The following is a 54148-nucleotide window of genomic DNA, read 5'->3' as shown; positions in this document are numbered from 1 at the left end:
GAAACACACCTTTAAAATGTTGCTAGAATTTACTTAACTACTTTGGTTTGTAAACTCCTCAAGCAAAATGTTTGATCTTACTTTGGTGTTTATTACAATATCTTATATATAACTGTTTGTGTGTGTTCGAAGGAGAAAACTAACGGAGAGGTAAAACATCTGTTTCTCACACTTGTAACAGTTACGTTGGTTTATTTTAGTTCTTTTTGGTGTGCTAGTGTACAGTTTATAGTTTATTTTTTTATAATTATAATTTGTGTAAGTTCTTCTGAATCAATGATACAGGAAAACTTTTAATGTAGGTGGGTACTCGAAACTGACAATCCCAGCTTTACTTTCTTTAGATCTATATGTTGTACAATGCAGCAATATCATTGGTCCACTTAATTTAAGTTCTGATCTAAGCTTTTTAAAGTCATGCTTCTCTTCAGACTTTACATCAATTTTTTGTAGGTCAAGGTCATTCTTAAAGGTCAACTGTTGAAAAAGTATATTTTATTTTACTCAATTGCATCATGGTTACTGTACATATCCAATAAGCAGAAAGTGTCCACAATCTGCATTCACGACAAATGTTTAATCTACATAAGTCAAGGTCATACTTTATAGCTTTGTAGTTTACACTTAGACATATGACATTATAATTATATTTATTCATTTTACAAAAGTAAAAATTGTCCAAAGTCAAAGAGCAAAGGTCAAGGTCAAACTGGTATTATAAGAAAAAGGGACATGAATAAGTAAAATTCAGCTGACAGGTAGAGACTAATGGCCTCCCAACCTTTTTTAAAATTTTGTTTGTTATTATAATTTTGTGGAAGTACTAATATTGCTTTTATGTTTCAGCAAGAGTTTGAACGTCAAATTTAATATAATATTTTTGAGCTAATTTCAGCTAAAGTAACTTTAGTATGCTTTATGTTGCCAGGCACTTTATTTGAAATAACATTGTCATTGCTATTCTGCATGTTTTGATTTAAATGCTATTTTTTTTTTTGCTTTTAATGGAATGGTATAAATAAATTCTCACACAAAAGATGTTCCTTGTTGGGTTTTTTTATGTTTTCATGCATGTGAAGATAGTTTGCTAATTTCAGTTAAGGTGTAGGCACCAAGTTCAATAGAAAATATCGCAAAATCTTTAGTTAAATTGCAATTTACACATATGTTAATATTTTACCAGAAAAAAAAGTTGATAATAAAAAGTGAAAAAGTTTTAAGTATTTATTTATTTTTGTATTGACAAACAATGCAAGATAATTAAGGGATCTTCACAAGTTAAAGTTTTAATAAAGATAGGGGCAAGCTTAAATCATTTAACTTAAATTAGGCATGAAGTAAGTTCACTATAGCTATATCCGTCACCAACAAAGTAATTTTATGTACATGTAATTAAATTTGAAAAAAAAAAAGAGAGTAAAATTTCATTTTAAATTTCATTGTGACGTATCTTTCAAGAACATAAATTTATTTTCAATGAATGAAATTGTTATGATTATATTAACAGATCACGCCAAGACGTCCACCAAGACCGGAGAGTGAAAAGGAACGTAGGAACAGCCAGCGTCTGAGCGCACAGTTCACACACATGGGTCACCTTCCAGGTGCTTCACCAGGCATGATATCTCTACCTAATACAACTGCTTCATTTATATCGTATACCTCCACAGGCATGTAAATTCTTCACACTCTATATCTGTTCTTCTATTGGGAAGAGGCATAGCAGCTTCTGTTTGGCCATATTACCAGGGAACAATAAAACGTCTGTTGGGAAAATGCAATGTCCATTTAATGAATTAGATAGTTCTTTTTAAAATATAATACTTTACTCCATATGTGTAATAGATCTTCTGATCAGTGAAAACAGCATTAATATCTACAGACTAATTTAGATGTATAGGTATGTGTTTATCAGATCTGTCAACCAGATCTTTATTAGATCTGTCAACCAGATCTTTGACATGTCAAATGCCATTCATTCTCCACCATTATTTTTAGCTTGACTATTCATTGAATAGTAAGAGCTGTTGTACTTACCTTGGCCTTGGAATTGTCTGCAGTTTGGTTAAGTTATTGCATGCAAGTTGGTAACCCCTGAACTACTGAAGTGAAAAGGTTGAAACTTCACATACTTATGATTATCTAATATGATTGGCACAGGTCCTATAACTCTGGGTTACATTTACTATTACTAAGTTATGTCCCTTTTCTTACTGTCAAGCACTGATAATTGTTGAGCGCACTGTCTTACCAACAGCTATTGTTAATTCATTTACAAGTTAGTACTGGTATTAATTGTAGAAACTCTTGCTAGCATACTTTTTTCCTCATTTAGGGAGGAGAAATACTGTCAAAGTGGTAACAAAATACATCAGGGATGGGACAAGAGAAGAGCAAACTATGGAAACCCCTTTGAAAAAAACTTCTGATTTATTAATGCAGAAACTGCTATGCCTCTGTCAGATTAAAATATTGTATATGAGACATACAAAGAATTGTTTTAATCCAAATAGAAATTTTGTCTTATTTTGACTACACGTTGCAAAATTTTCCCCTTTTTAGCTCACCTGTCACAAAGTGACAGGGTGAGCTTTTGTGATCGCTTTTCGTCTGGAGTCCGTCCGTAGTCCGTCCGTAAACTTTTACTTTAAATGACATCTTCTCATAAACCACTAAGCCAATTTCATCCAAACTTCACAGGAATGTTTTTTTGGTGGTCACCTTTAAAATTGTTCAAAGAATTTAATTCCATGCAGAACTCTGGTTGCCATGGCAACCGAAAGAAAAAACTTTAAATATCTTCTTTTAAAAAACCCAAAGAGCTAGAGCTTAGATATTTGGCATGAAACATTTTCTAGTGAGTGTCTACCAAGTTTGTTCAAATAAAAGCCCTGGGGTCAAAATTGGCCCCGCCCCAGGGGGTCATTGATTTTCCCTATATGCATATAGTAAAAACTTAAAAAATCTTCTTTTAAAGAACCCAATGAGCGAGAGCTAAGATATTTAGCATGAAACATCTTCTCATGAGTGTCAATATTGGCCCCGCCCCAGGGGGTCATTGATTATCCTTATATGTGTATAGCAAAAACTTAAAAAATCTTCTTTGAAAAAAACCAAATAGCTAGAGTTTAGATATTAAGCATGAAACATCTAGTGAGTGTCTACAAAGTTTGTTCAAATAAAAGCCCTGGGGTCAAAATTGGCCCCACCCCAGGGGGTCATTGATTTTCCTTATATGTGTATAGCAAAAACTTAAAAAAATCTTCATTGAAAAAACCCAAATAGCTAAAGTTTAGAAATTAAGCATGAAACATCTTTTAGTAAGTGTCTACAAAGTTTGTTCAAATAAAAGCCCTGGGGTCAAAACTGGTGCGGGCCCAGGGGTGTCATTGTTTGTAACTATATGTTTTAGTAAAAACTTAAAAAATCTTCTTTTAAAAAACCCAATGAGCTAGAGCTTAGACGTTAAGCATCAAACATCTTATTGGTGTTTACCAAATTTGTTCAAATAAAAGCCCTTTGGTTAAAATTGGCCCTGCAAGGTGGGGGGGGGGGAGAGGTCATTGGTTTTTCATTATATGTGTGTAGTAAAACCTTAACATCATGAAACATATCTTCTAATGGGTGTCTTCCAAGTTTGTTCAAATAAAAGCCCTGGGGTTTAAACTGGCCTATATACAGGTGAGCGACCTCAGGGCCATCATGGCCCTCTTGTTTATTATAGCTACATGCCTCCAGATGAGTCAAACTATTTCAAAACAATCAAACTTTAGAAAAATGTAAGGAAAAGAAAAAAGTTTCAAGATTCAAGTAATATTCTACATATTATATGCAATTAATGACTGATTTTTCAGTATTTACAACTATATTTCTTCTGCATTACTAAAGCAGTAAAGGCCATTTATGCATATTTTGACCACTTTTTGGCAATTTACGTGGTTTGTAAGTGCCATTGATAATGTGTAAATTGCTTCCTTTTGATTACTTCACAATATTACAAATTCAAATACATCTTCAAAATTTTCATGAAAAGTAACATGAATCTGGAGGCGTGCTGCTTTAAAAAGTTTTTATTGTCACTAGTAATTTTTTTTTACAACTTTAGCTTTATTGTGTGATTTTTAGAAAAATATCCGATATATTTTTTTTTCATACAGGAATTGATGTATGTCTAATTAACAATATTTAATCTGTGAAAGTCATCTTCTATCTGTCTTTGAATACACAATTCAATGTGACATTGTCGTAACTCTTTTTCTTTCTTGCAGAGAAATGTGAATTTTTTGACATTAAATGTTTTACATTGACTATGTAAGCTACTATATGCAGTGTAAATTGTCTTTTATTTATGTGCAAAAATGTATTTTGAACAAAATAATTGTTTGATATTATTTATTTATTTCTTCGTTCAGTTGTTCTGTAACTTATTTTTATTGATATTGCTCTCAAAATATTTATTGTTTAAACCTTTCTAGCTACAGTGTATTTTGCATGAATAGGCATGCAAGTTAAGCATTGTTTTGAAGTTTTAGTTATACATTAATTATGGCACAGAAGAAAAGCACTGCACTGCATTGGATTGTTTGATACCTTAAATTTAAAAATCAAAAAATAGTATTAGTAGTATGCAATTACAAATAGGTGATATTTACTTTTGGATGATAAACATTTTCTGTCAGAATGAATGATATAATTGTGTGTTTATAAGACAATGTTATAATCATAACTTACTGCCCATTTAAGAAACCTGATACTGTATGGTTGCAAAAAAAATAACTGCAATAAACTTGCATACCAAAAATAAAAAAAAAAAACAACAACAGATTTTATATTATCTATAGATATAATCAATCATTTTCATATATATCTTCTTTTCATGTCCCTCACTGCTGTGAATTGCAATCACAGCATGAAATTTTTTCGTGCGAAGAAGCTATCCAGCTGTCAAAGAAGAAATATGTGGTTTTACTTGTGTGTCTTTTTGTACCTGAAATAATGTACAAGTGGTTAACTGGAGATCTTCCTCCGCAATCGAAGCTGAAAATTTGCCATATTACTTACAGTGTTGGTGCAACATAAAACTCTACCAAAATATATAAATAGAATTAGTGATTCTATCATCAATTAACTGATTTTAAGATTAATTTTATTATTAAGTTTGAAGTCAGTTACAAGGTGGAAGGAACTAAATTGTATTATTATCTTAACTTGTATACACTTACTAAAATCTTGTCACTTACATACATTATCTATCTGAATTATAAAACACATCTATGTATATATACAATATATTTATAGTAAACAAATTTTAAAAAACCCTCTTATTTCTTGGTGAAAATTTCCTAATAATGGTTTGTACTGTTTCCTATTAATTTAGCACTGATTTTGAATTTTCCCTAAATATGATGAATGGTTTTGTCCAGAATGAAAGATGGACAAGTCCATGTATGATATGTAGTGTGGTAAAGGTTGATTGTCATGACAATTTAGTGTGTGGCAGTTCTGCCTCAGCTGAATTATAAGGATAAGAAATTGTGGGAACATTGTATGAAAGTTATTCCTACAGTTTGTAACAGTTGTGTTGATTGTGCCCAAGAGCCCGTTATTTAAGACTAGTGTTAATTTGTATCACTTGACTTGATTGTGCCCAAGAGCCCGTTATTTAAGACTAGTGTTAATTTGTATCACTTGACTTGATTGTGCCCAAGAGCCCGTTATTTAAGACTAGTGTTAGTTTGTATCACTTGTGTTGATTGTGCCCAAGAGCCCGTTATTTAAGACTAGTGTTAATTTGTATCACTTGACTTGATTGTGCCCAAGAGCTCGTTATTTAAGACTAGTGTTAGTTTGTATCACTTGTGTTGATTGTGTAAAATTGAGCCCGTAAGACTGGTGTGAATATAACTTTACACAATGGACGCATGAGAAATAAAATCCACCAGGATAACACACTTGTATTCTGTATAAACTATGTCATCTTGACTCTTGATATGACTAGAATCTGCTGATACCCATTGAAGAAAACAGTTAAATAACTGTGAAACATCTTATTCTTTGGAAAAAAACAACATGTTTCATGGTGTTGCTACCCTTAACAAATTAATTACTTTTAGTTGCATCAATTAAGATTTGTGTGGTTATGTATACTATATAATAAATGTATCCATTTTTCATATTTTAAAGCATTGGCGTGGAGAATTTTGAAAGGTTTGTACAGTCAATAATTGGTTGTATAGTTGATACTGTCAGTGATCAGAGAAGCATACATGTAGTATACCCGGATATCTAGTCCCTCTTTACATTTACCTCCCCTGAATCTGTGTTATATATGTATCCTGCTCTAAACTTGAACCTATTGAATTGTTAATTAGAGAGTCAGAATTACAATGTTTAATTTTTTATAGCCTAAGGCATAGGCTTGCTCTTGTTCTTGAACTCTGTTACTGCTGGAAAAGTTTAGGCAGTTTTATCCATGCATATCTGTCAGCTACCATATTCATTCTGCAAGGATTAAAAAAAATTCCATTTTCCAATTGGGCAAACAAAAAGCCGTACAATATAATATAGTAATACCACCCCAATGGAGCTGATGTAATAGAAAATACATATAAGTTAACTGAAGTTATGCAAATTGAAAATTCATAATAAAACTTTATTTACCAAAAGGCTCTATGCCTCCAGCCAATTACATGACAAATAATAGAACAGAATAGAACACCTGTGTTAATACATGTGTAAGGAAGAAACAAGAATAAAAATGAGTATTAAAGTAGTGTAATGTTTCACAGAGAAAGGAACATCATCACCCACGCATATGCACATGCATCACATTCTGCAAACTCCCATTATTTTCAGGATTTTCATTGTTAAAATCACTATGTCATCAGGGTGTCAGGGGGCATTTGTATTTTATGTGCCAGCATTTGCATTATGTTGATCTTCTGCTATTTCAATGGCTATGGTCTTGCAAACAAAAACAAAAAGGAAGGAAAAGATAAATTAAGATAAATTAAGGAATTTACGGCACACAATTAATTTGTTTTAGTCATCAGAATTGCATTATATTTCCTTTTCATTCTGAAATATAATTTTATGCTATCACAGCATTTTATGTTGTCTTTACTTTTCTTTGTTTACCTCATAGTGGCTCTTTGGCAAAGTGGTTAAGGTCCTTGAATTTGTGTCACCTACCTCAGTAGGTTTTTAATCTTGCCTGAGTTTTTTTGGTAATTTTCACTAGACTGAGTTTTTAGGCTAGCCTTTTGATTTATTATGGCTACCCAGGTGCTATCTGATACTTGAAATAGATGTTACTGGAGGATACCTAGGGTGTTCCTTCATATAGAAAGCTTAAAGGGTAGTGGTGGCCTAATGGTTTAGGTGTCTGCCTGTCAACCCAAGGATCATGGGCTCAAACCTTACTTAGGTATGGACCAGGTTTCTTCATATGACACCAGGACTGGTTAGTTACAGGAAGAGGACTCAACAGTGGATTAAACAAGCTTCAAGCTTTCATACCATTCCAGCTAAAATGAAATATCTTAAAACTTAAAAGCTACAATACATTGTCATAGTATGATTTTAACCATTCCATCATCTTTTATATTTATTATGTTATTATGCATAGTTTTTGACTTTTATTCCGTTTTTAAATCATTACTTTATTTTCGTTAAAAAGATATAATTAAAAATGTTGTTTATAGATATTTAGAAATTTGTTTACGATGTTGGTTATATAACTTCATTAAACTAAGGATACAAAATAGCTCAAGTAAATAATTGTATGATTTTACCATTACAGAGAATTGTGACTCGGGAGATGATGACGGGCCGCCACCTCTACCAGTGAAACATTCCGAAAACAGCAAGCTGAGCTTTGACGCCCCACCACTTCCTTCCCGCCAGTCCCTCACTCCAACAAAAACTCCTCGCAAGTCTAAGGTGGGTTTCTTTGACAGATGGATGCCTCGATTATCAGTATCACATCAGTCCTCTCCCTTTCTTCAGGGTGGCGATAAGATGGGGTCAGATCCTGATCTCTCCTCACCAAAATAAATGTTACACACAAGTTGTCCCCCTTAGCTTCTGGAGGATGACATAAAAATGTTGTATTTTTATAGTGCCTCACTGGAATATCTCTTCATGATAACCATTTGATGCAATTTATAGAATCTAAATACCAATGTTAATGTTCTTGAGGGTGGAGTCACTGGCATATCTATACAAGTTAAATCTTCACGCTTGGAACTTATAAAAACAAAGTGTGGCAGTGTTTCAGATGTTGAATTAAAATTTACCGAAACCGCTGTTTCGTAATGTTTAGAAATACAAGAAAATGCATGCTTTAATGTTAGGTAAAATAATTAAGTTTGTCTTTAACAGTTAGTGTGTTCATATTCAGCAATAGTACATTTTCATTAATTTTCATTAATATAGTTTTGTTAGATATAGGAAGAATTCATTTACAAACATGGTTGTTTTAGCTGTAGATGTAATAGAATCAGTATTCATATATGCTATTTGATATATAAGATCTTGAAATCCAAATAAGTAGCATAAATTATCATTCATCACTTCATATCGCTAGCGACAACTGATTTTACCCATGTGAGTCTGTCCAGACCAAGATCTGCGGCACTTTCTGTACTGTCTGATTGTGGTCTGCACTGTTCGCTATTCAGTCAATCTTATTTGTTTGAAATTGAAGATATTTAGCTTGGTAAAAGTTAATACATTTGAACAGTATTTAATACTTATATTAAGTAATATGTGCCAAAAGTTATATCTATACAGTTTTGTCACACAAGGCCTCACCGTGCAATACAATCATGTAAATATTCATATATTTTTTATAAAAAACAATTTTCATATCTTATTTTTGATATCTGATACATTATGTACTTCAGGTTATAATTATTATTTTTTGTAATTTCATTCAGACCTTTATTTAATGACCTGTCTTATGGAAATGGAAATACTAGTCTATGCTGACAGACAGTCTATTGTATTGATAAAATTTCCCGTTGGTTTTGTGCTATTAATTGATCAAAAGAAAGTTGAAAAATTTGCGACATTATTTAGTAAAATCTACAGTAACATGTAACTATGTAACAGAATACAGATATTTTAAAATAATATAGTGTACAGGAGCAATATAAGTTTGCATATTAAGAACTGCCACACCTGTGGGGACAGCTGTTTCATGTTAAAAGCAGTATGCCTCCAGATGAGCCCAAATATTTCAAGAAAATCAAACTTGAGAAAAATGTGATAACTATTTCAGAAAAGTAAAAAGATTCAAGAATCAAGTAAAAATTAACATGGTATGTTCAATTAATGACTCATTTTGCAGCGCTCGGCACCATGTTTCTACTGTGTAACTTTTCGCAGTAACAGCTGTTTTTTTTTTGCTTTTTTTTTTTTTTTGCATACTTTGACCCCTTTTCGGAAATTAATGTCGACTGTAAATGATGTTTGCGATGTGTAAAGTAATATATTTGTTCTCTTCTCAATATTTTACTTTCAAATACATTTTCAAAATTTTGATGAAAATTTGCATGAATCTTGAGGCATGCTCCTTTAAGCTTTTTGCCAAAAAAATAACAGTAATAGGTATTTATATCTATGGAAAAACTTGAAAGAGTGGTAAGACAAACTGTTATAAAATAGTACAATAAAGCTAATATAAACATTTTGACTGGTATTAAAGGTAAGATGGCTAGTATGAAGATATAAGTTTTTCTGAAGGTATACCACCAATCATCAGCTTGCTTATTCTTGGCATATTTCAACAGTATCCAGGTGATTAAATATGCACTGTCTTACAAACATTTTTGGATTTGTAACAAATGCAAAATATTTTGTTATTTTTGGTAATTTGACTTTCAGCCACTGTCTTACAAAAAAAAAAACATCAAGAAAAACAAAATACTGTAGACCACTGAGCAGTCATACATACATAAAGTTGTAAACAAATTTTGACTACTCTTAGTTATAAATGTACATGTTATGTATGGGCACCTTCATGTAAGGTCATCCTTTAGCGGTAAAGCTGGAAAGTAGCCATATGACCTTTGACCTAAAGACCAACAAAACAAAAAAACAATGTTTTGGGATTTTTTTTTACAACAGATAATCAAGTATAAAAATAATAAACATGCCAAACATTATGCAAGCTTCTGATTGATGAATTACCTAAGAGCTTTTTTTCTCTATTCTGTAGCTTGCATGATTTTATATTATATGTACATGTATATATTTAATGAATTAATTATACCTGATATGACATTTAATTGTAATGCATGAAGTTTGTAATATTTAAATATTAAGTGACTTTTTTTCTGTGTACATGCTCAGGCTTTCATGTCAAATGAGGGTATAGGCTGCATTCTAAAATTATTGTTGTATTTTATATGGGAGATAAAGTTTCATTTCCTGAAAACAGCTTTGTTTTTTTTAATGCTTTTCAATGGCTATGACTTGGCATAAGACAATAGAATTGACTATATATATCCCAGGTTCTGTATATATGCTTAATATAAAATTATATTTACTAGTTATTATAAAAAAAAATGTTTCTTAGTCCCTGTCTAACATACTTAATGTGAACTCCTTTATAGTAAAATTTCTGTTAGCATGGGGACTCTGTGGCTAATTGGTTAATGTCTCTGATTTCAAATCACTTACCCCTTGATGCTGTGGGTTCTAATACTTTTCTTCTGTGTGAGGCAGCTATCTAGCTAGGTTTCGAAAGGTTGGTGATTCTACTCGGGTGCCTGCTTGTGCCTGAAATAAAGCACAAAGGGGCTTCCTTTATAAGTAAAGCTGCAGAAAGTTGCTGTATTACATTTATTACTTAGAATCCAACAAAATGAACAAATCTGTAATCATGACTTATATATATTGTAAATTTGAAAAAGAATAAAGATTTTAAAATGAAATCATATGTTACTTAGAGGCAACACATCTTTTGTTGGTAAAGAACAAGGCATTATCTGATGCCTAGAAACTCAACTCAGTTTTGATAATGAAAGCCTGGCAATACAATATAAAGGAACATTATATATTTAACTTTTTAATCTTATTTTCTTGCTCATACTCTTACATTTTCTATGCATATCTTTTCCAGCCATCTGTGAAGGCGTCTCAATCTTTGGAACTGAACTCCAACCCCCTTGAAACTGCCCCACCTCTGTTACCAGAGAAAATCACTCCAAGCCGATCTTTTGATGGTGAAAGTTTGTGATATAACATTATCTTGATAGTATAGTTATGTATATTGTGAATAAGAATGAATTGAAATGCAGGCATTTCACTAGAATAGTTTTATTTGTAGGAGGACTGTAGAAACACATTACACGCCTTAAGTTTTTAAAACTAAAATGCAATCTAATTTAACAAAGGAATATAGATTGTTAAATACATGTAGTTGCTATTATTTGTAATGTCATTTTTTAATGTTAAAATGTAATTTTAACAGTGTTCGGCATTTGTGAAAGTTAATAAATGGGGTTGATAGAAAAATATTTTATTGTGATAAGGGCTTTTTAGTCAGATGTATTTATTTTGACTTTTTGGAATATGATAATTGATCAAAATGTTGTTTGTTCAGAAATGTTTAATTTATGTATGGTATGATGGAATGATTGGAGCATTTTTATCTAATTAGTCTTTGATCATTTAATGTGTAAGGCACTAAAATGGATTCTTCATTGCATGACATCATCAAACTTTTCATAGACTACTGATATAGACGATTTAACTCTTTTAACTGCTGCTAACTATGCTCACCTTTACACATGAACTATTTTATCTTGTTCAGTAAGCTTGATCTTCACATGCTAAGCTTCTTCAAGCTTTTAACCTGATTTTCATTTCCGAGTGTCAAAGATGAACCCTGGCTTTAATTCAAATTTGTGGCATACTATTATTGTGAATTCACTTAATTTCGTGGGCATGAAATTTCGTGGTTTTGTCACAGAATATTTTTGTGGGTTCTTAAATTTGTGGATTGTCTTTTTTTCTAAAAGGTAAAATGTAAATAATGTGGTGCAAAATAATCTTACAGCAGACAAAATAAAATTTTGTTGGATGTTAAATTCGTGGATTGACCTTTCCAAGAGAAGCCCAAAAATTAGTGCCCCACGAAAAATAATGATTTCATAGTACATTTGTACTTGAAATTTGACAGACAAGATAATCAGCTATCAATCTGGGTAATCACTACTGATATGTTAAGCCTGATTCTGTACTAGTGTATTGTGACATTTGCGTTTCTACTTCTGCTTAAAGAGTCAGGTAATAGACAATTCTAAGTGTCCATTATTCTTTTGATAGTAATTGAAACAAAGTTAAGGTATTTTTGTATGAGTTACTGTGTTCATTTAGATTTTGTTATGTGAAATTGCATTTGCAAGTACTGTTCATTTATTTTTTAATGCTAATGAAACTTCACAGATTAAATGTACAGTCATTTAACTGCATTTCTATTGAGGTGCAGATTCTTTTGTACTTTGAGGGGAAAAGAGTAAAAAGTATTTATACTAGTTTATTATTGATTACTTTTTAATATGCTTCTTCATAGAAACAATGCCAGGTTATGTTCAACTTAAGATTTCTGACCAACTTTGACATTCCATATTATACCTAATAATTCACTCCAGCTTGCACAGGGATTTCTGGGATCAAAATACTTTATTGTTTTATCTTTGTTTAATATTTAGAGACAGAACTAAGTCTAATTTCCAAGATACACATATGTTTTTTCAAAGTTTAACTGTATAAAATGTACATCAATTCACTCAGAAAACACAGATTTGAACACTTACAAATTTGTTTACTCAATGGCGAAATGTCAAAAATGTTGAATGTTAACCAGTATCAAAACAGTACAAATGTATTTCATTTTCAATGTCTGCTGAGAACTTTTCAGTCTGATAACCTTTGACCTGTGTGATTGAATGCTAGCTTTCAGCTTTTTCATGTTACGACCAGTTTTCAATTTTCACCAATTAAAGAAACCAATTACTGTATTTCATATGATAATTGAAATGTAAGGATGACATTTAAAGTGTATGTATAGTACATGATGACTTGTTGTATCTAGTCAATGTGTTTATGTGTATACAATAAAATAATGAAATCTATTCAGGTGTGATTGTATGTTTAAGAAGTGACATAGTCTGTTAATATGTGATTACATATGAAAGCTGCCATGAGAAAACAACCATATGAAAGCTGCCACGAGAAAACAACCCTTGACGTCATTTTACAAATGACATCAGCAAAGTTAACGTTGTCTTTGATGTTAAAAAAAGGGAATTACCCTTGAAAACTTAAAGATAAATATGAATAGTTAACAATAAGAAAATTAAAAAAATTAAAATATTTATTTCAAGAACTATAGAATTGTTAATATGTCAATTAAAAAAGGTAAGTGACATTAAAGGGTTGTTTTGTCATACAGGCAGTCAATTATTATAATGGTGTTACACAGTCTGTTTAAAGATGAACTTCCTAGTGTGAGAGGTATGCAGTTTTCTTGAGTCATCACTGAAAAAAAGAACATTTAAAATAAAACAATTTTTTTTTTTGGTGAATTTAAATTCAAAATTGAGATACTTGTTCATTTACATTGGGGATTTAAAGTATTTTAGGATTTTGATGTATGTATGTAATTAGGCATAAATAAGGGTATACTTAGCTGCCAATCTTCTTTTTGTTTTTGTTCATTTGTATATGCTTGACAGTTCTTGTTATAGATTACGAAGGGAGTTAATTATATTAATATTTAGGGTATATTTTTTCAGCAGTAGCTTCCCTTTATTGAGTCAGTTATTTTGTTGTTGTTTTTTTTACATTTTATTTATTTCAGAATTCATAAAAATTGTGCTTGAATGGCATGGAGTGTTTCTAAAATCTCATATTAATTTTGTTTTATGTATCAAACATTTATGTCTATATTTTGTACTTTTTTGTTAAAAAAACTTATATTTCAAAGACATTGTGCAAAGTTTGAACTATTGAAATGCTTTCTTTTCTGTCTTTGAATTATTCATGTCATATTCTGGAATCATTTACATGTATGTATGTTCATTGTTTTTAAAGTAAAGAGGGTATTTTCTAGTTTGTCTTTGTAGAAATGTTTTATGTATTTAAAGTCATATAATGTTTTCCACAGATCTGCAATGTTTTTGTTGTTTGTTTGTTTTGTTTTTTGTGCTTTTTTCATATAAGATAATTATGTGTTGCCTTTTTGCATCAGTCATTGACTTAATTAAAAGAAAATGTGTATTTAGTTTTGGATATATATTTGTAACATAATGTATATTACAATAATACTTGTTAGTATGTACAAGTGTTAATAATGCAATCTCAATTTGTAAAAGAAAGATTATTATAATTCTTAACCATTAACTGGCTGGAACCTAAAGATACAGTAGGCTTAACCATTAGTATAATAGAGCCAGGCCAGCCTGTACATCAGTGCAGACTGACCAGGCTCTCCTGTTAGTTGACCTACTTTTAATGTGGCCTTCAGCTTTTATTATTATTTTATAACAATTCAGTGTTGTTTCAAACTAAGTATTTCAGTAATTCTAAATGGAATAATGCGTCATATCACTGCTAAGTCTACTTCAAAAAAGCATCCGTGAGCTATTTATAACATGTCAGTGACGTTCGTTTCCAAAAATAGAAGATCAGGGAAACAAATCATCTGCTTTACTAATTTAAATATAGAGAGCAGATGATTAGAGGTATTAAGGGGTTTCCTTATTGTCAATGTATTTATTGTAGGCATGCATCATTTTACACCTTATTACTTTTGATTTTACAATTAAATGAAACGATTTACCTTAGGAAAAGCTGAAGGCCGCTTTAAGTTACTAGAATTGATAATTGACAGTTCAAACAAATTCAGTGAACAGCTTGACAAGATCATTCAAGGAATTCAGTAGGTTAAAGGTTAAGTATGAACATGATAAAATTGACACCAAATGTTGTTCATGATGTCATGTTAAAATGATGTTGTTTTTGTTTATTTATAAGGAACACTAGAATTTTAATGAAAACCATTTAAATTTGTTATGATAGTGTATCTTATATATCTATTTTATATACTTTGTACACCAATTATAATAGTGCTTATGTAGTGTATCTGATGGTGTCTTGGCTAATGAGATAAGGCTACTAATATAAAGTGGCTTGACCCATTCTGCTATTGATGCAAACCCGAAAGTGAACAGATTTAGTGCCACATTGTTTTGATGTTTTGAAGATTTTTGAATATCCCACCAAACTTTTTATAATGCAAAGTATCAACTTTCTAAGTTTATATACTAAACATAAAAATGCTTCCATTTCATGAAGTGTGTTGTCTGTATTGTACAAACATCTGCTGCAGTAGATTCCAATGTTGTCTGTTGCACAGATATATACATGTCTTGTGCACTGGTTTGTATAGGTTGTCCGCTGCACAGATAGAATCTATGTACATGTGTATGTGTTTGCTGTACAGATTTGTACCTGTTTTCTTGCATATCAGACAGGATTATCTACCGTTTACACCAGTGTTAGAAAACCCCCTCATGTAAGACAAATCGCGTGCTTCAAATGACGTCATTGCCACGAGACATGTTCATACGCTACTATAAGAAAAAAGAGCGTAATGAGAATATCAGTTTTCGTAATTTCTGTTCTAAAAATAATTGACATGTGATATGCAAGAAAAAGAATCAAACACCGGCTGTTGGTACAGACATGAATATCTAGCTCAAGGGTAACTGTTAAGCGGAAACTTGGCAGAGCCTCGTTACCGCCGTAAACAGTTACCCTCAAGCTAGATATTCAGGTCTGTACCGGTAGCCAGTGTAAGAGTCTAAAAGTCTGCAGCACAGATAGAATCTATGTACGTGTCTGCTGCAGAGATTTGAACAGAATATCTGTTGCACAGATATGTACAATTTCATTTTTCTGCTGAACAGAGATAAACATGTTGTCTGCAGAACATAGATGCACATGCCTGATGCAATGGATCCTTATGTCAACACTTGCTTAGATGTACATTGTTTACTGCTGCGATACATGTACTAGTACAACATTTACTGGTACAACATGTTTGCTACGACTATCAAGTTGTATGTAACTATTTTATGGTGCTTCATGGTGCTTCTCCACACATTCCCTTATTTTCTACTTTTACATGTACATATATTTTAAATCAAACATATTGTTGCTCACTTAGTGTTGTAGGCTTATTTTCTTTGCTGGACTATATTTTTATTCTTAAACACAAAGGAAATTATGTTTCATGGTAGTTAAATGCATACACTTGTTAATTATAAGCAATATTCATTGTTCATTTGAAGAAATACATATTTTGAGAGGTAATGAACCTTTAAGGAAATGAGCTTATTTTCATATAGACAGAATTAAAACTTTGCAGCATCTTAGAAAATGAAAAACAGAAAAAATCTTTAACATACATGTACATGTATTTTTGTTAAGTTCAAGGACAGATAACCCATAATTAAGCCAAGCATGGCCTTATTCTGTCAAGGCATAGTAAAAAAAAACATATTCATTTCTCTCATTTCATGTATAGATGTGCAGACATGAATAAATGTACAATCTGTGTACTTTGTATGTAGTTATGTTTTGTTTAGTTCAAGTTTAAAATTTAATGAAGGGTCTGAGGTAGATGTTATTATCTAAACAGATACCATTTTTAGCTCGACTTTTCTATGAAAAGGGGAGCTATCCTACTCGCCCCGGCGTCGGCGTTGGCGTCACACCTTGGTTAAGTTTTTCGTACCACCCCACTTTATTTCAGAAGTATTACAAGTATGGCTTTGAAACTTACCATACTTGTTCACCATCATAACCTCCATCTACAGACAAGAGTACATAACTCTGTCAAGGTTTTTGACAGAATTATGGCCCTTTTTTGACTTAGAAAGTGTATTGAGCTTGGTTAAGTTTTTTGTACCACCTCACTTTATTTCAAAACCATTGGAGGTATTGCTTTGAAACTGACCATACTTGTTTACCATCACGACCTTCATCAACAGACAAGAGGACATAACTCTGTCAAGGTTTTTGACAGAATTATGCCCCTTTTTGACTTAGAAAATACATTGAATATGGGTAAAATCCACTTATTGCCTTAACCCTTTGAGATATTGCTTTGAAACTTTTAATGCTATTTCACATCATTACCCCCATCTGTACGCAAGAGAAGGTAACTCTGTCAAGGATTTGTTTTAAAAATTAAGGCCTTTTATCGACTTAGAATCTTGGTTAAGTTTTTAGTACCAGTCCACTTTTTGACTGAACTGTTTGAGATATTAATTTGAAAGTTGGAATACTTGTTTACAATCATGATTCCCAAACATGTCCAGGAGAAGGTAATTCTGTCAAAGATTTTATTTGAATTATGGCCCTTAACTGTCAATGTTTTGTATTATAGGCAAGCACTAAAAAACTTAAAAAATCTAAAAAAATTCATTCCTATCCACTTGTTCACTTTACCATAAATTATGTCATAATAAAATAATTCTTCACTAAATATCTTAATGCTCATGGCCATTGTTCACTTTAAAAATACAGAGATTCTTGTATTGCCTTTTACTGCAAAAACTTTTTTTATTGGCAAGCAATAAAAAAGTCGAGCGCGCTGTCTTACGGACAGCTCTTGTTAATATTTCTACTTCTGATGATTTTTAGTATCTTTATGTTAACTGAATAAAGGTAGAATATTTTTATAGGATTATAATTATGATCTTTTGTACTGTGACGCAGCATTAAATAAAAAAGAAATACAAAAAATTAGATTTTTTTTTCAGACATACCTTTCATTAATCAGCCTTTGAAAGGACCTTCAATAGGGAAATAAATCAAATTCAAGGACAGCTAACTGGAAACAAGGTCATGGACCCAAATTGTTTCCTCTTAAATGTTTCTGCTATCATATTTTTAACTTGTGCAAAGTTTGAACAGATCATGTGCGACAGTTTTCATTTTATCTATAGATCTCTTTGAATCTTAAGAAACTAACAGTTATAAGAAATGAGTCTGCTGTTGACATTAGCAAATTTGTTATCTCCCAACATCTAACATAGTACTTCTTTAAATTCAGATACCATAACTAGAAAACCTATGGTTGACAATATTGGTCATTCAAAGTCATTGAAAATACCATAACCACCAACAACACACACACTTTTGCCATAATTTTATAAAATGTATTCAAATCTTGTTTGATACTTGTTTTAGATGTTACATGATATATCTTATTTGTACCTGAAATTATATTCTTACATTTTGATAAAAATAAATGCTGCATCATTATATTGTGTTGCTTTTTCAAAGTTCACTTTCTCTCTCAGATTAGATTAGTTTCTCCGTCAGATTTAGTTCCTCTGTAATATTTTGTCCTCTGTCAAATTTACATTCTCTGTCAGATTTAGTTTATCTGTCAGAGCTGGGACCAACAATATTTAGGGTTATTACCAGGTCTGATTTAGTTCTGATATTCAGTTTCTAATTCATGGATAAATGCCTTCTCTTTTACGTAATATGTAGATTGTCCGCTGAAAGTTTTATTGTAGTATGTTAATGATAAACTTTGTGTTCATACATGGCATCTTTCTATAGACAAAGTTAAAGGTCAGCTGTACATGTCCATTTTATCGGAAGTTTATCCGCAATTATTTAAACTTTTCTCTTCCCGTCGGTACGTGCACGTCGTAGAAAGGGCACCGACAGGAGATTTTGAGCTTGGCTGAATTTTTCACCAGGGACACGTTGACTGGTATCTGAGCTGCGCCCTTTGAAGGCAAAAACAGCCCTTCATTACTTGTTACTTTATATTTAGGTGCTCATTGACCTTGTTTCGGCTCAAAATTCATTAGTTGGAAATATTATCACAAGTTTGTGCTACAAAGTGAAATATTTTAAAGGCATGTCTGATGACATGTTCGGGGTCCGTACTCGATCGCGAAAACTGCTTTTTGTGTCCTAACGGACGGATGAACTCTCATAAAGCATAGACTACATACATGCATGCACTAGTTACATTTAGAACTGAAATTATTCTCGAATGAGTTAAAAAAATTAAGAACGCATGAACTCGCCAGTTTAATTATATAAATTGCATCGAAACATTGACAATTGCATTACTATAAAAAAAAATTGTTGAAAATTTAGGGAGCCTTTTGTGTCCGTTGTCGAATGTACGTCTTTTGTCAAATATCATGCATTTCTAATGAAACTGTAGGCGGAGCTACTTATGCAATCACGTTAAACTTACGTTAACGGTATCCTCTATGTAATAGAAAGAGCGCTAGCGCTATCTGATTTGTACGAGGGGGCGTAGCCCCCGAGTATTAATCAGATTGCCGAGTGTTTTGATGTTCTTTCTCTTTTGTATCATAGTCAAAACAATATGAAACCACGGGAAAAAGTAACCAATGAACGAGCATCTGAATATGATATTTCTGTCGCTTTCCCTTTCTCTTCCGTCAAAATAAGTAAACCCCAGCAAAAATGAGCCAATCAATGGGCATGCTCTTGAGTGCGGGTAACTAATACCTGCACTCCAGTTAATGCACTGTGCATGTATACGATTTAACTCTGACACATTTTCAACAGAAAGGTCCTTAAACTATGATACAATGTATGTTTCTAGGACCAAAATTTGATATATTCAAAGGGGTTATTTGAATTTTTAAGTGACAATTTTAGAACTTGTTACTTTTACGTTTCCGTCTTTTTTGCAATATTCCAATTCCAATATTTAACTTCCAATTAAATATCATTGATCATTATCAACTTATCATATAACATAGTTCATAACTATATATATTAAAGAATAATAACACCTGTAAACTATTTTATTTTCAAAATTGTTTTAATTCTTTTTTGTAACTGACTGGTTTTGCGGCGCGGCTTGAATTACACGTGGAAATTGACACAATTATACGTCAAGATAAATATTTAATTCTGTTACTTTATTCCAAAATTTTCCCTTAGAACGTTATTTTCATGTAAAATTTATACATGTATATCTCTAATAGATTTGTTTTGAATGACCTGTTAGATATACTGAAAAGAGCCAAACCTTTAAGGGACATACCGTAATTATGATATTGAGCCAACATAGCCATTCTTGTTTTCTTCATTCTGTCATTGTGTGATAGAAATTATACAATTTTGGCTTATGAAAAAGATCATAATTAGCTCCTTTTATAAAGGGAAAAGTGTCACATTGAACATCAGCATGTCGACATTGATTGAAATGTTTGAAGAAATACCAGCCAATACAATTATCTTGTCACTTAGTGTTACATTAAAATGTCGATAAAGAATGACTTAAATCATATATTTTACATATATCAACATGTCACAAAGACAATAAGGTATTCTAACACGACCCGCATTTTTCCCTATTGAACATAGAAGAACCGAAAGTGTGTGTTATTTTGCTATAAAATCACTGTTTGACGTTCTATATTTAGACATGTGACGTAATCATTATACACGTGACGTAACCACTAAAATGTGACGCGCTGACAATAAGTACGGAAACAAATCAGACGCAATTTAGCTAATTATCATGTACGGTAGCATTTATTTGTTGATGTCGTGTTAGAATCGAAATAATATATCCAAATCGATGATTTTATTGCTTGATAACATCACTGTTTGTCGTTCGGATGCGCATCATTATATCACTCGGGCTACGCCCTCGTGATATAATTCCCCGCATCCGAACTCCAAACAGTGATGTTATTGAGCAATAAAATCACAGTTTGGGATATATTATTTCTTAAATAAAATTATAACATTTTATATCATTTTACTTATAAATGAATTTCGAATTTCAAATGTCTCTTTCATGTTAATTTACACAGTATAACAATACCGTTATTATTTGAAGAAGTAAGCACATTATGGATAAACACAGATGGGTTGGCATAAAAAACCAAAAACGTTTAATATATTTATTTCTTATCTGTGAGTAACAATGGCATATAGAAACATAGTGAAATTCATGTTACAACATACACAATAACGCTTATATAATGAAGGTAAATTATTTCGCGCATGTGAAAATTAGACAATTAACTTAGTTTCTAAGGATAAATTAATTTTAAACGGCAGAAGTATGATTCATACTTTTAACGACAAAAGTATGATCTTTGCTTTTAACTACAGAAGTATGATCTTTGCTTTTAACGACAGAAGTATGATCCTTACTTTTAACGACAAAGTATGATCTATACTTTTAACGACAGAAGTATAATCCTTACTTTTAACGAAAGAAGTATGATCCCGTCTTTTAACGAAAGAAGTATGATCCATACTTTTAACGACAGAAGTATGATCTTTACTTTAAACGACAGAAGTATGACCCATGTTTTTAACGCCAGAAGTATGTTCCTTACTTTTAACAACAAAAGTATGACCCATAGTTTTAACGACAGAAGTATGACCCATGTTTTTTAACGACAGAAGTGTGATCTTTACTTTTAACGACAGAAGTATGACGCCTTCTTTTTACGACAGAAGTACGATCCTTAATTTTAACGACAGAAGTATGACCCATATTACGACAGAAGTATTATCCTTACTTTTAACGACAGAAGTATGATCCTTACTTTTAACGACAGAAGTATGATTCTAACTTTTAACGACATAAGTATGATCCTTACTTTTAACGACAGAAGTATGATCCTTAATTTTAACGACAAACTTATGATCTTTACTTTTAACGACAGAAGTATAATCCTTACTTTTAACGACAGAAGTATGATCCTTACTTTTATCGACATAAGTATGATCCTTACTTTTAACGACAAAGGTATGATCCTTAATTTTAACGACAAATGTATGATCTTTACTTTTAACGACAGGAGTATAATCCTTACTTTTAACGACATAAGTATGATCCTTACTTTAACGACAGAAGTATGATCCTTCATTTTAACGACAAATGTATGATCTTTACTTTTAACGACAGGAGTATAATCCTTACTTTTAACGACAGAAGTATGATCCTTACTTTTAACGACAGAAGAATGATCCTTACTTTTAACGTCAGAAGTATGATCCATACTTTTAACGAAAGATGTATGATCCGTATATCTTTTATATAGGCTTTTCAAACACAATCTTTTGACCTAAATGAGATTTTAAAGCAATAATTAAAGCATTTGCAGTAGTTTTTAAAAAGAAGTCAGAGGAAAAGATTTGTTTCTGACCCCCGTGCATACATGTTTTTGTAGAGGGTGAGAAGAGCATTAACGATCCAAATATCACAGAAAACTGAACAAAGAAGAATGTTTCACGATTTCTCTTCATTTTACCCTTCCATATAAGCCTAACATTTAAGGTTGTGAACAGAATGACATTGTTTAAGTTTTATGCCTGATTTAGCTGGGTTTATTTTTCTTTAAACGGTAACTTGGAAGATTTCACAAATACGAAATAATTAACACGGTGTATGTCCAGTAACGCCGGAATGTGAAAATAACGCACGATTCGTGTAAAACGTAACGCAGAATTGTGAAATTAATGGCGGATACCTGGCAAGATTTCCAACGCGGTAAGTAAACTGGTCAATATTTTTTGTTTAACCAAACTGAAAAAGGAATAGCGCATACGGCTGCGAAGACATTATACTTTATCCCTCATTAAGATTTTTTTTCCACGAAATTACGTTTCGATATCATTCGTGAAAATGGTGGCTCAGTGTAGTTTTGGCTTTTTGTCGACTCTTATTACTACAACATTGCATATAATACCGTATAATTTCAATTTTTGGTAGGCAAGTGACATTTTCTAAAATGCTGGTGACATAGAAAATTGAAAATAAGCTGATAAAATGTGATTCAAGCCGTTTTTATGAGGTAAGGCCAATGCACGTGAATAGTGCTTCGCGGTAACGCCGTGAAATGTGATTTTTTTTCATATATTATACACGGTGATAGGGCGTTTACCACAACTTTTCCGCCCAACGTCAAAATATCATACTTCTGACCGAGACACCGTATATTTCTGGACAAAATTTTAATGGCGGGATAACCAAATTGCAGGTGATAGCTTACAAAATATCTTACTGCTGGACATTGCAAAATTATTCCAATTATTTATGTACTCCATCGAATTTTCGAAACAATTTATCGTTAATCTAGCACAACACAATTCACAAAAAATTACATACTTCAAAGAAATAGTGTTTACAAAAGATCGTGTCTACCTTAACATGACTCGTACTGTCACAAAAACATGAGTTAAAACGACGATGTATTTGTTCTATGACCTTACGAGCTCGTGTATATATTATGGTTAGGCATACATTAAGTTGCATACAAAATTTTGTGTTTCTATTGTAAATTTAAGGGAATATATGTTGTAAAAAGGCCTATTGACTCGATTATTGGAGCACCGTACAACACTGAATTTAAACACCGCATTCTTTTTCCGTTTGACCGATAAATACTGGAACCATTTTCATTTGCACCATACTTTATAAGTATTTAAACTGTTAATTTACCTGCAGTTATGTTATGCTGCTGTTATCATATATTATTTTATGGAAAACTTCTGAAGGTCTGGTCTATGTAAATAATACTAGTTAGATAAATGCAATGGTATCTATATAGATAAGTAAGTCGATAACTTTTCTTTTTTCGTACTTATTCAAACGGATAAACCCAACATGGAAAGATCATTCTTCGATGAGGTTACCAAGCATTGTGTTGTGGAAAGTATTTCTTTCAATAATCATTTCCCAACTGATTCAGATGATTCCGCCGTGCATGTTGCCAAAATTATTTTGTAGGTTAAATCATCGGTTGACATTAAATCGGTTATAGGAATTTTTTTAAATGTAATACATAGATCAGACCTTAAGAAGTTTTCCATAAAATAATATATATGATAACAGCAACATAACATAACTGCAGGTAAATTAACAGTTACTTATAAAGTATGGTGCAAATGAAAACGGTTGCAGTATTTATCGGTCAAACGGAAAAAGAATGCGGTGTTTAAATTCAGTGTTGTACGGTGCTCCAATATTCGAGTCAATAGGCTTTTTTACAACATATATTCCCTTAAATTTACAATAGAAACACACAGTTATGTATGCAACTTGAATGTATGCCTAACCATAATATATACACGAGCTCGTAAGGTCATAGAACAAATACATCGTCGTTTTAACTCATGTTTTTGTGACAGTACGAGTTAAAATTGTTGTACATCACTATAGATGTACTTTAAACGTGAAATAGTATGAAATAATCGCTCATTGCAGTGACGAGTGCGTGTGACGTCACACGTACTGTGTTAAAAATGGCTCCGCCCCTGTCGTTAAATGAATAACGAGTTTTGAAAACGTTGATAAAACTTTGTTTTTTTATTTTATTTCACTCTATAATTTTTCAAGCGAAATAAAGATTATTAAAAGTGAAATAAATGTAAGAATTGCAGAAATCATTATCAGAAAATAGACAAATATCTTTTTTTTCGCCAATTTTCAAATTTTTCATTCATAATCATACATAAATCGGTGTGAAAAGATGAATTAGACCTTTTAAAGTTCATTCCGTTGGGTTAAAAGGCAAGATTTTAGCATTTTATCATTCAAGGACTCGGCCCGGTGAATTTTCGTACTATTTGTTCTATAGTAAATCAGTCAAATTTGAGGCTTAATTCTGGATTCCACTGTTCTTGGTGAATTATATACTGTCTGCAACTTTAAACATTAACACTATCTAAGTCCATTGAGGCCGAAAATATAATAGGTTAGCCATCTACCTTTTTCAGAAATCTTCATTCTGTTGTAACACTGTTTAAATTCACCACTTTAAAAACTCCTGACAGCTGGTGGGTAGTACATCTTTAATCCTTCCACCAACAAATGAGTTCATGGAGAATACACAAAAAACAACTTTTAAAGTCATCATATAACACACAAAAACTACACACATGCAATAAATACACTTTAATTATGACCAATCTAACTAGAGATGACTTTAATTGGGCCATTTCAAAATTTTAAAGAACTACTTTCTAGAGATTTAGCTCAATACAGGATTGGAGCAGTACCGCTAGACGCTTGCAGAAATCATGATCACAAAATAGACAAATATCGTTTTTTTCGCCGATTTTTACTTTTTTCCTTGATTATCGTACTTGATTCGCTGTGAAAAGATGAATTAGACCTGTTAAAATTCATTCCGTTGGGTAAAAAGACAAGATTCTAGCATTTTATCATTCAAGCGCCTTGTCCGGTATATACCGGAATACGGTATTTAGTGTGGTGCTCCAATCCTTTTTTTAGTCACATCCATCTCACTTATTTGTTTACACTGCTGAGTTCAATCGAATGCGAATGCGAAAACGAAAGTAGTATTTATAAAATTCATAAACAGTGCAAATATCAAATTTTCATTGTTGTAATACTGACATTCAATATGTCGAGGGAAATATATCATTGTAATTTTATATATAATAATATTGAAATTAATGAAACTGAAGATAATCTTCTCGCTACCAGTTTCGTTCACTATTTAGACAGGAAAATAGGTGGGTGGGGTTTTAAATGTTATCTTGCAGAGAGGGATTGTTTAGCGGGAAGAAACGTGTTTGATGAACTATTTAGGACAGTGTCAGAGACAGAGAAATGTTTAGTAATTATAACTCCAGACTTCAGGAGAAATTACTGGGCTAAATATTGCAAACAAGCTGCGTTTAAGTACTTGTTACAAGAGGAACACCAACACAAGATGATCCCAATCACGCTTAATATCAATGATATAGGATCACTGAAGGAGTTGAATGTTAATGACCCAATTCATATAAAAGGATCTAATGAAATGGAATGGGGAAGAGAAATAAACGAAATGCGCTGGCAAAAATTGAAAAAGGTAAGTGTGAAATCATGGAAACATATTCAGTCGGAATTTCGATCAAGGTACATGTTACTATTTAGGTAACACATGAAACTGAAATTCTATCCAAAAAAAAAAAATAATAAAGATTTTAAAAAAATCCATAAATATACTGTAAAAAACACTATAGACGTTCTATATAAATTTATATGGATTTTTTAAAAGCGTTATTTATTTATTTTTTTATATATACAATTTCAGGCTCCTGTGCTATAAACCTTTAGATACATAGATTACAAATTATCGCCACTTTATTTATAATTTAGAAACATCTACATGTATCTTACTTCCACAGTAGAGATGTCACACTGTCTATATATCAAATGACATTTCAGCTTAAAAATGATTTAATTACATAAAGTATTTATGAAATATTGGTCTTTTAAAGGGATCCCATTTCTTTCAAAAATCCTATATAAATAAACAAAAACTTGTTACCAAGCTAGTAAAGAAAGTTGATTTCAAAAAGTCACGTGTTTGTGTACAATAGAATGTGTATTTGATCTGTTGATTTCTGGGTTGTCAACAGGAGTATAATATGTGCAAAAATTTAATATTTTTAGATCTGCACATAACTATCTAATATTTTAACACAATTTTCCATAGTTATGGTAAATGGAAGTATGCAATTGGAGATGTCAATAACAAAAGTAATTAGTATTCTTGGCTTCTTCAATATTAAAAAATAAATTCTTTATTTTTAGACTCTTGAAGCACCACATGTAGCTGAAGGTATGTTGGATTCGAATATATGTTGAGAGAATTTTCAGTAGAATCTAGTTCTAGATGTAAATAATATTTCAGTAGTACACGTTTAAGTATAGAAATTATGTCTACTCGTTACTCTATGGATTATTAACCAATTAAAGTGCCTAGTCAAATCGATATCCTAGAAGAGATGCAAACTAATTAGGAATAACTAATTTTATTATGGCTTTCATTAACGCTTTATCATCTCGTGTAGTATATTTTATTTTAGAACGAGGTGACAATCGACTTCGAACAGAGAGACAACAACTGCAGGTAACAGAACCATCTTCAGCAACAAATATGTCAAACATTTCATTATTTCCTACAGGTATTGCTGTTCTCCTATTTGCACTACACAATTTAGTATTTTATACTCGTTAAACTGCAACTTTTAGGTGGATTTGCATTGTGTTTGAGAAGTTTGAGATATAATTTGTAAGCTATCTTAACGTGAACATGGATTATTGTTTTATTTGTCACCATCAAAAACCTTCATTAAATCCGATATTTAAGAAGAGATGCAAACTAAACAGGCATCCCAACTTTACATGGCTTGCATTTATATATCTATATCTACTCAGGTAGTGTATTTTATTTTAGAACAAGGTGACAATCGTCTACGAACAGAGAGACAGCAACTGCTGGTTACAGTACCATCTTCAGCTATAAATATGACAAATAATTCGTTCTTTCCTACAGGTATTGTTCTCCTTTTTGCACGACATATTTTCTTTTGTATATTATACTCGTTGAACTGCGTATTAAAGATGGATATGCATTGTGCGTGAGTAGTTTTCAGATATTATATGAAAGCTATTTTGCACATATGCCATTTCTTTTCATTTTTATTGATTCCTATTGAGTCTCTAAAGGTTTGCTTTTTAATTAATTAACCTTACATTTTGTTAATAGTAACAAGTCCCTTTATAAGATGTTTGCCTTTGTTTAGTTATAAATATTGTTCTTATTTATTTCTAGAGCAGGGGGACATTTCAGAAGTAGGTTCAGAAGAAAATACACGTTCCACTGAGCAAAGTTCTTTTGTATCTGTTGATGGTTTCCCAAGTTCTTTAAGCCTTCCTGACAATAGACACAGCAACATGCCGTTACCACGACAAGAAGGGATAAATCAACAAGATGACGTAGATCATTTACTCATTGAATCATTGAATTTGGATACCGTAGATGGGGCACCAAATATGAACAGATCCGATAATTTGAATGATGTTGATCTAAGTATTGATACTTCACCAGCTGAAACTGACAATCCTAGACCGGAAACTATTGGTGGAGATGCAAGTCCAAATATTTCTGGGAATACCGAAGTGAAAAACAACAGTGCGTCCTTCCTTGATGTTACAGGTGCTCAAGATGAGACGGATTTGAAATTACCTATGGCTAATGAAGATACATCTAGATTACCTGATCAACGTCGTTTGAACCTGATTTCAACAAAGAATTCTCCTGACTCCGGTTATACAACACCAATTGAATCCATCTCAAGGCCGATATGCCCCAACATTGAAAATCGGCCAGAAATCCAAACCGATGACCAAAACATAAAACCCCAAGATAACAGCTTAACTACCGGTAAGATTATGAAAGAATCATACAACTTAAGGCAATTTATTACCTTCACTTTACGTTACATTTAATTTTCATATTTTATACATTATGAAAAAGTCAGATTGTTATACAGACTTTCTTATAAAAAAAGCCATATATTAATAATTGTACACAATAAAGCTTCTAACTGTTAATGTTGACTCAAATAATACTCGGGTATACATGTAACAGTTACTGTTGATATTAACTAACACATTAAAATTTCAGATTCCGTTCAAGTTAAACTTCCATTGGCACAGTCTTCCTTCACATCAAATGTTATTCGACAATCTGCAGCTTCATTACCAATGACTGACGAGAATAAACCAAGAAGTGCATTGAGTAAGATTGGAGCCTTTTTGTCTTTAGCAATGGAATCAATTTCTAACTCCGACCTAGCATTTAAATGACGGTCATCAAGTGAATTGGGAAGAGTCTATTGTATCAGTCTTATACAAGAAACAATAAAATAAATCGGCATTAAGTATTCAAAATACAGATGGGCTAAACAATAATAATGCATGTTATAGAGTCAACTAAGATTTTACAGAATGTATATGTACAGCTGGAGAATTATCATTCGAAAGTTCGAAAGACCGTCTTAGGTATTGAATATGTATTACTTTGTTAATAAAATTGGGTAATCTATGCATCATGATTTAGGCAGTGTTTTTATTGTTGAACAAACGAGGACGTTGTTCAAATTAAATTTTCAACACGTTTGATTTTAGACACGATTTATGACGTTTTATTGATGCCCTTTTTACTCCCCTTGCAACAGCTTGTCTTGTTAATGTACAGTGTTCTGCTGGGAGTCATTAATGTTTTTATATACTCAACAAAATAATTAGAGGGTCAGATATTTAAACAACAACAAAAATATATATAAAATTATCCTAATGTATATTGATGAAGAGTTATTGATTACTTTATCAAAATACAGGGAATGTTAAGTTTATTTTAACTGTTTTCTTCACTTTGTCACAAATGTACCATTTTATACATAAAGGATGGAGTAAATCAATTCTAATTGTCATATCTATAAAAGTTCAACTCGGTACCTGTGTCTTCTTCATGCAAGAAGAACTGCTTGACATCGTCTTTTGTTTCGTGCTATTAATATGATCGCTGCGTCGTCGTTGTCGTCATGAATATACTTTAATGTAGCCATTACTCATACAATTTTACTTCAAAACTAAACTTTGAATACTTGCTTATTGTGACAAGAGGCAGTTGTTACTAATATGGCTTTCAGAATAATGTCAATGTGTAATTGGCATTATTCTGAAAGCCATATTTTTGGAGGTATGCCCCCCTTTAAATTAGAATCGTTGTCATAATTACTTTGGTATCACCATGAAACTTGGAATACCTATTTATCTTGACAAGGTACAGTTGACAACACAAGGACCCAGCACAGTGTTGGGATAGTGTAAAAAAGTAATTCTAGAAAAAATATGTACTGATTATATAATATATAGATTATATATATACGATATAAATTTTTTCTAGAATTTCTTTTTTACTCTATCTCAACACTGTGGTGGGTCCCTGTGGTTGAAAATGGAAATTTTTCCGAAAACTATAATTTCGAATTATTCCCTTTTAACTTCTAAGACGTTTTGTCAGCTGAATGATTTTAAAACCATGAAAGATATCAAAGTGGAACTTGAAATTCTTCATGATTGTGACAAAGCGTAGTTGTGAAACAAGGGACATTATCTTTAAAGCAATATATTAGAGTTACGCATCTTTTTAACTATTTGAAAAATATAAACATGAATCTTGGAATACTTTTTGCCATGCCATAACAAGGCACAGTTGAATGACAAGAAGCATTTTTCTGAAAGATATTTTTTGAGTTGTGAACCTTTGTTACTAAAATTGCTATTTTTTAAAACTATCAAAACTATCAACTTGTAAAGTCTTGATAATTATGACAAGGCACAGATGTTAGATGAAGCTCATTATCCGAAAGGAGTTATTCCTTTTGAAACTTAATAATATTTATTAAAATTGATCGTTCTCCTGTACCGTCGGGCTTTAAAACCACATGCGGTGTTCTTGTTAGCTCACCTGAGCATATGCTCAGGGTGAGCTATTAGGATCACTCTTCGTCCGTCGTCTGTCGTCCGTCGCCTGTCGTCCGTCGTACGTCGTCCGTCGTCCGTTGTCCGTTCACACTTTTGAAACGACATCTCCTCTGAAACCATAAGGCATATCATAATGAAACTTCACAGGGATGTTCCTTGTGTGAAGCCTTAACAAAGTTGTTCAAAGAATTCCATTCCATGCAGAACTCTGGTTGCCATGGCAACCAAAAGAAAAAAAGTTTAAATATCTTCTTCTAAAAACCCAAAGAGCTAGAGCTTAGATATTTGGCATGAAACATCTTCTGGTGAGTGTCTACCAATTTTGTTCAAATAAAAGCCCTGGGGTCAAAATTCGCCCCGCCCCAGAGGGTCATTGATTTTCCCTATATGCATATAGTAAAAGCTTAAAAAATCTTCTTTTAAAGAACCCAAAGAGCTAGAGCTAAGATATTTAGCATGAAACATGTTCTAATGGGTGTCTACCAAGTTTGTTCAAATAAAAGCAGTGGGGTCAAAATTGGCCCCGCCCCGGGGGTCATTGATTTTCCTTATATGTGTATAGCAAAAACTTAAAAAATCTTCTTTGAAAAAACCCAAATAGCCAGAGTTTAGATATTAAGCATGAAACATCTTCTTCTGAGTGTCTACCAAGTTTGTTCAAATAAAAGCCCTGGGGTCAAAATTGGCCCCGCCCCAGGGGGTCTTTGATTTTCCCTATATGCATATAGTAAAAACTTAAAAATCTTGTTTTAAAGAACCCAAAGAGATAGAGCTAAGATATTTAGCATGAAACATCTTCTAATGGGTGTCTACCAACTTTGTTCAAATTAAAGCCCTGGGCTCAAAATTGGCCCCGCCCCAGGGGGTCATTGATTTTCCCTATATGCATATAGTAAAAACTAAAAAAAATCTTCTTTTAAAGAACTCAAAGAGCTAGAGCTAAGATATTTAGCATGAAACATGTTCTAATGGGTGTCTACCAAGTTTGTTCAAATAAAAGCCCTGGGGTCAAAATTGGCCCCGCCCCGGGGGTCATTGATTTTCCTTATATGTGTATAGCAAAAACTTAAAAAATCTTCTTTGAAAAAACCATAATAGCTAGAGTTTAGATATTAAGCATGAAACAACTTCTAGTGAGTGTCTACCAAGTGTGTTCAAATAAAAGCCCTGGGGTCAAAATTGGCCCCGCCCCAGGGGTCATTGATTTTCCCTATATGCATATAGTAAAAACTTAAAAAAATTTCTTTTAAAGAATGCAAAGAGCTAGAGCTAAGATATTGAGCATGAAACATGTTCTAATGGATGTCTACCAAGTTCGTTCGAATAAGAGCCCTGGGGTCAAAATTGGCCCCGCCCCGGGGGTCATTCATTTTCCTTATATGTTTATAACAACAACTTAAAAGATCTTTTTTGAAAAAAAAACCCAAAAAGCTAGAGTTTAGATACTAAGCATGAAACATCTTCTAGTGAGTGTCTACCAAGTTTGTTCAAATAAAAGCCCTGGGGTCAAAATTCGCCCCGCCCCGGGGGTCATTTATTTTCCTTATATGTGTATGACAAAAACTTAAAAATCTTCTTTGAAAAAACTCAAATAGCTAGAGTTTAGATATTAAGCAAGAAGCATCTTCTAGTGAGTGTCTACAAAGCTTGTTCAAATAAAAGCCCTGGGGTCAAAACTGGCCCTGCCCCAGGTGTGTCATTGTTTTTAACTATATGTGTAAAGAAAAAAACTTAAAAAAAAATCTTCTTTTAAAAAACCCAACAACCTTGAATGTAGATGTTTAGCATGAAACATCTTCTAATGGGTGTCTTCCAAGTTTGTTCAAATAAAAGCCCTGGGGTTTAAACTGGCCCTGCTCCGGGGGCCTATATACAGGTGAGCGACTTTAGGGCCATCATGGCCCTCTTGTTTTACTTGGGGACCATACACAACTTTCCATGGAATGGCACTGTGTCACATTAACACATTTGCAGGTGTTGATAAATAAAAAATTTTAAATGGGGAATTTTGTTTAAACCAGTGCTAAAAAATATTTTCTAATATCGTCCAAAAACAGGCTTGGTGAAATCGAGCCTGCAACATTTTCAATTCGCCGTTTTGAACGTTCTCTAGTGATTACTTTTTTGTATTTTCTGATCGCAAGATCAGTAAATACAAAGCTAACATCCACGGTCTAACACAAAATGTCCTCACAGACCTAACAACGCAAAGTAGTTATCACTCAAAACTGCTTAAAAACCAGCAATTTAAAAGAAAGAATAATTTTCTGTACGAAATCTGCTGTGGTCATAGTATTATTTTTACAATAGGTTTATCTCTTAGATTTGGTTTGCTAAATTGCTAATCATGGTCATGCAACTATATAGTTAGGTGAAGAAGCAGGCGCTTGTTTTGGTTGAGTCTATTATTTTTTGTTTAGGGGGTTGAGTTGTCATACACAAATTTACAATTTATATGCATTTATTTTTTTCCAATGATTGTTATTATCTTAAATGCTTCTGGAATCGTTGTTTTATCAATTCATTTGTAAATAAGATTGTTATATGTGTATTAACGGAATAATTTTAATGAACACGAAATTAGTTCACACCTACATGTGTATTGGTAACGTGATGGTTTAAGCCAATGAAAACACGTCATTATTATACTCAGACAGAGAAAAAGTGTGCAAAGAGTAAATCGATTATCTTTATGTAGCCAGCAAACTTTGAATTGCAAGTATTTTTTCATATCTTTTCGGCAGGATAAACTGTCCGAGGATTCGTATCGTAAAATGGCTGCCATTTACAGTATCAAGTGATTATCCCAAGCACCACCGCGACTTAGCATGGGAATTTTAATTATAGCTAACCTCGGTGCGTATACCTTTTTCATATTTTATTGTAATAAATATTTACAAACTGTGTCTTTCGGTTTTTTTTATCAATATATAACCAATAATGATGTTAATATGAATAAATAATCATATCTCAAATCTTTGACGATGATTTACAATGAAATTCTACCTTTATTGTATTAAAAAGGTTTTTAATTTCCTGTAATTTTATTTTGTGATTATGCTTCAAAGCAGTCAATTGACCGTGGAGTTTCTTTTCATATTTTAATTTCCTTGAAATCATTTTTCTCATCTGAAGGCATGCAACTTTAGTATGGTGATACATTAATTACATTCCATGAAAATGTTTAAAGATATAAAATATCTCATGACATGTTTGTTCATTTTACATTACACCTTTAATTCAGCAAACATAAAGTCTTCACAAAAAGTAGTATGCAATCGTACCTATATTACATACGAATGTATGTAATATTTTTCTTGTTAATGTAGGCATTGAGCGAATTACAGTGCATAAAAAGTTTAGATTAGTCAGTAGAAATATGAGGTTACAATCACAAATTTCGCGGATGAATACCTTTTTACCCAATGAAAAATGTTTGACTATTTCCGTAAAGCTTAATCAATGAAAATGCTATTTTTAGCTATGTCGATTAGCGAATACTCAAGAGCGTAGTACACAAATAAATCTGACTGTCGAGTAGTGGAATATATACATGTCGGACTGTTTTGGCGAGAAGATTTTCGCTAAATTATTTTCATCAGTGTTTAACAACAGGTTTATCGTGAACAAAATACCTCGAAATTAATAAGGATTACAAACACGAAATGGAAATTCTCAATTTTAGATTTATAATGTATTTGTTTTTATTCAAGCCACAAACGTATTACTTCACCGTGGTGCAGAGGTAGTGCGCTCGTCTAGGGTGTGAGAGGCCTAATTAAGGTTCAAATCCTAGTCGAGGCAACATTTTTTTTGAAGTGTCTTTTTTAAGGAAGTAGCCACGATATGCAAGGATAAAGTGGGGCTGTCATAAAAAATGAAAAATGATTTTTTGATGTAACCCTAGGCATGCAAAATTCCATATGTATCAATCTCAAACTGTTTTAGAAAAAAATCTAAACGCAGTCGCTGCGTAAGATGAATTATAGTATATAAAAATAAACTTATACAGGAATGATCAGAAAATACCACAGAGCATGCAGCCCTTTGATTATATATATTTTGCCTGTGTAGCTGAAGAAATGTGGGACCTCAGTGAACGTTGCTTTCAAGTTGAAAGTTATCTTTCAGTATATATATGATTATATGAAAATACGCATTACATAAACAATTTCAGTGATTTTCAAAAACAACATAGTTTTCAATCCTCTCGCATTTTTTGAGATGTGTTGATACTTTTATACAAAGCCTATACATTATATATTTTTGTACATTTTTTATATTTTTATACTTTGTTTTTTAGACAATTCTACTGTTAAATTACCTTGTATTGGTATTTGTCATGTTTGTGCCATATTTATAATTGCAAAAGATTGTTTAAATTGACTGTTAAAACTGATGACACGTGACTCGTGCTGATAAAAAATCGTTGATAGATACATGTAACATCAGGGTATTTGCAATACTTCATTAGATAAAGGCAGCATTTGACCACCCATACCTATGTAAATTACCAGTATTTTGACTTGTTTTATCAAAATTGCTAAATGATGTAACACCTTATCCAAACCAGGGCAATTGTAACTTGTCCATGTATTTTCTTCTTTGATTATATTATAATATAAAATCATCAGAAAATATAAATTATAGAATATCTGTTTATTATTGAAACAAATAAATATTCTAAATATAACTACACTAAAATCGCCATTTGTTTTCATCATAGTAGAGACTCAACGATATTTTGTTAACATACTGTACATATAATTAGGTTTATAATATAATTGTTGAATGAAATAAATGTAGCACATTTTATTATAAGTTTATGTTCTCTTTCCAGTATTATACATGCCACAACACATTTGATGAACGTGTGTTCTATCCAAGACCATTGAAAAATGTTTATAAAATACAAATTTACAAGTCCCTGAACTGGTTAATTGTATATTGTTCTGTACTATTTTTGTTTAAAAAATCGAAAATCATTTGCATAATATTTGCATATCGCAAATATTGGCCGAACCCAAAGTACGATATTGAGAACACAGACTGATCAGTTTAATGAATTTTGTGACTTTTAATGACGATATGTTGTCATAGTTTACCCAGCTGTTTTGTGTTAAATATATTTTTGCAAATTAATGAAATTTTCATGGTAAACGGGTTAAAATGGATTAACCTCGCATTTCATTACAAGTGCTCAAAGTCTTTTCTACAATTCTTATAAGATGCGAAGTTCAGTATTAAAACTATATGTTGTAGTAATGGTTTATGGGTTTCATTTGGTTGTGTTTAACGGGTGCAGAATCCAATAAGCATTTTGTTATTTTTCCTTTATATCTTGTTATTAACTTTTAGCATGAATTGATAAAAAGTTATAGCAAATCACCAAATATTTAACATTTATTAGGTTATATAAATTTAAAATAGAACAAGCGACAGGCAATGTCATGTGTTTTGTTTTGAATACGAATGTGGCAGAGACTTTGATATAAATTTTAAACTACTCAGTCTTGATTGTTAATTTTTGTATTAAAAACAATGTAGACGAAATAAATATTTATTTAAACCAATTTTATTTAAACTTTATTTTCCAGTCTGCCATACAAATATGATTGTCTTGAATTATGGCAGGTCCAAATATTTTATATATTTTGTTTTGTTTTTGAAGCTGTTTATTATATTAAGTTGATAAGTTATAACTGTTTCATGCCATGATTTAGCAAAGTTTAACATATGGATGTGAGGTATGGGGTGTATATAATTACGAGATTTCGTATAAGAATCTTTATCTTCGAACTGCAGATATATTTTAGGAGTTAAAAACAAACACCAGGTTATGCTATTTATGGTGAGTTTGACCGGTTGACCGGTTTCCTTTGTCGGTTATTATTTAAGAACGATCCGTTAAATTTGACTTAAAATGAATTAAAAAAAACAATGATTTAAGTACATGTTATAATATTATTTATCATATGTTTAAAGATCAATATGACAAATTACCTGTGCATGTTCGGCTAAAAGAATGAATTCTTAATTTGATCATTTAGGATTTACTGATATAAAATATGAATTATTTTGATAAATTTATATATAAATAGGAAAAGAGACCAGTTTATCAAAGATTTACAGAAACGCTGTCAAAATTGGAAAGCTATTGTAAATATAAGACCGATTTCCAATAGACACTATAATATAGGGATGACTCTTACATATGTACAACTTAGCTATCATGTTCTTGAGGTAAAACAGGTAGATATTATATTCTGGAAGCTTTGAAACATATTAAATATATATTTCATTGAATATCATTTGGTTTAAAGTTATCCAATGTACAGAGCTATGAGATCAAAATATTATGATCAAAGGTCATGACCAGCAGTACAAAATATTTGTCTTCAAAGAATAGAAAAAACATATTAAATCTTATAAAATTCTTTATTTTAGTAGCGTCTTTTGGATGTGATCAGCCCGTTTTGCTGTTCATCGTGTATGGTATACGTCGTCAAAACGTGCTTTATTACTGTCTCCTAAACTTCCTGGCACTTACTTGTTGAATTCCTTAACGAAAGGGTATATTAGAGTCAGCTTGTCTGTCGGTCCGTCGGACGGTCCACGTCGTGCTTTCCGGACAGTAACAAGAGTTTGGAATGAGGTACCGGTATTGTAATCAAACTTGGTGTAAAGCTACCTTATGAAGAGACCCCAATTGGTATTGCATTTGGACCCCCTGGTGTCTAGGCCAAGGTCACTTTTATTAAAAATAGAAAAATGGTTTCCGGACAATAACTAGAGTAAGGAATAAGATATTGTAATCAAACTTGGTTTATAGCAAACTTATATGAAGATCCCAGTTGATATTGCATTTGGATCCAATGGGGTCAAAGTCACAGTTGCTAAAAATAGAAAAATGGCTTTCGGACAATAACTTCATTTTTCTATCAAATTTTGTGTATAGCAAGCTCATATGAAGACACCTGTTGGTATTGAATTTTGACCCACTGGGGTCAAGGTCAAGGTCTTTATTACTAAAAATAGAAAAATTGTTTCCGGACAATAACTTGAGTTAGGAATGAGATATTTCAATCAAACTTGGTGTATAGCAAGCTTATATGAAGACCCCGGCTGGTACTGCATTTGGACCCCCTGGGGTGAAGGTCAAGGTCACGGTTACTAAAAATAGAAAAATGGTTTCCGGACAATAATTAGAGTTAGGAATGAGATTTTGTAATCAAACTTGGTGTAAAGCAAGCTTATATGAAGAATCAGGTTGAGAATGCAATTAATTGACAGTCGATACATCATTTACTATAGGTTGAGTTCAAAATTTTCTTCAGACCACTTATTTTTCAAAAAGTCAAAGTTGGTGGTTGGAATATTAATCACCTTTAGTAATAGGTCTATTTTTATTTGTTTTGTTTTTGAAGAGGATTAGATTACAATTCAACAGTGTAAATACCACAGAAAACTGTACATTTTAGGACTGTTTTAACGTCTTTTTCGTTTTTTACCCTTGCATACAAGCCTAATATTCACTTGCATAGTTGTGAACAGAATGACCTGCTTTAAGTGTCGTGTCTGATTAATTTTTCTTCTTCAAACAACTGCTAGCGGTAACCCAATTCCCAAGTACGATATAACTTGTTTGAGTACAGATACAAAACATCTAATAATAGATTTTCAACATAAAATGTATTTTATTGTCCTTCATAAATCTGATTTGAACGAGGGAGCGTAGCCACCGAGTATAAATCAGATTGCCGAGTGTTTTGATGTTCTTTCTCTTTTGTATCATAGTCAAACATAAAAAACACGTTCCCTGATACCGCAATATGAAACCCCACAAAAAAGTAACCGATGAACGAGCATCTGAATATGATATTTCCATCGATATCCCTTTCTCTGTCTTTCTCGTGTTTCGATGCTCTTTCTATTAATTTACTTAGAATATATAATGTTTTATTATATGAACAACTTGTATATGTCGAAAATCGAAAAGAGGAAGTACATGTTTATCGCTTTGATTCAGTTATATAAGGTCGAAAATGATTCGTCACTTTATCTTATCTTTCGGTCACAAAGACCAATCTCTCATTACGTAACGTTTAATCGAAACGAAAACGAAAGTAGTATTTTTTAACAGTGCAAATATCAAACTGTCGTTGTTGTAACACTGACTTCCAATATTACTTTCAATATGACGAAGGAAAGCTATAATTGTTATTTAATATATAATATAAATGAAGGTGACGGGACTAATGATAGTTCACTCGCTACCAGTTTTGTTTACTATTTAGACAAGAAAATATGTGGGTGGGGTTTTAAATGCTACATTGAAGAGAGGGACTGTTTAGGAGGATCAAACGTGTTTGATGAACTGTTTAAGAAAGTGTCAGAGACAGAGACATATTTAGTTATTATAACGTCAGAGTTGAGCGAAAATTATTGAGCTAAATTTTGCAAACAAACTGTGTTTATGAACTTGTTACACGAGAAAAAAAACAACACAAGATGATTCCAATCACTCTTAATATCAGTGATACAGGATCACTGAAGGAGTTGAATGTCAATGCCGCTATTCATATAAAAGGATCAAAAACAGAGGAATGGGACAAAAACAACGAAATGAGCTGGCAAAGACTGAAAAGGGTATGAGATATCGATCGTGGACCGGAATTTCAAGTTTTATTACTATTTAGATAAGATATGGTTATAAATCTTAAGAGAATGATAGATAGACTTACATAAATTACAAAGGCTTATAAACACTTAAGAAACACATTTATCTTGCTGCCACGGTAGAGATGACACACTATATGTATCAAATGACAATACAATAAATGCTTAAAATAAAATGATTTAATAACATAAAGTATTCATAGAATATTGAATTTTTAATGGAATATCCCACTTCTTTCGAAAATTCTTTGCTTTATCAATAAACAAAAACTTGTTATCTAGCAAGTGAAAATAGTTGATTTTAAATATTCAATGTGTTTGTATACAATATTGAATTTTGTTACAATAAACAATGTGTATTCGTTTAGTTGATTTCTGAGATATCAACAATAACTACAATATGTAGAAAATCAGTCTTTTAAACTAAGCACATAATTATTTAACATATTTTTCCTAACAAAGGGCCTCCCAAGTATGGTCTGTGGTAGTATGCAATCGTTGATGTCTATGTGTCAAAGTACATTTGTAATAAGTATCCTTAGTGAAAAAACAAAATTTCTTCAAATCCAAGAAAATAAATTTCTTTATTTTCAGACACTTAAATAGAGAAGGATAAAGGTATGTTGGATTCGAATATAAGTTGAGAGATATTTCAGTAGAATCAAGTTTTAGATAAAAATGATAAAATGAGTAGTACACGTGTAAGTATAGAAATCATACCTACTCGTTAGTCTATGTATTATTGTTTTTTTGTCACCATTAATTTTAGTGCCTCGTCAAATCCGATATTTCAGAAAAGATGCAAACTAAACAGGAATCGCAAATTTAACGATGACTTTAATTTATATATCTATATCTACTCATGTAGTGTAGTGTATTTTATTTTAAAACGAGGTGACGAAGAGAGAGACAACAATGCTGTTTACAGCTACAATTATGTCAAATATTCCTTTGTTTTCTTCAGGTTTAACTCTTCTCCTATACCGCCTCCATGGTCGAGGGGTTAGAGTCGATGAATAGCTCTCCGGCGTGGGTTCGATCCCCGGGAGATGCTTTGGTAGTTTAGCGCGGATGAAGGCTAGTACTGGTGTAACTCTCCAGGAACGATGGTTAGGAAACTACCCGCATATATGTCTGAAATACCGTTGGGAAAAGGCGTAAAATGAAACAAAAAAACAAACAAACAAAAAACTCTTCTCCTTTTTACACTACACATTTTCTTTGTATAAACTGTGACTTTAGGACGGTTTTGCATCATGTGTGAGTAGTTTTGAAATATTATTTGAAAGCTTTCTGGCTTTTCTCGATTTCTTTTCATTTTCATTGATGTCTACTGTGTCTCTAAAGGTATGCTTAATAATTAACCTCACAGCTTTGTTAATAATTACAAGTCCCTTTAAAATAAATGTTTGGCTTTCAAATATCCAAATATTGTTCTTATTTATTTCTAGAGCAGGGCAACGTTTCAAAAGTAGGTTCAGAAGAAAATGCACGCTGTTCAACAGAGAAATCATCTTTCAGCATTCCTGACAAGAGACACAGCAACATGTCGTTACCACATGACAGTCAAGAAGAAACAATAAATCAACTAGACAATAAAGAATTAAAAATAAATACTGTAGATAGGGCACAAAATATGAGCAGATTCGAGAATTTGGATGATGCTGACCTAAGTATCGATACGGCATCAGCTGAAACTGACAATCCTAGACCGGAAACTATTGGTGGAGATGCAAGTCCAAACATTTCTAGGTCTAAGAATTCAGACCTTGATGTTACATCTCCTCAAGACGAGACAGATTTGAAATTACATGATCAACGTCATCTGAACCATATTTCAGAACAGAATTTTCTTGACTCCGGTTATACAACACTATCTGAATCCATCTTGAGGCCGATATGCAACATTGAAAATCGGCCAGAAAACCAGACCGATGGCCAAAAGATAAAACTACAAGAGAACAGCTCATTTACTGGTAAGAATACAAAAGAATCATACAACTGTAAGGCAATTGTTTACCCTTTTTTACTTTACATTTTAGTTTTATATTTTCTACGTTATGAAAAAGTCAGATTATTATACAGCATTTCTTATTAAAAATTTGGAAACAAAGTGATCCCTCGCAAACATTTAACACAACAAAATTAAAAGAGAATTGCAGACTCGGTTTGATTGAGTCTGTACATGAGGGATAATGAATACGTGCAACATCCCTCACGCCCCCTAGCACCGACTTGAGCGGTACTCAATTCTCAACACTTAATAGTTCTGGCTTCAAGCATCCCGAAGGACCAGAAAAATATAACAAAAGCCTTATTTTTATTAATTGTACTTTAATTTGATTGTAATTTATTAATGTTGACTCAAATCAATACATGTATTTTGTCTCGGATATGCATGTAACAGTTCCTGCCGACCTGAACTAACACATTAAAATTCCAGATTCCGTTCAAGTTAAACCACTATTGGTGCTGTCTTCCTCCACATCAAATGTTATTCGACCATCTTCAGCTTCATTTCCAATGCCTTACAAGAAGAAATCAAGAAATACATTGAGTAAGATTGGAGACGTTCAGTCTTTAGCAGTGAAATCCTTTTCTAACAGCGACCTAGCATTTAAATGATGGTCATTAAGCGAATTAGGACGGTGTTTTGTATCAGTCTTGTACAAGAAACGATAAAATAGGTCGACATCAATTATCCAAAATACAGATAGGCTCAACAATGATGTATTTCATAAAGACAACTAAGATTGTACAGAATCTTTATGTACAGTTGGAGAATTATCATTTTATGACGGTAGTATTGAAAATGTATTACTTTATAAATAAGATTGGATAATCTATGCATCATAATTGAAGCAGTTGTTTAAGTTATACAAATCGGGACGTTGTTCAAATTCCATTTTCAACACACTTGATTTAAGACACGTTTCCTGACGTTTAATTGATGCCCTTTTTCGCTTCCCTTGCAACATATTGTCTTGTTTATGTACAGTGTCCCGCTGTGAGTCATTCAAGTTTTTATATACTCAACAAAATCATTAAAAGATCAGTTAGTAAAAACAACAGTTGATCATACATTTGTACCGTTTTGTACACAATGGGTGGGATAAATAAATTTTAAATTGTCATATCTATAACTCAAATTTCCACAAAAATTTCAATTCAGTACAGCATGTGCCTTTTTCGTGGTATAATAACTGCTTGGCATCGTCTTTTGAAGCTCTCAATCAACTTTCTAAGTTCAGTATGCTGACTCCTTTTCCAATTCTGTTCAGCTCACCCACTGTCTGGTTGGTTGTTTCGGTCTGATCATCGACGTCTCTGTATGTTCCATGCATCTTCTAATAAATTTTAATCCAGAGACCATGCGTTTGGTTCCTTCCTGTCCAGGTACTCGATTACCACCAAGGAGCGATGAGGTCTGGCGTTATCATCAATTAGAACAAGGTTTAGTCCTATCGCTGTGGCGAAAGGCCTAACAATATTGATAATTATCTCGTCTTCACGGCAAATCTAAGAAATGCTGGTCCATATCAAGACTGATTCTTCCTAAAACGATCATGCTCCATCACAGAACAGAACCGTTGGTTGCTAGTTCTCCACGCCCGTCTGCTTCCATCATGAAAGTCTTAAAGTAGAATTAAGATTTGTCTGTTTTGGAAATGTTACGCAAACATTGACTTCCCAAGCATTGACATGCCCCACAGCAGCATCCTGAACGCCCTCTGTTTGCGTGTTGATATTTTTGGTCAAAACAATTATGTTTTCTTTTATATTTTTTTATAATTTTTGATCATGTTGCTTTGACAATAAATCTGATGTGTAAGACTCTCTGAAAATGCTTTCAGTATAATTTCTTTCAAAAAACACATTTATTTTAATCCCTTGTCAAAACAACTAGTTGTTCTATTGAAATGTTTGCATAAATTAAAGTGTGACTTATAAATGTTCATAATGGTTTGATTCTTTAATCATTTTTTTGAGTTTTTTTTCGTTCGGTCGTTTGACAACTTGTATGTAATATTCAGGGATCATATTATCTGTTTTACTTTAAAAATCCCATTTTATTATATTTAGCTTTGCTCATTGTTTTCTCGATAAAAGCACACCCATTTTAGCTCGTCTGTTTCGTGAAACGTTCGTGCTATGAAATGATCGCTGTGTCATCGTTGTCATCATGCAAAGACTTTTTAATGTAGCCCATTACTCAAACAATTTGAAAGGCATCAATTTGAAACTTTGAATACTTGCTTATCATGACAAGTGGCAATTGTAACCTATTACACATGGGAATTATTTTGAAAGCCATATTTTTAGTGAACGTCCATTTTAAACTAGAATTGAAGTCAAAATTGCATTTAAGTAATGATTTCAAAACTATAAATGGCATCACCATGAAACTTGGAACGCCTATTTATCTTTACAAGGCACAGTTGATAAACAATTGGCAGTATTCCGAAATATTCCATGTTTTAATTTCTAAGCTGTTTTGTCAGCAATGCTTATAAAGTTGAATGATTTCAAAACTATAAAAGATTTCAAAGTGGAACTTGGAATCCTTCATGATTATGAGAATGCGCAGTTGAAAAACAAGGGCCTTTATCCTGAAAACATTATATTAGAGTTATGCATATTTTAAACCTAGAAAAAATGTCTTTTAAGTAGAATGATTTAAAAATTTGAAAGATATCAACATGCATATTTGAATACTTATCGTCATGACATAACAAGGCAAAGTTTAAACACAAGAATTAGTGGCATTATTCTGAGAGATAGTTTTTTAGAGTTGTGCCCCTTTGTAACATAAATTTTTTATTATAATCGCTATTATCGACTTGTAAATCCTTGATAATCATGAAAAGGCACAATTGTAAAACAATGGTAATTATTCCAAAAGCTAAATGTTTAGGAGATATTCCTTTTTGAAACTTTTAATATGCATTAAAATTAATCTCTTGCTTTAACACCGCATGCAGTGTTTTTGTTTTACTTGAGGACCATACACCACTTTAAAAGAGTTGTCACTTATTTGTCAAATTGAAGGTTTCATGATATCCGCTGTATGAACACATCTACGGATGTTTCTAAATTCATAATTTTACCAATTAATGTTAAATGTGAAAATTCTGTTTAAACCCGAGCTAAGCCTAACATCAACATTTTCAATTTTGTAGTTTTGAACGTTCTCTAGGAATTACCTTTTTATATATTTTGCCTGTGTAGCTGGAGAAATGTGGGACCTAAGTGGTGGCGTTACGGAAACGTTGCTTTCATGTTGAAAATTACCTTTCAGTATATATAAGTATCTGTTGATGATACGAAAATACACATTACATAAAAAAATTGAGTAATTTTCATTACCAACAATAAACATAGTTTTCTCTCTCACTGTCTTCAAATAAAGACATAAAAATTCTCTATAAATCTATCCACATTTAAATGCATTGATACTTTTATATAAAGGCTTGTTAAGAATATTTCTGTACAGAATAGTTTTGTATTTTTATAGTTTGTTTTTAGACGAAATTTACTGTTTAATTACCTTGTATTGGTAATTTTCATTTTTATGTCATATTTTAAATTGCAAAAGAGTGTTTGAATTGACCGTTGAAACTGATGACATGTGCTGATAAATTATTGTATAATATCATCAGAAAAAATATGTATTCATTATCTTAACTCAACTCGCCATTAGTTTATATCATTGCAAAGACTTAACGAATATTTTGTTTTCATACTTAACATATAATCAGGTTATATGAGATCATTCTTGATCTATAATCGGAAATAAATGTAGTACAATTTATTATAAGTTTATATTCTAATGACATGTCTTTCCCTTTCCAGTGTTTGATGAACATGTGTTCTATCCAGGTTTTCAAAATACAATGTACTTTTTTATTCCTGAACTGGTAAATAGCAAATCGTTCTGTTCACCCAAGGCGATGTATTTTTCGTTTTAAAAAAAAATTGAATATCATTTGCAAAATTATTTGCATATCGAAAATATTGGCGAACCCAAAGGACGATATTGTGAACTCAGTTTAAATAAATTTTGTGACTATCAATTACGATGGTGTCATGTTTAACCCAGTTGTTATTGTGTGAAATATTTTTGCAAATTAATGAAATTTTCATGGTAAACGGGTTAAAATGGATTAACACCACATTTTGTTACAAGTGCTAAAAGTCTTATCTACAATTCTTAAAAGATATATGTATTACATTTTTGTATTAAAAACATGGAAGACGAAATGTTTTTTGGTATTGAAAACATGGAAGACGAAATAAATATTTGTTTAAATCAATATGTAGCATTCTTTATTTTCCAGTCTGCCATACAAATATGATTGTATTGAATTATGGCAGGGCTGAATATTTTTATATCGTTTTGTTTTTTAGCCATGTATTAAGTTATTTACATAACTGTGATACCATGATTGTGCTCATATTGAAATATGGATGTTAGGTATGGGGCTTATATATAATTACGAGATTTCGTATAAAAATGTAGATATCTACATCTTCAAATTTGTAGATATATTTTAGGAGTTAAAAAACCAAACACCAAATTATGCTGTTTGTGTTGAGATGGACCGGTTTCCTTTGTCAGTTATTATTAACAAAACGTTCTGATAAACTTCAGTTTAAAATGACAGAAAAACAATGATTTAATATATATATGATTCGAGTTGTTCCTCTGGTTACAGCTCTATCCCAAAAATATATATATTGCCCGATATTTATCCACTTTTTCATTTTTAAGTATTTAAGATGTTCGTTTCTAGTACTTGTGATACAAAGTATTTATTGTGACAAACAGACATTTCAAAAGGATGATTTCTGTTCAAAAGTATGAGATTCTGTTAAATGTAGCGTTTATCTCCCTTTTTCCAGAACTTTATAGAAAACTAGAAGAAAAGAAGCGGCTCACATATATTTTCATTTCATCCACTATAACTCTGTACAATTTCTTGATTTCACTATTGGGAGAAATTATATATTGTAACGAGAATCACAAAAGTATCAAAATACACGTCTTTATTTTCAAACGTTATTGTAAAGAAAAGGTAAACTTGCGAATGATCTATTCATGTGTTGGAATTAATTTTTTAATATTATCAAATTAAAAAATTCCCTTTTTGAAAAGATAACGCATAATTTCAGTTTCTGAGTAAGGACTGATAGCCAATTATACTAGTGCAAAATTCAAGGATTTTGCTTATTAATTAGCCACAAACTTTCTCTGTTTACGAATAGTCGTTCTATTTCTTTGGAACCTCAATCAAATAACATAACATGTGACAATACAACGGGATAGGTACTGTTACACAAAGGATGGATCTAATAACTGTCTCCTGGAAAACGTTACGGATTTTATCAGAAAACGCGTATATATACCGAAGAAACACTCGAAAAAATGGGTTATTTGCATCTTTATAAAGAGAGATTGAGGCTCTAAATTACACTTGGAAGATTCATCTTGCCTTACATGCTGTTTTATGTGTCAGAGTAAAATTTCTTTCGTACATATTGACCTGTTCATTTTTTTTATTTTATTCCTTGCCATACTTAATTACCTAATTCTAACATAAATCCTCGGCTAACAAATTTATGTCCGATTTTTTTATGATTTATACATTATTCTTAGCATTTTTAGAGAACATTAAGTACTTGTAACAATGACATCGCTCTGAAGTAGACAAAATTAATGACATGAATATGGTTTGCAACAAAATATTATGAAGTATGCACTACATGTATGTTATCTTCAGATAAATCGGTTCATATCAATGTAAAAACAAAGGAATTATGGAAGAAAACGAACTTTTCAGCCGTTAATAAGCTAAAACGGTCGGGAAACCCCACGGTATCTCAAATTTGCTGGTCTACTCTCTATATCTAAATTAGTTGGATTTACATTGGATAGGTTACTTTAGATATGCAGTAGAATTTAATTGTATAGAATCTATTGTTTGTCCCAGCATAAATTCACCAAGTTTACAACTCCTGCAATCACTATTCAAAATAACATGGTATAGAACTTTTTAATTTTCAATATTTGATGCAGAGCATAAAAAATATATAATATCATGACAACACTTCATCTCTGTCGACATAAAATTGGGCGACATGCACAAGCTCAAAAATATTGATAGAGCAATTGAACGCAGACTTCTGAAAGAGTTGGCTCTTTTGTTTACTAGGCTTAAAATATAAGCGCAGAAAACAGTTTAAAAGCTGTGCAATCATTTAATTAAACTAACGTCACGTAACACATTAATTCAAATAGTAAAGAATACAATAAATTACATTTTCTAAGTAGAAAAGCTTTTTAAAGGAAATTTACAATAAACATCCTCCTTAGGGGCCGTCAGTAAACCAGTTTAAACAATTACTTTCTGAACTCTGCATCACTAGACCTATACGTTCATCTGAGAGCCATCCCCATACGCACATTTCGTAACCCAGGCTTCTGGCCTCCAGCATATCTTCAGGAGAAGCTATGTCACCTCCTCTCTTCTCCTTACATGCTTTCTTCGCCTCCGTGAAGTTGAGCGAATATCTACCATTTTCTCCAATCACATAGCAAACTTATAATAAAGAACAAATAACAATAAAACATATCAAAATGACACTTTTGATGAAATAATTCAAAATAAATTACAATGGCATGAATTTTTTTAAAATGTAGATTGAGTAAAGTAAATATGGTAAAGTAAGTAAAATAAAGTAAGTAAAGTAAAGTAAGTAAGTAAAAAAATAGTAAAGTAAAGTAAAGCCAAGTAAAGTAAAGTAAGTAAAGTAAAGTAAAGTAAAGTGAAGTGGAGTGAAGTGGAGTGAAGTGAAGTGAATTAAGTAGTTAAATAAGTAAGCTAATAAATAAACTAATAATAAGCAGAACAAAGTTAAATATATATCAGAGCTTATTGATGAATCAATATCTATATTTATGATAGTTAAAGTTACCTACACGGGAAGCGTATCTTTGTCATTGTCTTCCAGTTAGATATTACAACCAACTCAGTCGGCACTTGTTCATGTGGATGATCATTTGTTTGATCAATGTCCGACAGAAGGCAGTAGTTTTCTTCTAAACTCCAGAACACCGTTATACAACCCTCTGTGGCCGAACAGTCGGACAAACACGAAAGTGCTGTCCGCGAGGAATACTCAGCACTGACATAAATTTGTTTAACTTTCACATCATTTCGCTCCCAGTACTTTGAATTCTGTATACCGGAAGCATTAATTGCATTACATATAAAAACTGCAAATAATACAACAACACGTGCATACATCCCTCAAAGTAAATAGAGAAATGGTCCTTAAAGTATTAATATTTTCTCTTCCTATGGGATGAAATTTGTTTATGTCACAGTTAAAGTAACACAATATTTTGGATTGAACAATCTGACGGCTTATCGATGTCAGCCGTTTTCAGAAGTATTGATTTACCAAGTATCTAAAGAATAAGCTCGAGAATTTTTTAATAGTAGCTCAATTTATGTTATAGTAAGAAAGAAAAGGAAAATTAAAACCGATTTTTAAGCTTTTACAAGGTTCAAATCCATTACTACAAATTATTTTAATTGCACAGTCAACAAATTAAATACTGAACAGTTTTCCTGTTTGTTCTATATACACAACATGAAAAGAATAGAGTCCACCATCAAAGCGAATATTTTCATGTATCCACACTATTTCTGTATTTTTTACTGTACGTTTGATAACTGGTCAGATAAACTAATTGTACCCAAAAATTTTAAATCCTTGCTATGAGTTTTTTATGCATGACCGATTGATCTATGTAATCTGCGCATTAGCAATTTGTTACCGGTATGATGAAAATCAGTTTAATGCGTATAGTTATAGCATTTGAAAGTACTCAGACAGCCCTTCGCGGCATGCACGTCGCTCGGAGTGAATAGGTCAGACCAGACGGGTGTCTTAGTAAGGTCACTTTGCTAGTGTGACCTAAGTAACGAAGTAGGGTGTAGCTCCACAAAGATGCTGCTGCCTTCCGGAAAAGGTGACTTTCCTTCGCTCTGAGATGCGAAACATTTGATCCTTGGGAGAATATCTCTATTACGATAGACGACTTGAGAAGTTCACCATCGCGGCTCTACGACCAGCGACTTAAGAGAGGCCGATAGTGAAATTAGATATAATTACAATATACAATGTATACGAAAAACAATTGGATTTGTAGCATCGCGAAATTGTACATTCGAACAGAAAACTATGTAAATGGATATACACTTTATAGCTCCCTTCTATTTCAGTTTACAGTTGTTTGAGATGTTTGTTTAAATCAAAATTAAATTATCAAAACCATCTCTTTCTTTTGATGAACTAAGAAGCACTTCCGTTGTTTATCCTAAAACTGAAAAAAGCAATGTCTGCCTTTATTTCTTCAACCTTGTAATGCATTCTAGATAACACATTGTACCCTCATTGACGAGTTTCCTTTTTAAAAGGACTCCTTTCATTGTCAATTACACATCTAATACATTAAGCCGGTGGTATGGGTTGCGGACATTAGGTTGCACTTTTCAGTACCGGCCATAAAAGTTTCAGTCAAACCGAGCCTGAAACATTTCTTATTTTGTCGTTTTGGCCGCTCTTCAAGGATTCCTTTTTTCCCTATTGCCAGTGTATGGGGGTGGCAGCTGAGAGATGTTTCTAAAAATTATCAGTTAGTATATATTTAAATCTGTTTATGACATGGAAAACATGCATGACATAAATAATTTGTGTCATTTTCGTAACCGACAATAAAAACTGTTTTTCTTCCACGCTGTCTAAAAATCAAGTGTAATTGCTCTTTTAATCTTGCCAAATGTTTTATAAGACGTATCAATACTTTATTCTAAAACTTTCTTATTGATATACATTCGTGTACAGTATATTTTTTTTATGTATTTTGACTTTAGATGATTATAACAAAAAATTATATATAAACATCTTAAACATCAGGATAATTGCCATACTTCGTTAGATTAGGAGCAGTATTTACTCACCAATAGTGAACAGAATGACATTTCTTTAAGTTTTATGCCTGATTTATCTGGGTTTTTTCTTCTTCAAACGGTAACTCGGAAGATTTTCCAAATACGAAATAACACCGTGTATATCCAGTAACGCAGGAATGTGAAAATAACGCACGATTCGTGCAAAACGTAAAGCAGAATTGTGAAATAAATGGCGGATAGCTGGCAAGATTTCCAACGCGGTAAGTAAACTGGTCAATATATTCTTTGTTAAACCAAACTGAAAAAGGAATATCCCCATCAAGAGTTTTTCCACGAAATTGCTTACGTTTCAAGATCATTCGTGAAAATGATTGCTTGACGACCGTTTTGAGTGTGGTTTTGGCTTTTTGTCGACCCTCATTACTACAACAATGCATAAAATACCGTATAATTTCGATTATTGGTAGTCAAATGACATTTTCTAGAATTCTGGTGACATTGAAAATTGATACAATGTGATTCAAGCCGTTTTTATGAGGTAAGGCCAATGCACGTGAATAGTGCTTCGCGGTAACGCCGTGAAATGTGATTATTTTTCATATATCATATGATACTGAATTATTAAACAGGTTTAACAATTTTTATCGGCGAATATGATAAAGTTTTTTTGCGACCTAGTCAATTTATTTTTGTCGTACTTTATTAAGAAACATATGATAATCAGATATTGACAAACTTTCCACAGTTCGATTGCCTAATGTAACTTAATAGAATTTGACTATTGTTTCCTGATATAAATTATTATTTGCAAACATATGTTGCCCACTTCTGATCTTGTTAAAAATAAGAACAATAAAACTCCTTTGTAAATAAATTGAAAATAAAATTATAGAAGACAATCAGGGCATACTTTATGCCTGAAATAATGCACCAGTAAAGCTTAAAAATCTCCACATGCCCTTTACTCTGTTAGCGTGATGTGAAACCCCACCAAAACAAATACATGTATTTGGTTGTAGCAATTTGCCTGGTGAAATTCTGTGAAAATGGATTATTTATTTAATTGGTTTATTTCTCTCATATAAGAAAGTAACTTTTATTCAAAAGATATTTTATATAGAAACTTTAATGTCCAAAAACAAATATTTTAAATAAATTATAACCCTTGGGGTAAAGATTTACCCGACTCAAGGGTTTTTTATTTTATGTTAACTTGTATGGGAAAACACATATGAATCTAAGAGCTTATTAACAAAATTGTTGTACATCACTATAGGTGTTTACAGAACGAACAGGACTAATGACCCTAAAAACGCCAGTAGTACAGAGTGCAGAGTGACCATTTGCTTACTGGTAGCACATCAAATATCTAATAACAATCCCTCGGACTTTGAATGACCTGTTCCAAATTCACAGCTGAGCAAAGTCATTTCATATTTTTAGTTGGAAAAGGGTGACATAGACTTAAGGCAGGTTGAATATATGTTGGTTACTTTTAGCTTCACTACTCAATGTATATGTATATGGAGAGCTGCTAGAGATGTGTTTTTTTAAATATTTTATTTATCAATGCCATTAAGGTCTAAAACTGGACATCGGCCGATATTACGTTTTTTTTTTTAAAAATAGACGCCGCCCGGCGGCAGTTTGTCATTTGGGACTTAGGCATTATGCGTCACTTTTGGCACGAATCTTGTGTTATTTATACATTCCAGCATTACTGGATATACCCGGTGAATAACTTGTATCACTACAGATTTGAAGCTTTACTTGTGATAGAAGATAAATTGTAATATTAACATTAGTATTCGATAAAGACCATTATAAATTATTCTCTTATGTAAATCTCTTACTTTAAAGATATACTATGCTCAAATTTGATATCAGAAAATATTGATAATTGCTACACAGTCTCTTTATAAATATGAAATAAACATGTTTTGACTTCACACAAAGTTAATATGTCATGTTTAAAACTCTACACACATAGGTCGTCACAATATGAATATATAGTGTCGTTAAAAAAACTGGCAGTTTTTTAAGAAAAGACCAGTTTTACTTATCGTGTATTAGAGAACGTGGCTTCCAATATAGTTTCTTATTCATTTTTTTTAAATTATACATATTCAGTAAGAATTTCATAGGTTTTAATAAATTTCTCCGATTAAAATATGTTACTCAAAGATGAGCATAGTATATCTTTAAGTTACGATCTAGCATAATTATATAATGTTATTTGAGCAACGCGAACGTGTAAATGTTGTAAATCGAAAAGAAGAAGTGCATTAATTAAATTTTCGCGCTTTGATTTCAGTTATATATAACGACGAAAATGATTGGTTATTCGTTTACACTGCGGAGTTCAATCGAATGCAAATGCGAAAACGAAAGTAGTATCAAATTCATAAACAGTGCAAATATCAAATTTTCATTGTTGTAATACTGACTTTTAATATGTCGGAGGAAATATATCATTGTAATTTTATATATAATAATATTGAAATTAATGAAACTGAAGATAATCGACTCGCTACCAAATTCGTTCTCTATTTAGACAGGAAAATAAGTAGGTGGGGTTTAAAATGTTATCTTGCAGATAGGGATTGTTTAGCGGGTAGAAACGTGTTTGATGAACTGTTTAGGATAGTGTCAGAGACAGAGAAATGTATAGTAATTATAACCCCAGAGTTTAGGAGAAATTACTGGGCTAAATATTGCAAACAAGCTGCGTTTAAAGCCACGTTAGTTCTTAAAATCAATATTTTTTTCATAATAAGAACAATAACGAAACATTTACAACTTGATTCGACCCTAAAATGATGCAGAAAGAACCTATAACAAAATTCCAAAACGTGATTTTTCTTTTTGAAATTACTCTCTGAATATCACGTTTTAGTATTTTGGATGGAAGTCAAAATACTGGCTTTGTTTACATATTTAATCAGCGAGTGTTTCCGAAGCCTTTCCGTAATACATCGGTAGCTTTTCCGTAAACGAATCGGAACGCTTCGTAAACATCGGATATACGCAAATATTGATGACGTCATTCTCGACAAAATTTAAAGAAAAATGGACGCCGAACTGACTGAAGCTACGCCTAAAAAACGAAAAAGAAGGGGGCCCTCTTTAACAGACTCAGTGCGGAAGAGGAGGAGGTTGATGAGGTTAAAAATAACGAACCTCAATAGAGTATCTATTGGGAGCCAGTATGGACGTTGGACTGATTTGAAGAACAACTTCAACTTGAAAACACATGCGGAGGTTGCCAAAATCCTCCTGGACAAGTAAGTAAACTGATATTTGTTTTTACTAAAGCTACCTTGATCGATAATGCTATGATTATAGATAGCCGAATTGGCAAACAATTTGAGGTTCAACCAGTACCAATTTAGAAAACGGCCTTGAACGGTTTAGAACAACAAATTATTCGCCCCAAATTATATGTTGATCTTTCGTACGGTCGTTTCGTACTATAATGTTTCGTGACAAGTTCAAATGTAAACTGAAAACATACATACAATCGTCGGGTAGATTCTATATCAAATCGGACATAATTATGTATTTACAGATTTATCAAATGTCTGTTATGAAAACAGTGTTTGTAATGTTTTTTTGCATAAAATTTATAATTCACTGATAATATCAATCATCAATTTAAAGTTTTAAAAAACTAATAGAATTGATATACATGTAACTAAGTCTAACTTGACTATAATTTCTTTCGAAATAGTTGGATAATATATACTGTTTCCTAAGATTGGTTATGAGTTGACCAGGCCCAGGGGATGAGTTGACCTGCTTGCAATTTAAAGTTGATTCCAACTTTTAGAAGTCTATATATTATTGTGGGGAGTTCTAAATTCATCCCTGTCCTAGAGTCAACACCATTTTGGCAAAAGTAGCACTGTAAAATGCTTAGGCCCAGTTTAGAGGGAACCCAGCTTAGGGTAATGAAACATGGCCAACCATTGATAATTATTTCATATTAAAATAGAATCTAGTAGCGGCTATTTGTGAATGCTTTTTGTTTATTGTTGTTATCCTGAATTTTGTTGGGAGTTATTAAAGAAAATTATAA

General features: G+C 32.1%; 3 protein-coding genes across 3 annotated transcripts; all 3 read left to right on the top strand.

The window, feature by feature from the left end:
* Positions 1-1507: 1507 nt before the first annotated feature.
* On the top strand, positions 1508-18348 carry LOC132751427 (uncharacterized; the record flags this gene model as incomplete). Its single annotated transcript, XM_060741580.1, is given in 3 exon segments — positions 1508-1616; positions 7802-7941; positions 11129-18348. Coding segments are annotated over 3 exon segments (366 nt in total), but the record flags the coding sequence as incomplete, so codon positions are not given.
* Positions 18349-25390: 7042 nt separating this feature from the next.
* Positions 25391-35982, top strand: LOC132751426 (uncharacterized). Its single transcript, XM_060741579.1, has 6 exons — positions 25391-25937; positions 26666-26693; positions 26941-27039; positions 27312-27410; positions 27690-28301; positions 28545-35982. The coding sequence occupies exons 1-6, from the start codon at positions 25485-25487 to the stop codon at positions 28724-28726; spliced, it is 1473 nt and encodes a 490-aa protein (XP_060597562.1). The 5' UTR covers positions 25391-25484; the 3' UTR covers positions 28727-35982.
* Positions 35983-37943: 1961 nt separating this feature from the next.
* Positions 37944-45456, top strand: LOC132751425 (uncharacterized). The gene is made up of 2 exons (XM_060741578.1): positions 37944-41064; positions 41532-45456. Exons 1-2 carry the CDS (start codon positions 40494-40496, stop codon positions 41711-41713), a joined length of 753 nt encoding a protein of 250 aa, XP_060597561.1. The 5' UTR covers positions 37944-40493; the 3' UTR covers positions 41714-45456.
* The last annotated feature ends 8692 nt before the right edge of the window (positions 45457-54148 follow it).

This window comes from Ruditapes philippinarum, unplaced genomic scaffold (assembly GCF_026571515.1).
Source record: "Ruditapes philippinarum isolate M1 unplaced genomic scaffold, ASM2657151v2 ctg18368_1_1_1_1, whole genome shotgun sequence".
In the NCBI taxonomy this organism is placed as follows: domain Eukaryota; kingdom Metazoa; phylum Mollusca; class Bivalvia; order Venerida; family Veneridae; genus Ruditapes; species Ruditapes philippinarum.
Note: the sequence above shows the minus strand (reverse complement) of the source record. Positions and strands in the feature narration are given on the sequence as shown.

What these genes read in the sequence shown, in the direction of transcription:
- LOC132751426 (XM_060741579.1), top strand. Translation starts at nt 25,485, where the DNA reads ATGTCGAGGGAAATATATCATTGTAATTTTATATATAATAATATTGAA. An exon ending in GCTGGCAAAAATTGAAAAAG is followed by an intron (nt 25,938 to 26,665) that starts GTAAGTGTGAAA and finishes CTTTATTTTTAG; the next exon opens with ACTCTTGAAGCACCACATGT. An exon ending in AGCACCACATGTAGCTGAAG is followed by an intron (nt 26,694 to 26,940) that starts GTATGTTGGATT and finishes ATTTTATTTTAG; the next exon opens with AACGAGGTGACAATCGACTT.
- LOC132751425 (XM_060741578.1), top strand. Translation starts at nt 40,494, where the DNA reads ATGTTTGGCTTTCAAATATCCAAATATTGTTCTTATTTATTTCTAGAG. An exon ending in AGAGAACAGCTCATTTACTG is followed by an intron (nt 41,065 to 41,531) that starts GTAAGAATACAA and finishes TTAAAATTCCAG; the next exon opens with ATTCCGTTCAAGTTAAACCA.